The 68898-nt window shown below is 40.1% G+C and overlaps 8 protein-coding genes across 11 annotated transcripts; 6 read left to right on the top strand and 2 right to left on the bottom strand.

Annotated features, from left to right (window-relative positions):
* The first annotated feature begins 369 nt into the window (after nt 1–369).
* On the top strand, nt 370–1708 carry LOC111655715 (uncharacterized). Its single transcript, XM_023407209.2, has 3 exons — nt 370–497; nt 683–769; nt 874–1708. Exons 1-3 carry the CDS (start codon nt 453–455, stop codon nt 1414–1416), a joined length of 675 nt encoding a protein of 224 aa, XP_023262977.1. The 5' UTR covers nt 370–452; the 3' UTR covers nt 1417–1708.
* Nucleotides 1709–5878: 4170 nt separating this feature from the next.
* On the bottom strand, nt 5879–15676 carry notchl (notch receptor, like). Its single transcript, XM_023407173.2, has 11 exons — nt 15371–15676; nt 14185–14329; nt 13563–13895; nt 12348–12556; nt 11151–11475; nt 10448–10623; nt 9674–9735; nt 9331–9454; nt 7758–7855; nt 7297–7628; nt 5879–7073 (listed from the first exon to the last, which is right to left on the bottom strand). Exons 1-11 carry the CDS (start codon nt 15420–15422, stop codon nt 6557–6559), a joined length of 2373 nt encoding a protein of 790 aa, XP_023262941.1. The 5' UTR covers nt 15423–15676; the 3' UTR covers nt 5879–6556.
* Nucleotides 15677–15707: 31 nt separating this feature from the next.
* On the bottom strand, nt 15708–21720 carry LOC111655690 (uncharacterized). Of its 2 annotated transcripts, XM_023407174.2 has the most exons (5): nt 21550–21720; nt 20459–20566; nt 19638–19787; nt 18309–18944; nt 15708–17443 (listed from the first exon to the last, which is right to left on the bottom strand). In XM_023407174.2, the coding sequence occupies exons 1-5, from the start codon at nt 21593–21595 to the stop codon at nt 16524–16526; spliced, it is 1860 nt and encodes a 619-aa protein (XP_023262942.1). In that variant the 5' UTR covers nt 21596–21720; the 3' UTR covers nt 15708–16523. The 2 variants fall into 2 exon arrangements, with proteins under 2 accessions (XP_023262942.1, XP_023262943.1); XM_023407175.2 differs by lacking the exon at nt 20459–20566.
* A 2455-nt stretch (nt 21721–24175) lies between these two features.
* On the top strand, nt 24176–32548 carry tap1 (transporter 1, ATP-binding cassette, sub-family B (MDR/TAP)). Its single transcript, XM_023407121.2, has 13 exons — nt 24176–24435; nt 24884–25216; nt 26458–26686; nt 27154–27268; nt 27745–27875; nt 28092–28297; nt 28481–28678; nt 28847–28975; nt 29073–29267; nt 29367–29540; nt 30024–30183; nt 30938–31074; nt 31164–32548. Exons 2-13 carry the CDS (start codon nt 24896–24898, stop codon nt 31392–31394), a joined length of 2226 nt encoding a protein of 741 aa, XP_023262889.1. The 5' UTR covers nt 24176–24435; nt 24884–24895; the 3' UTR covers nt 31395–32548.
* Nucleotides 32549–33880: 1332 nt separating this feature from the next.
* Nucleotides 33881–45252, top strand: brd2b (bromodomain containing 2b). 3 transcript variants are annotated; one of them, XM_023407199.2, is made up of 12 exons: nt 33881–33994; nt 36500–36788; nt 37133–37270; nt 38312–38456; nt 38705–38868; nt 39150–39662; nt 39902–40030; nt 40165–40410; nt 40532–40785; nt 40967–41283; nt 43122–43259; nt 43403–45252. In XM_023407199.2, the coding sequence occupies exons 1-12, from the start codon at nt 33963–33965 to the stop codon at nt 43531–43533; spliced, it is 2496 nt and encodes an 831-aa protein (XP_023262967.1). In that variant the 5' UTR covers nt 33881–33962; the 3' UTR covers nt 43534–45252. The 3 variants fall into 3 exon arrangements, with proteins under 3 accessions (XP_023262967.1, XP_023262966.1, XP_023262965.1); XM_023407198.2 differs by having other exon boundaries at nt 43119–43259; XM_023407197.2 differs by having other exon boundaries at nt 33887–33994; nt 43116–43259.
* A 765-nt stretch (nt 45253–46017) lies between these two features.
* On the top strand, nt 46018–49467 carry LOC111655662 (H-2 class II histocompatibility antigen, A-U alpha chain-like). The gene is made up of 4 exons (XM_023407138.2): nt 46018–46167; nt 46491–46748; nt 47795–48079; nt 48402–49467. The coding sequence occupies exons 1-4, from the start codon at nt 46110–46112 to the stop codon at nt 48530–48532; spliced, it is 732 nt and encodes a 243-aa protein (XP_023262906.1). The 5' UTR covers nt 46018–46109; the 3' UTR covers nt 48533–49467.
* Nucleotides 49468–50134: 667 nt separating this feature from the next.
* On the top strand, nt 50135–54575 carry LOC111655665 (H-2 class II histocompatibility antigen, E-S beta chain-like). Its single transcript, XM_023407141.2, has 5 exons — nt 50135–50335; nt 51430–51699; nt 51929–52210; nt 53499–53610; nt 53715–54575. Exons 1-5 carry the CDS (start codon nt 50269–50271, stop codon nt 53746–53748), a joined length of 765 nt encoding a protein of 254 aa, XP_023262909.1. The 5' UTR covers nt 50135–50268; the 3' UTR covers nt 53749–54575.
* A 4973-nt stretch (nt 54576–59548) lies between these two features.
* LOC111655641 (vitelline membrane outer layer protein 1 homolog) lies at nt 59549–65473 on the top strand. The gene is made up of 4 exons (XM_023407115.2): nt 59549–59804; nt 61365–61477; nt 62831–63137; nt 65386–65473. The coding sequence occupies exons 1-4, from the start codon at nt 59595–59597 to the stop codon at nt 65386–65388; spliced, it is 633 nt and encodes a 210-aa protein (XP_023262883.1). The 5' UTR covers nt 59549–59594; the 3' UTR covers nt 65389–65473.
* Nucleotides 65474–68898: the final 3425 nt, after the last annotated feature.

Raw genomic sequence — 68898 nt, 5'->3', positions numbered from 1 at the left:
CGCCATTCCGTCTGCATTCATCTTCATACTCTTGTCAAATGTGTATTAAATAGATAATTAAGAAAAAACATTTCAGGGACAATCAATGAATATATTTGTTTTACATTCTTCATTTTATTATAATGTTTTAACAATATTTTTTCCACTGATTCCACGCCAACTATCAAACTATGAAAGACTATCAAAATATAGGAAATAAGAATCACAACAGAGAAGGGGTTCACTTGCAATGTTGTATGTTTTACAAACATTAACGACTTTGTTACCGTCTACAAATTGAGTTTAGTGGCTGCAGTGAAATGAAGCGTGAGACCAGGGTGGTGGGAGGAGCCTAAAGTTACGCCCACCCACGGCTTTAAAATCCCTCCCTGAAGCCTGTGTGGTCACTTTCGGCCCAGACTGACAGACCGACACAGTTGCAGTTACTACTGGATAGTTCTTGGACTACAACCATGAAATTACTTCAGGATTCACAGGACGCAAAGGCCCAAAAGAAGGTACTTGTATTATTTATGCCTTCATGGAATATTACAGATTATTATTGTTAACAGTGCTGTCTCACCTGAGATGCACATCGCCCTGTATGCGGGACAGAAGCATGCATTTGGAAAAGGACTGAAACAGTTTCACCTTGCAGTATCATTCATTCATTAATCTTATTATCTCGTTTCTGTTTCTGTAGAGTCTCAAACCTCAGGTGGAGAGACGTCGAAGAGAGAGAATGAACCGCAGCCTGGAGAGCCTGAAGACTCTTCTGCTACAGAGACAGGTAAAGGCCACGTGGCTCTGGTGGTCATTTGGTCCAGCCTACAAGATTAAAGAGATTTTAGTGGGGGTGGGAAATTGCTTATTAACTCTTTGTTTGTGTCCTAGGAGGAGACTCAGCGCAGGGTGGAGAAAGCTGAGATACTCGAACACACAGTCCTCTTCCTCCAGAACACTGCCAAAGAAGACAAGACGAGAGCTGGAGGTGGAGGTGGAGGCGGGAGCGGAGGCCGGAAGCACTCCTTCCAAGACGGCTTCTCCACCTGCCTGCAGAGAGCCGCTCAGTTCCTGGGACCTGAGGGGAAAGGCTTGTGGCTCGGAGCAGCGCTGGACGCATCTTTTGCCGCTCGCTTCGCCCGTTCAGACTCTGATTCTGCAGGCGTCCAGGGGAGAACTGAGGCCCGCTCCTCCACCAGCTCTCTGCTTCTCAGGAAGACGTCCAGATCTATTCTTCGGCTGCTGATAAACAGGTCCGGACACAGACTGTGCACGCCCGTCTCAAATGTGGCCAGCTGTGTTCAGACCCCGGGAGAATCACGTCGTTCTCCCACAACTCCTCAACAGCCCCACAAAGTGGCGAGTAGAGCGAGCAAACAGAGTCCGTCGCAAAGCCACCCGGTCAGCCAGTGTTTGTGGAGGCCCTGGCCCTGAGTTACTAAAGAAACTGAACTTTAAATGACTCTAACATGCTGATTCAGATTCATACAACAGCATGTGTTGCTCATTTGTCTTTCTACGAGGACATTTTCAGTGCAATGTATTGAACACGGGCCTTCTGTTTCCTGTAAATTCTGACACATTTGTAGATACTGTAAAATTATTATGATCACATCCAGTGCTGCTACTGCCTCTACAGGCCGGCTCGTGATAACTGTGTCATTTATTAAGTATTTTTGCACCTTAATTTATTTTATTTGTCATTTGTAAATAAACAAAAGGAAAAATCACCAAACAATGGCTGTGTGTTCATTAATTGTTTGCTGGCACGTGTCTCAGGGAGCGAGGTGTGGACTTGTGCTGCCACACGTGAGGATGAAAGGCACCATGTGGTGACATTTCACAGTTTGACCCTTTCTTCGTTACTTCGAAAAATTATAACATACATCGAGGTTGCCAAAACATCCAGCAACACTAAATACATACATACATTTATACGTAACAGACTGGCTGTCAAAAGCCAGATTTATGGTTAAATTTGAACTAACTAAATTTCACATTGATAAAGGTGTTAAGGCCGTGCGTAAAAAGTGCCATTCCCGTGCGTAATGTCTCTTCTTCCTGCTTTGAAATCGAGTGAAAAAAATGTGAAATGTTTACCCTGGTTAAATAGATTAAATTGGGGATAAGAATCGTTGTTATGGACAAAATCACAATTTACTGCAGAAAAAATGAGGTATTTTTTGACGTGCGTAAAACAGTACGCCGCACGCTCCCCTATCCCTGAATTGCGTCAGTAGAAAAACTTGCTCATATTGCGGAACTCTTCTTTCACTGGGACTCATTTGCACCTCAATCACAGGTGAGTGCGCGTGGGAATGTGGGAAGTGTCTCCTGCCTGTGTCGTCCTTTCCACTGATGTATCAGTTTTAACAGGTAGTAAAGTTGTAAATGCAGCGCCATTTCCCCTTTTCCCACGAGGAAGAGTTGTAACCCCCCCCCCCCCCACGTACAGTGTGCGTATTTACATGAAGAAGAAACGTAGAGTGTGAAATTTCAAAGGAAAAACAGACTGAATGTCAGCTGCGCTAAAGAAGCAAATGGTTGAAATGCAAAGCAGAGCTTTGATCCACAACGGCGCGTGCCTCACAATCACTTGCACGCGTGTGGATCAAAGCTCTGGATACTTGTATACAATCGTACTGCATGCAATCAATTCACGTGATTTACAGATCAATATAATATAGTTATATAGTTTGCCTCTTATCATACACTCAAAAAACTGCTGGGTTAAAAAAAATAACAACCTCAACCTCAGTTACGTGTTGCCTATACACTGGGTTATTTCCTGTCTCATTGCCTTCATATTTTTATATTTAATAAAATAATAATAATAATAATATGTAACAATTATTGAATGACATTTTCTGCCAAAACGAGTTATTTTGCAAGAATACAAATTACATGACAGGCTACAATACACCTCATGCTATAGAGAAACTTCCAGGTGGGAGGGGGCTCGGTGTAATTGACTTCAAACATGAAGAAAGCCTTAAAACAAAGATCTAAAACCACCAGGGAAGAGTCTGTTTCGATGGCGTGGCCTGAAATAATGATGAAGGCCTGGCAAATCATCATCTCATCTCCAAGGCACAAAAAGTGCAGGAAAGGTTAATAGGTCTTTGCATGTCATAAATACTCAACCATGTTGGTCCCCACCTGTTAATTACACATCTGTCACTTTTATACTGTTGCAATATAACTGAAATTAAGTTATCCTGAAAGTATGATCACCAAAAACTACTGATTGCAAACATTAAGTGGCCAAATATGGCCAAATGTGAACATGCGAAAGGCAAACACATTAAATTTGTATTCAAATAGTCTTTGTCAACTAAATGTAAGAGTTGAAATAGATTTTATTCTTTGTTTACAGTTTTTTTTTTGTTTGCTTATTTAAATTTTTTTTTGTCTCATTTAAAGTTTGTTTTTCTTGTTAACGGGTTTGGTTTCACATTTACAGTTTAATTTTGTGGGTTTAATTTTACATTCACAGTTTATTATTTTCCTTTCAAACATTCTACCCCTAAATTACCTTCATAGTTATCAAGCAGTACAAACATCAACCCTTATTGAAGTAGAAAACCTAAAGCAAAACTTACAGGATGCATGCCAATAAATGACATGTGCGACGCCTCAGTGGTGGCTCTGATAACTTTTCCTCCTTCCTTATAGGTAGATGGGGGAAGTAGAGTTGCAGGACCTTCAGAGCTCTATCATCTTTAGCAACAAAAAAAGTTGAGCATTAACATTTAAATCATATGCTACATTTAACAATGATATTTCTGAAGCAGTATCTCTAGCCCTGGTGTTGATTGGTGCCTATAAGTGTGTTGATAATGAACCTTATTAAAACACAAGAAGTGTGGTAACATCCTACAATGGACTAAAAACTGTTTCATGATTTAAAAAGTTATATATTTGCAGAGTGACACAAGACAAAGAGACATTTAAGCTTTTCTTTTATCATGGTAATGTGACAATGAAAACCCACGTGCCTTACAAATTCACAAGGACTGAATTCTTTTGCCAACTTTACATAGGCTGTTTGAGGGACATATGTTGGCCTTGTAATGTCCAAACTTTAAGATAGCAGCAAATGCTAACCTGATAATGTCTGATTGACACTGCATTAGGTTTATGCTAGCCTTGTATTCCACAAGTTAGCAGCTAATGTTACTAGCACTGTGTAATGTAGTGTAATGCTAGCCTTTGTGCAAGAGTTAGTAGCTAAAGCTAGCCTTGTAATATTCAGAGGTTAGGAAGAGCTAAAACTATCTTTGTAATTGTAAGGTCCAAAAGTTAGCAGCTTATGTTAGCCTACTCTCCAAAGGTTAACTAATGCTACCCAAAATTTTGGAAGGTTAGCAACTAATGCTAGCCTTAAAATATCTGATTTATGATAATGACACTGCTTATATTCATGCTAGCCTTGGTTTCTAGCTAATGCTAATGACATATTCTTATTTTATCTTACCACTATCTTTTTGAAGACAAAAGTTAACAGCAGCTATCTTTGTAATTGTAATGTCCAAAAGTTAGCAGCTAACTTTGTTATTCATGTGTGTATACAGCAACTCTGAGAACACAAATCTCATGCTGTGTTTAGCACTTCATCTTTAATAGTGGAAACACTTTGTATAACAGGTTTGTTTGTAGTTATTATTCTGTTTCGTTACAGTATTTTTTGGTTAAATAGATACATTTCTAAAAGACTTTGGTTTGAATCTGAGCACCTTGATAATCCATACTCACCATGAACTCCAGGTGTTAAAATAGGGGGTGGCGGCCAAACACTTCCCTCTTTTATTCTCTTGCTGATGTCATCAATGATGTCACAGGTTATACCATGACTGTGGGGGTGGTAATAAATTTAATATACTGTGTTAATGAATATTTGTCTGATTTGGAGTGATTATAAAGTTTGTTTACAAAATCCAAATCCAGTACACGTACGTCTTTTTTGTACTGTTGATGTTTACAGATAGTAGAAAGATTTTGTGTGTTAATCTTTTTAAATGAGATAGACTTAAACCCATGAATGAGGTTTGGTTCTGCCCAGTCTGATTGTCCAGGAGAGAGAGGGATTATATAAACAGAGGTCCTGGCTCAGCTGAGAGAGAAGGATGTCTGTGCAGTCGAGAGAGTTATAGTGGTCATACAGTGTTACCTTAATTTTAACTCTGTGACACCCAAAATTAGCAGCTTAAGGTATTAAAATTTTAACAGGAAAATGGATGTTCACTGACCAAGCTTAGATATATAACTTATTCTTTTCTATATAACTTTTCTTTTCATTTTATCCAATGTAACTGTTACTGTTTATGTTTTATTAGAGTTACCAGTTAATTTTATTTACTGCCATTTTAAAGTGACATTGTAATTGATGGCCAACTTAGCAGCTAAGGTTACTTACTGACATTTTATTACTGTAGAGTCATCATGTTATTTTCCTTTTTACCATACAAGCAATGTTTTTTTTCGAGGTAATGTAACCGTCATTGTTACCTTTCAAATCAATATTGACTTTGTGATGTTACTTTCACTTTTTTATTTTCCTTGACATCAGATTGTCGAGGCCAAACATTTTGTCAGGTTGCTTTCTTTTTTAATCGCCTCACCAGCGCAGGCAACAGCTGAACACTCGCCTCCACCTTCAGCCTGAAAACCTCCCTGGCTTCTGCCTCCCAGCTGGTCGTCTGTAAGAAGACAGTCTTACCCTGGTATTAATGAAGCCATAATGTCAACACAATGAAAACATAAAACCATCCTCTTGTTCAAGATGTGATGTCTGATTTGTTGATAAAGATGAAAAAAAATAATTGGTAGATGAGATTATACTTTGAGATTATAGCCTTCATGTTGTGGGATTTGAAAATGAAATTAAAAATCTGTATTACTTAAATGAAAAGTCACTTTATTACATGCATCAACATGATTCTTCGTCTTTGTGTAACTGTGCACATATTTCATTTTTTTTTTTTTTTAAATCTCTCCTTCAATATTTCTCCAATAAACAGAATGTAACCTGTTACACGTGAAGACAATGTGAACACACTGTAGTTCAGTTGCAGACTGACGGCCGGATTCATCACATTTGATTGGCATTCATGTCAAACATGCTCCATCGCCTATTTGACTGTGCCATGTAACATAAAATTTACAATTAATATCCTCCTCTCTAGTAAAAATATAATAATAATAATAATAATTTAGGGCAAGGCTGAATGAAAACAGAAGGGGTTGTTCGGGCTGGAACATCTCCAAGTGCTGCTGAGTATTAATTTGACAGGAATGTAACAAATAAGTAATTTAACAAGCAAATCTGTCATGTGACACCCAACAGATGTATATTGGAAAATCATTAACTCCCAAATTACAGTAAATACAAGCTGGACTCCTTCCAGCTGTGGGCCTACTGGTACACCCTCTGCTTTGCATTGGGATTAACAAAATAGGCCTGATGCCAAACTAAAACTCAACGTAGGTCTATTAAACCACCGCAATCATCATTCTCCTATTCTTATGGGCTGAATGGAAAGGCAGCTGAAGTTTCTTTGCTTTTTCCTCTTCTCTACAAGGCTGTCTGTGTGGAGTCGTTCATGTTGTTTGACCTCTCACCTCTAGATTTCTGCTCTGTGTTTGTTGAACTCACCGCTGCTTGTTCTGCTCTGTGGGGATCTGCTCTATCACCATTTACAACTGGCTGGCGATCTGATTGGGCGGCAGCATCTGTGGGAGGTGAAACAACCACTCTCTCTATGGGCTCAATGGCTGTTCTGTCTGTCACAATAATATAATTGGGCTCTGGCTGGTGGGCACTGGAGCGACGCTGCAATGCATGCTGGGTGCAGGAAAAGGAACGCTGGCGAGGGGCTGGTTGGGGTGACAGGAAGTGAGGCGTCGCAGCTCTGGGGGCTTCCTGATGCCTGTCACGATCCTCGTCTTCTGAGGTCACCTCCTGTAAGGTGCTGATTGGTCGAGGGGAACGGCCCATGACTCTTGGCGGGACCAAAGCCGTTGCTGATTGGTTGAGCTGTGGTCGCCAGTTCTGAGGACAGGGGTACTGCACTCTGTTCATCGACCAATCGCTGGCAAGACGAGACAGACATCACGATATTAGACAGGATCCATTAACAGAAAGGCTGGAAAAGTAGTGCTGGCTTCACATGTTTTATCCAATCAAATACAATTTCATGGTCTTGGTTCAAATATCTACCAATCATTTTTCTGTCAATGGACTAACTGATTAATTGACTAACTGTTTTAGCTGTAACTGTAAACTTTACGCGCATTATATTTGTGAAACCATACTTTTGTGGCGGCGGGGTCATATCTCGATGTCCTACGATCCCAGAGAAGGAGGCGCTTCTTCCAGGCAGGCCTTGCGCTCCGACCCACGGCGAGTACATCAGAGCGCGCTCCTCCCACATCATGTCGTTGGCCGAGTCGATGGGAACAGGCCCTCTCTGAATCTGGTGAGCTAGCAGGAGCTCCAGGACCTGGTGGCGCATGCCTTCTCTGGCCACGTCGATCGGTCGACGTCCCCTTCGATCACGCAGCTCAAGGTTGGCACCATGAAGGAGGAGAAGTCTGGCAGTGTCATAGCAACCATGGAGGGCAGAGAGGAAGAGCGGCGTCTCGCCCTACCAGAGACAAAATCATGAATATAACATACTGCTGAGATGTTTGAAAGTCATTTCATCTACTTTGCTTTACAGTACAAGTCTAATCCCTCTGAATAACAACAGCAGGAAGAAACTTTCTGCTCTTACCTTGTTGTCTTGCAGGTCTACAGCGGCCCCATAGCGTATGAGGGTCCTTGTTAGGGAGAGATGATTTACTGAGCATGCCCAGTGCAGGGCTGATCTCCCTGAGAGAGACAGTGTGAGTGGAGGTGAGGGGGAAGAAGGGAGGGAGTAAGTCAGCCAATGAACAACCATTACACAACAGAGTCGAGCCCAGGTGGTGAAGAGAGGGAGAATGAAGGGGAAGGGATGTGGAGATGAACTGCTTCAGCCCAGGTGACAGAGATGGGACATAAACACAGGAAACGTAAAAGGTGTAGAAAGAGAGAGACAGAGAGAAAATCTAAGAGACAGCGAAAGCAGGAAGAAGAAGGACGAGCAACAAAGTTAATATGTCCATCGACCAGAGTTTGAGCTGTATAGCACATTAACTTTGTTCTGAGTCGGAGGAGGGCAGCAGGGGAGCTGGAGAAAGACAAAGAGGAAGAGATGGAAGCCATGGAGAGGAGAGGACAGAACGGGAGAGGAGGGACACAAAAAGAGGACGTGAGAGAGACGGGGTAAGTTACACCAGTTACTCAACCCCTCAGTGTACAGGTGTCAGAAAATAATGGCTTGCTCATGAGCTGTACATGTTATTTCTCTCCCAGGTGGGCTTTAACCTATTCATGCATGGTATTCAAACATGGCAAGTGAACAGATAAAATTAAGACATTTTCATTAGCCATGATAGCGATGTGGCTCGAGGGATGGCAATGTTGGTTCTGTCAGTTTAGCCTGAAATTTTTCAACATCTATTGGATAAACTACCATTAAGTTTTTTACTGATATTCGTCGTCCCCAGAACACGTGGTTACAACTGACTTTGGTCATTTCTTTGTTTTTATTGACATGTCTCAAAAACTCTTGGATGGATTGCAATGAAATATTATTTATTATTTTATTTATTTATGTCCCTCTCAGGGTGAACTGTAATAACTTTGCTGATCCCTTGACTTTTCCTCCAGCCATCATCATTTCAACATTGTAATTCGTCCAATACTTTGGTTTATGATCAAATACCTGGAAACCTAAAACTGTAAAACATTTGTTTTGGTAATTAGTAAATGCTAGCATGCTAAAGTAAGATGGTGAACATGATAAACATAATACCTGCTAGATATCAGCATGTCAAGCAGTCTTGTCACTGTGAGCATGTTAGCATGCTGGTGTTAGCATTTAGCTCAACGAGGCTTCACTGAGCCGTTAGATGGCTATAGATTAGAATTAAACAGCATTTACAAAAGCAGCCAATTAATGTATGATGGGGTTAAAGCAGCATTCACCAGTGTCTGCGCCTGACATCAGTGATGACATAACATTGCAGGAAAATGGTTGGATCCTATAGTGAACTGCACAGGCAACGATGGAACTGCATTTGAACATAATTCTTCATTACTGTTTTAGACTACTTGTCTCATAAAATGGATAAAGTTCCTGGCATTCACATTGTTCTTAACTTCAAGAAGGTGAAAACAGGCAGCAAGAATTACATGCAAATACTATTTGACTAAGGTTTGTGGCCAAACTAATATGAGTGACTTTGACAGGGATGCATTACCAGTATGATCAGTGTTGTTAACTGGTACTCCTGCTCGAAGCAGCTCCAAAACCACTCTGTCCAGACCGCTACGCACGGCTCGAATCAGAACCACAGACCCATCTGGGCCACACCACTCTGCCGACTGCAAAGACAACCAAATCACGATGAATAAAAACCGCATGTACAACATACACACATATATAATACAGTCTGTATAAAGAAAAAACAAACGCATTACTTCTTCTACAACAGAAAAATAAAACAAACAAGCAAAAAGACAACTCAGATAAATAAATCTAAATTTTAACATGAAGAATGACCAAGTTTATATAAAGACATGGGAGTAAAGGCAAGGCCAGACCTGCTGAGGAGGACTGAGCAGAGGAGGAGGCATGGCGTTTCTCTCCCATCCTCTAGGTGGAGCTAAAGGAGAGAACAAGAACAGTTTAAGGAGGTCAGGATTTGTGTATGGATGGGTATGTATAGTTTACATGCAATCGTTCATGTCTCAAACTGTAACTCCACAGCGTGTCAGTGTGAATCCTGCTTTACTCAGTTTCTTACACTATGTGTATGAGTGTAGTGTCTCCATGAACTTCTTTACTAAAGTTGTTGAATAAAATGATTCCGATTTTGTCATTAAATATTGGCAAAATTTAAGAATGTGTCATATGTGATGACAAAATGATGTGGCTTTTAGTTTCAGGCTGCAACTAATGACAATTTCATAGTCGATCAATCTACTGATTATTTTCTCAGTTAATTGTTTGGTCTATAAAATGTAGTGTAATGAAAAATCTCCAAAGTGACACCTTCAAATGTCTTGTTTTGTCCGACCAACAGTCCAGAGCCCAACGATATTCAACTTACAATACAAAACACAAAAAAAAGCAAAAGAGAAGCTATTTTTGCCTAAAAAATACTGAAACAATTAATCTACAATGAAAATGCTGCTGATTCTTTTCTTTTGATTGACTAATCGATTGTTTACAACATTCTCATTTAACACACAGTCAATCAGAAACACTGCTGTGGCCACGGTAAAGTAATGCTAGACGTAGTAAAAACGGATCACAGATTCTCAGAGGAATAAAATTTTGGAGCTAGGAATGAATTCATGACTGAAAACCCTTACGTTGAATGGGTCTGCGGGACTGTGAGGGTCCATTTCGGTAGTGTTTCTGCTCCTGGGTCCTGTGGTCACAGATGGAGGCTTCCTCCTCTCGTCTGGAGCATCTAGCATTGATGTCTTCCATTGAACTCTGGGTAAAGTCTGTGTCACTTCCTATATCCTGGTCCCTTTTGAGAGGCCTGAAAACAAAAGCACAGTTTTTATGCTGCAGATTAAGAAACTATTGCTGTGGTCCTGTGGTCTTTTCCTTTTCTTTTCCTGTCTTTTTATTTTAACTTATGAGTCACCAAAGAGCTCCGCAAAACACCCAAAATGTCAACACGCAGAGTGTTGTTGTTTCTGAGAACAACATGGGCCCTGAAACATGCCAGGAGCAGAGATTTTTACAGCTTCAGGGCAAATAGAGAAAGAGAAGCGTCGGTGACATGCAACAAAGGTTCCCAGCTGTAATCAAACTGGAACCATTATGGCTTCACGGGTTAAGGTTAGGGTCCATGACTTATAAAAGATTAATCAATAATCACATTTGTTGAGGCTGAATTTTCTGTCTAATGAAATGTTCCAAAAAAGACAAAAAAAAGTGACATTCAGTCTTCGTTATCACTATACAGGATGAACTCTCACTTGTTTTGGAATAAACTATAGTTGTCTACATGACATCATTCCTCCAGCAGACAAAACATCCTCTCCAAGCATCTCCTCTCACCGCATTCGAATGGCGTCCTCGCCCAGCGGCTCCCTCCGCCTCTTTTTCTCTGCTTCCTTGGCTTTCTTCTTTTTCCTCAGGCTGATCTTGTCCTTCTCCCTGCTGGATCTGACCCGTTGGTCTTGGTGGGCTGCGTGTGGCGTCCAGGACTTGGCTTTGCCGTCGTTGTCGGTGACCGTAGACCGGTGTCTCACCCTGTTATTGACCTCCCTCTCCGCCCGCTGATGTCTCACCCTCCTCACCACAAGGAACACCACCAGGGGAAGCAACAGCAGCAGGGCAATTGCTATGGCAACCACGGCCCATAGCCACACAGGTTTCGACTCTTTGAGAGAAAGAATAAAAAAAAATAAAAAGATTTTCTGATTAAAATCATGTTCCTCACAGTCACATTGTAATATTGTGTTTTAGTTGACATAAATCTTAAACTTACATAACATAAGTAACATAAGTATTTATGTTGTAAATCTGTGACAGATTTCAGTGAGATTAAACTTTATTTTATTTCTTTCTGCTAAACCTGAGAATATATCTTGGCTTTGCAGGTGATAAGTTTTAACCTTTTAAAATATCAAGGCACCAACAGATTGTTCAGGCCACATTGGAGCAACAGAACAAGCCGCAAACACAACGTTGACATATTTATCACCTTCTACTGTGAAGTTGTTCTGGCAATTGTGTTAGCAAACAATTGCCCAACGTAACATGGATAAAATAGGAGTTATCTATTATGATGAAATCCTGTACTTTTGCCTCTGGCTACCTTGCCTTGTGAATTTAAGTTAACTTAACCTCTCCTAAACCTACCTAAACCAAGTATGTCTAATCTTAAAATAAAACATTTCTATTCATGTGCAATGAACCAACCTCTTGGTTAAGTGCATAAAACACTTCTACCCATAAACCTGGTAATATCCAAATTATCACCTAGGTGAGCCACTTCACTCCTTAAAAAGAGACAATTTGACCAGACGTCCTTCTTTGCCATTTTGATTTGTAACTCTGTAAAACTCAGGGATGAAATATGTGAACAAAACTGAAAACCTGCAGCAGTGACCGATACATCTGCACACTGGAAATGGAAAGATGCTCTATAATGTTTTGGATGTGTGTGTGTGTGTGTGTGTGTGTGTGTGTGTGTGTGTGTGTGTGTGTGTGTGTGTGTGTGTGTGCAGGACACAGGACATGCGAGCCTACCTTTGACTTCCTTTTTCACCGTTTCCTCCTCTCCGGTTCTTATATCCACACCTCTAATACCGATGACGGCCTTCAGCTCCGGCAGGGCGGGGAACGAGATGGGCTTCAGTAACATTACGGCACGTAGGAAACTGGCGGCCTCGGAGGCAGAGGGGAAACAGGTAGATGGGGAGCATGGCCTGTTGTCCACTCCGAGGAAAAGGAGGGAGCTGGGAAAAAGAGAGAGAGAGGAAGGAAACAGTGGGAGAGTAAGTATGTCATTTTGAAGCCAGTTTCATGAAGCACATTTGTTGATTAGAATCTCTAACTTTCTCAAATCTGGAACATATACTAATGTAAAAAGACCTATTTCAACATTTGCCCTTAGCAAAATGTTACACCCTCTTACCAAACAAACAAAAACTCAGCAAAACAATTACAGAGATAGACATGGATGTCAATATTCATATCAGCATCCCTGGTTCAGACTGGCTTGCTGTACTCAGTGGGGTTCCCCAGGTTCTGTGTTTGGCCCACTTTTATTCTATCTTTACATAAATGCGTTGTTGTGAAGTGTTAATGCACATGGATATGAAACTCATTGTTATGCAGATGTTAGAGTGTTGTGTAGCTGTGGATCTGTACTCTAGATCCTAGCCTTTAATATTTGGCTCAGGTAACTCATGAACAGTTAATGGAGACAAAACTATGTTGATGTTATTTTCTAATGCTTTTGAAGCTGTAAGTGAATGTATCAGCACAGTGTTAGATGTTAGACTCGCAGAATGTTGATATTTGGGACCAAATTAAAAAACAATAATTTCTGCTCTGCTTTCCAGAGTTAGCTGGCTGTTTCTGTCCATACGTCAACTGAATCACTGGTAGATTTTATTTATGAACCCACTCGGGCGAATCGTGATATATCTGTGACCCTAATTTACAAACTTCATGTTGCAATAGTTATCTCAGATTACAAGAACTTGAAATAATCAATTTACTGTAAATTCTACAGTAAATAACTGCATTGTTAAATGTTTCTGTTCGTAGCCCACTTGTAGGCGTTATTATCTGTCTTTAGAATTGTTCTATTGTTACCTGATTTTGTATTGTTGTGTCTGAATCTTCTGAAGCTGCCATCTTGGCCAGGTCTAAATAAAAGTTAAATAAAGTACAACTGCACTCACTATTTTTGAAACACCTAATCATAATGCCAGTAGCATTTCACTCAGCACGCACCCATTAGAGTCAGCCGGTGTTGTCTTAGCCAGCAGCTCGATGAGCTCCTCAGAGGTATAGTCAAACAGTTTCTTGCTGGTGTCGAGGGGGACGGACCCTCGCAGTTTAAGTGTCGACTGGAGGATGACGCTGAGCGCCCAGAGCAGGGAGCTGTTGGAGAAGGTGCCACGTTGTAGTGGGATGTTAGTGTGGAGGACCATGGTGCCTTTAGCCCATACAGGGCTCTGGTGTGTGAAGCAGTCGCTGCCGTCCCATCCACAGGGGGCGCTGTCGCATCCCTGCTCGCAGTGGGAGTTGGCGTAGTGATCACGGCAGTACTGGATGTGGCCTGGACTGAGAGCCATGATGGGGAGGGATGAAAGGATAAACAGAAAGAGACAGAATTATTAGACAAAATAATCTGGATTTAAGAAGAACACATCAAAACACAGAAACAAGCACCAAAACATCCTGAAAGCTAAATTGATATATGTGAAAAGAAAAAGCCAGGATTATATACAAATAAGACAAAAACACATAACCCAGCATACAATAGGACAGAACATCCATAACCTGGATAAGGCAATGAACAATTTGTTTTAATTCCCAGCATTCACTATTAAACTGGAAATGCTTATATTACTTGCAGTGTCCCTTGTCCTTCAGGCAGTCGAAGCCGTCTCTGAGACACTGGGGCTCCATACATGCTCTGTCACATGTCCCGTCTGCAAACTTGTCCTTACACTTTCTGTTGCCTGGACACTTAACCCATGGATCACTAGATGCAGCTGTGGAGACAAATACAGATTGGTCTGATGTCTCACATGAATTGTGACCTTTTTAAACAGTTGTTGTGGTGAGTCTGCTCTAGTGTCTAGTGTGTATGTGCTGTATGTCTAAAGAACGCCTTGTATGTCTAGTTCCTTTTCATGCTCCTTGAACCTGACATTATACAGTAATCAAAGTGACCATGCAAACTGTTTTCACTGTGTTTTATCGCAGGACCAGCTCACCCACATATTCAAACCCCTCATTGTTTCAGCGCATTAGCAACTATTCATAACAATGCAGGTCAAGCCATGAAAGGTGGGTCCTGGTACGGGCCGTTAACGGGAACAGGAAATGGGGCTGACATAAACAGGAAGTTTCCAGGAGAAGCGAATAGCAACAGGAAATGGAGTGGGCCGGGGACTTGATAAAGGTCGAAGGTCATCACCATGGCAATGAGGAATGTGATGGAGTTGGACAATGGGGTTGGCAGGTGTGTGTGGGACCATAAAATAAGAGCAGAAAAAAAAGTATGGACAATAGAGCTGAAATTAGACATGTTAAGTGTTTTACACTTTTGTTTCGCTTGATCAGCAAAGAGGGACTTCCTGGTTCAGAAGGAATAGAAATCTATGTACAATAGAAATATAAGTCCTTATATTCATATAAGGACTTATATTTCTATTGTACAAATGTAAGAAAAATAAATATTAAAACAAGGAAATTAAACTGTAAAAAGATTTTTCACTTTGTCTTTAACAGAACATTGAAAAAGCTATGATGAAAAACAAGTAATGTCTATTTCAAAATATTTAAAAATAATACATATGGAGAGAAGTTATTTACAGAAAATTCATTATTCAGTGAAAATACAAAGCTTCAGTGTAAACAATCATATCTATATTATGTCGTAAACCACACAGGCACACATTACCTTAACAAGTCCTTGAAAATGGTAATAATCAATTTAACTTTTTTCAAACTGGTCTTAAGAGTGGCGTGTTTCATGTATGTATGAAAGAAAGATAAATGTGTTGAGAACAGAGCGGACACTAACTCACCCCGACACGTCCAGCTCAGTCCCAGCAGAAGAAACATGCTCAGAGCCAACATCTTCAGCCTGATCAGGTCAGCAGCTGGGGGCCTTTTCCTCCCTCCGCTCAGACGGATCTGCGGTCCAGTCCAGCTGTTTGGTAAAACCTGCCTCTGATCCTCAGAAGCTCGGCTGCGACTCAAAGCGCTTCGCACTGTTGTAAATGTGCGGCCCTGTGGTGCAGCTACAGCCCCGCTGCGCACAATGAACAGTTAACTCTGAGTCAAGTCGCCCAATTCCATCACCACCGTCAGCGCCACCGACACCTTCTAACGCCACCCAGCCCACTTTGTTCACTTGCTAGCTTTTCTCTTTTTTTTTTTTTTCAGAGGCCAGCGGATATCTGGACAACTTCCTGCCACTGTGTGGAGAAGAATAGGAGGGCGAAGACCATGTGTGTGTGTGTGTGTGTGTGTGTGTGTGTGTGTGTGTGTGTGTGTGTGTGTGTGTGTGTGTATTTGTAGTTCTTACAGTGGCTCAACTTGAAAAAAAACCCACATTATGTGTTGTCTGAGCTGTTGGAAGAGCCGTTATTCTGTATTGTGTGAGGGTGACGGCGTAGTGTGAATTTGATCTTTTCAAACAAGCGTAGAAGCACATTCAAACACAAGCTTTGTCCTCCTGCTGAGTCCAGAAACTTGACTGTGAATGCTCTGCCTCTGACAGGAATCTACAGTGCTTCTCTTATTTGTTCTAAAGTCACAGAAGAAAATAGAAGAAAATAGAAACTTTGGGCCCGAATGGCTCCTTGTCAAGAACAGAGGTAGATAAACAAAAACAAATAGATTGAGTAGTTTTGTAGTGTTGAGTCCTTTCAGACATTTGGCTTTGGCTTTTCACATGTATTGAAATTCAAAACAGAAAATTGTCAGATTAATATGTTTTAGTTAATTGCAAATTGTTAAATTGTAAAGAACAACTTGGACAAAATGCATGTAGTGCTTAAACAATTCCACTTGTTCAGCTGCATAAAGACAACTGGACGGATTCAGACAGTGTGAGCTTGGAAGAAGCAACTAGTGTCTATGCTTAACGGGATATAATTAAGATCGTTAAGTACAGAGTCGTTTTGGCAAAGTCTTGAATGAAACTTGGCAGAGAACTCCAACATAGCTCCTTTTCTACTGGTTACCCGCTTTCTCTAGTTGTGGCCCCGAAGCTCCTCTTTCCATGCAGTATTCCTCCCAAAGCTCATTAAACAAGTTTCCTGTCGCACCAAAAGTACAACTCTGATCCCTTTTGGGGTCGCACAATCCCAAATCCATCTTTTTAAATACCGCACAGAAAACCTGCCGAGAGAGCGGTGTCGTCTTCCTCTCTAAGCAGTGGTTGTAGTAGTGCCTGTACACGTCGGACATGTTGGAGAAGACTGGCTCCAGATACAGCTTGGAGATGGACGTCCCGCAACAGTAAGAGGGCACTTTAGGTAAACTCTCCAGGAACTCCTTCAGGACTATATGTTCTGAGGCTTTACGAGACTTCCTCTGCGTTTGCTTCTTTGTGTTTTCCTCTGAATCCCCTTGCTGGGATGCGTTTTGTGCCCAGTTAAGCACTGACCACTCTCCAACCCCCAAAGTGGAAAGAAACATCTTTTTGCAAACTTGTTTTCTGTCGCCGTCAGCTATCAAATGGTATCGCATCGAGACCGATCTTCTCGACTGAGTCCACGGTGCTCGGGTTCTTTCCACCGGGTCACAGTCAACTAGTCCGGCCACGTAGATCTTTCTCTGAGACCAGTTCATGCACTGCCAGAAAGTAGTAAAAAGGTCGTGCCTCGCTTCCTCATTGAAGTCAGCACAGAAGCGGTTGGAGGCCCTTTTACAAGCACTGGACGTGCATCTTGGTCCTATTGTCCTCTGAGCTTTAGTTACGGTCGTCCCATCTTTCTTTCGTTTGCTAATATAAGGTTTTCCCTCCATTCTAAGTTGCTTCTGTCGATTTTGCTTCCACGTTAGGGGCTTGGCAACTCGAGACTTCTTTCTGGCTGACGCCTCTGGTTCTGATGCCCTGTTTTTGTCTTTATCAGTGGCGTTCACTTGCTCTGCAAAAAACAGGGAAATATAATTAACATTATAGCCCCACCGATACTGGATTTTTTTTGTGATCAATACTGATATCAACATGTGGGAGTTTAAATACCTGATAACTATAGACGGGACGATTAATTTAGTAATTTTTAAAAACAAACACATAAAATACACAAACAATCTCTATACGGATTCATTAGCTATTTTTTTGTGACCAAGAAACATACTGACATTTTACAGTTGATGAATCCACCTGTCAGCGCTCTCTGGTGGACAAACTATGTAATTGTGACACTGTTAAATGATCTCAGCTCTAGTTTGGTTTTTCTTGTTACTTTTAGACTGAGCTAATATCAGCCTCGAGGATTTATTGGTCTGGCTGTAATTAACATACATGAAGCATTACTGTGGTACACTTCAGTGTTACTGCAAACAATATGACCTTGTGCTAAATATGTCACCTTAGCTCTAACATGATTATATGAGTTCGCTACTGAGACTGGCGGCAGATATGGGTTATTTTCATTATCAATTAATATGTCAGTTAATTTTCCAATTAAATGACAAATCATTTACTCTTAACATTCATACAATTCAGTTACAATTTCCTAAAAGCCTAATGTGACATCTTGAAATCGCTTGTTTTGTCCAACCAGCAGCTACAGTGTAAAGCTAAAGGAATTCGACTTACAGTAAAACAGGCAATCATCACATTTGAGGAGCCAGGACCAGCACGTACTTGGCATTTTTCCTTGATCAATGATAGCATTTAATCTGTCAACAAAACTGTTGTGTTGGATGACTAATCGATAAATCAACTAATTGGTTCTGTCCCACGTTTAGAGAGTCGGTGTTAAGGGCAAAAGAAAAAGCACTCACCCTGATTGACGTCCACAGTGTGACTGATTGCAGAAGGAGGAGGATTCTGTCGTGAGCACTGAGCGACAGTCGGCCTCTTTTCTAATTTGTTTTCATTCGCTTCAGCCTTTTTTGTTGTTCCTCTCTGCGCCCAGTTGAGCACAGACCACTCTCCTATCCCCAGAGTGGACAGGAACATGTTTTTGCATACTTGTTTCCTTTTGCCGTCCACCATCAGGTGATAACGGAGTGAAACCGATCTTCTTGACTGTGATCCCACCGCTCGAGATCTCTCCACGGGGTCACGGTCGACCTGTCCTGCTACGTACAGTTTCCTCTGAGCCCAGTTCATGTGCTGCCAGAACTCGTCGAACACCTTCTTCCTGGTTTCTTCGTTGATTTCATTGCAAAGCCGGTTTGATGCCTTTTTGCAGGCATTCGAGGTGCACCTTGGTCCAACTGCTCTTGGCTGTTTTGTCACAATCTCGCCGTCTTTTTTCCTTTTGCTTAAGTATTCTTTTCCCTCCATCCTCAGCTGTTTCTGCTTGTTTTGCTTCCACTTTGTTGGATCTGCGATTTTGGCTTTGGGTGTTTTTCTGGAGGCCCCTGCTTTATCCAAATTAGAGCTTCCATTTTTAGCAGCTGTATTAAGAAGTGCTGTAAAAGAACAAAAACAAAAACCAGCTGCATTTTAGAATGACTAACTTAAGTAGTTTTTATATACTGTCCAACAATATATGAGAGAAAGAGTATCCAGATCCAGATTATTGTTAGATGTACTATTGATTTATATTTACATACATGTAAAAACAAAAAAATGTCTTTAACAGGCTATGAGTTTGCATTCACAAACTTCTGCATCCAGCTGGAAATGGTTACAGTTTTATGCACTGGTGGGAAGTAACTATGTACATCTACTCAATTACTGTACTTAAGTACTTATACTTAACTTGAGTACATCCATTTACTGCTACTTTATACTAATATTGTTCTTTTAACTCCACTACATTTATTTGATGACTTTAGTTACCAGTTACTGAGCAGATTCAGACAAATAACACAAAATATAATCAAACAAACATCATTTATTATAGTACTTTTTGTAATTTAAGTATATTCTGATACTTTCGTACTTTTAAATAAGTAACATTTGGATTTTATTACCTTTTCTTTTTTTCAAATATTTCTACTAAAGTAAAAGATTTGACTTCTTCTTCCACTAGAGGTTTTATGTCACAATAATTTCAGACAGCAGGATGATAAAACAGGATCCAATTATTCAATCAATCTGGGTGTAGTTGTTAAATCCAGTTATAGAGTTACACAGGACTCCACCACACTGTGACTTACTAGTGTCAGTACCCAGAGGCAGTGGGCTCTGTACAGGAAACTGGGGAATCATCTGCGGCTCTGCTGTTATCATCGAGTGGGACCTTTTTTTGGATGGTCCATCTCTGTCCATGTCAGATTTCCTGCTTGCATCTGAGACATGTAGATGATCTGGATAGAACAACACACAAGCATCTGGTTAAGCGTGGCTGGATTATCCTCCAGGCTCAGACACAGGCTCAAGGGTAAAACTTTGTGGTTGGGCCCTTGCTGACCTCCACTATACAGCACAAGGCAGCTTAATTATTTCCCATGGCACCCAGATACCAAGACTACCCTAAAGCTGAAATGACTACACTACTCAACTGATGCAAAATTAATTGATAAGAATTCTGACAATTGATTAACCAGTCAGCCACTGATACTAGCATCATTTCCTAGTTTCCCATTTTCTTTTATAATAGTAAACTCAGTATCTTTGGGGTTTTGAATTGTGCTCAAACAAAAGCAGACATGTTAATATGTTCACTTGAATTTCGGGGAATAATTATGGATATTTTTCACTACATTCTCACATTTTGAAAATTATCAGCAAATATAAACTTGAAAATATAAAAAATGAAGCATTTCACAGTAGATCTTGTCACAGAGTCCCTCTACAGTACCAGCCCAGAACCACTAGATGAAGGATGGAGGAGTCGTCAGAGTTCATATTTTACTTAATTAAATAATTTGCAACAAATTTGTGACTGATAAAACTCTTTGTCATTAACTGCTGTGTACCTTTAAAGAGCGTGGGACGCTCAGAGTGACAGTGTGATGAGCTCTGAGCTCAGACCCACCTGGTGGGATGTGGTGCAGCCCCAGAGTCTCAGCGACTGTGGGTCTGTGAACAGGGGGGTCATTGGTGGGTTTGGGAAGGAGACCAATATCCTCCATTGCTGCAATGGCTAAACATAACAAAAACTTTGTTGGAGCCTTGTGCATCAAGCAAAACACTAGCATGCTTTTTTTAGATTCAGTGATTAGCATTCAGACTGCAAGACTGTCAGCATTCAGACCATGAAGTTGGCTTCTGATTCAGCAGTTAAGGGGAGAGTTAGAGGAAACCTTACACTACAGAGCCAGCAGCTTTTTGCAGTACGTATTGTTGTGACAGGGTGTTAGTTAATGACGTAACACTGTTTAAAACCCACTTTCAGATTCATTTGATTTCACTGTGTTTTCTCCATCCAGACAAAAAACCAGGTCCAGCATGAAAACCCCTCACTTACACTAAAGACTCCTGTAACTGTTTAAAACACATGTTCCCCCTCCAGACCACACTGGACCAGGTCTAGATCACTAACCAGTCCACTTACATTTATCAAATCTGGATTAGATTAGCAAAAGAGAGTGTGAAAAAAAGATGTGAAATGCTGTTTTCAACCAGCTTCTCTATAATAATAAAATAGGCCACATTTAAAAATAAAATCTGCTAAACCTGGTCTGATGTGGTCTAGATCCCGAAGAGGCTTTTAAACAATGTGAAGGCTTTAACTGGGATATCTATCCCCCTGTCACAACAGCAAATGGCTTTAAAACAAAAACGGAGAATATAGTTATATAAGTTTCCCTTAACTGCCGAATCGTTAGCTAACTTCAAGCTAACTTCAGCGTCTTTATACAAAAAATTGTAAAAATGACTGTCCATCCTGTTTAACGGAAGAAAACAAACCCATGTGTCGAAAGCCAGATGTTTTGTATGTTACGTATAAAAAGTAGGCGTTGCTGGGCCTGACATTCATCGGAAAGGTAAGTCAAGAAGGCTGCAACGGTGGTCGTGATAGATATTTCATTAACATCAGCCTATATTTAGCTCCAAGTTGCTCTCCATGCAGGCTAACCAGCGGTAAACACTTTAACATGACACATATTCACCGTGTTTGCTTACATAGTGTTATACATTTGAAAACGTCTCGTAGACCCGTCGGTTCCATCCAGATCAGATCAGTTTCCCCGCTGCCGGTTGTTTACTCCATCACGGCTCTGACTGTCCAGCCCAACATGTGGCAGCTCAGGGTTTTTATTTTCCTAAATATCTGAAGTGTCGGATCTGAGGAGACGCTCGCTGGCAGCTGCCATGTCTGCGCATGCGCACTAGCTTCGAAGGTGGAAAATCAGCACGTTTGTGGTCAGGCATTTAGAAATAAATGAATGAATGAAAGGATAAAAAGAATAAATGATTGTTATTAGCGGAAGAAGCAAAAAAAATTATATTTTTTTAAAAAACACTCCATTATAGAATTCTGTATTAAAAATCCAACTTTAATTAACAATTCAGAGGTACTATCAGCAAAATATACTCAGTATATTGAGTAAAAGTACTTATTTTGCAGAAGAATGACCCCTGTGACTGGTAGGTTTCCAAACATTAAGGACTAAAAGCTGTTTCAAAGCAGAATTCTGATGGAGAAACTCTGATACATTCATTTATTTATTGGATGTAATTCAAATTTTAACACTGTAAGTCTTAAAATGCTGGAATCAGCCTGTAAATTATGTGTTAGTTTTTAGTTATATAATATAAACAAACCTCAGGTTGCTTATTAATAATGCTTGCATACCTTTCCTTTCATGAGAATTTTACTTATAATTGAGTATTTCGACAGTGTTGTATTGCAAAACCTTCTCCACAAATGATTTATGACATTATTAGATTATCATTACTGAAAGATGTAGGAAGCATTTTAATGCTGTAGCCGGGACTGGGCTCATTTATAAACTGTTGGATAGTTGAATTTATAATAACTGGTCATATGTTTGGGTCTAAAATCTTGTAGTAACTATAGGTGTCAAATAAATGTAGTGGAGAAATGAAATGTGGTGGACCACTTCAAAATTGTAACCTCATCAAATTAATAAAGATCTGACAACAGATTGGATTGGATTTTCAAAAAATACAAAGAAGGAAACTTATTCTAAGCATTAGTGATTTATAGTGGCTTGCAAAGAGGCTGCTTAATATACCAACAACGTTTATAGCTTTGCTCATCCCATTCTTCTAACATGAAAGCAGGGGAAAGGAAGGAAGCTATCAGGGAGTTCAAAGTTTCTGTTGGAGGCTTCAGTCTCTAATTCAAGGCCAGATCACCAGCCAAGCAAAGCTGGCAACTGCCACAGGGTCATACAGGGCTGCAACTAATGATTATGTTCATTATTGATGAATGTATCGATTTTTTAAAGTCATAAAATACTGAAAAATACACCAAACGTGGTCAGATTTCTTGTCTGGTCTGAGGAGCAGTCCCAAAAGCAAAGATTTTCAGGTTATAAAAATATAAAACAGAGAAAAGCAACAAATACTTTGATGATTATTTAATTGTCAAGATATTTGCAGATTAACCTTCTGTAGGATCGACTCATTAATTTATTGATTGTGTTCAGCTCTATTCCAGTGTATGACTAGGCTGTACTGGCTGGTTTCTGGCTGTCTATGAAATAATGAAGCCACCATGTATCTACAGTGCTGTGTGCACTGCTGGCAGATGGGAGATGGTGGTGATAGTGATGTAAATAGAGGATAAACAGTAGGGTTTTGTCCTGAGCCACTCTAACAGGTTAATCCTGCTATGCTGCAATGGCATTTAAAAAAGAAATCCTTTTGTACACCAGCTCGGTGAGTCATGGTTTGGTCCCAAAAACCTTTAACAGTGTTTGTTTAATATTCAGATAAGACTGACATATAAACAGAGAGAGATTACATAAAAAATAAAGAATCAAAATAAGTAAGGCTGTGACAATATGAATAAGAAAAACTACTGTTTAATTTTACATTTAAGAGGTTAATAAACCTTAGGCAGAAGAGATTACATTATAATTTATACTGTTAGGTTATATAGGACATTGTTTTTGCAGCAAGGCAAACATAGCCTACCATTTATTATGTGCCTGCAATACAATAACAAATGCAATTGAAGGCATATATTACTATCCTGCATACTTATTAGTGTGAATGCTGTGGCATTCACACTAATAAGTACTATAAGTATAAAAGAAGTCACAGTAGCTTTATTGCAGATCAGCTTCTGTTAGGGCATGTACATGTGTATGTACATGTCTTGCTATGGCTGTGGGGAACGTCATTGTGAGGTCACTTTGTCCAGTCCTCACAGTTTCAAAGAGCTTTTTGAGGGACACCTGCAGGGACTGACGTCAGAGTTAGGATAATTCTCTACAACATGAATGAAACTCAAAGTAAAGTCTTCTGTAGAGACTGAAACTTGTTTGATGGATACGAACCAAAACAGCAGGCACATTCAAAATTTCTTCAGGAATTTACAAGTCATTATTATCGTATTTATTATTTTTATTTCATGTGATAAACGAATAAAGCTCCTGCAGTTTCAGCTCTTCGCCACACGGTGTCGCTGTCGGACGGTTTGGATTTGGTCCAGGTTGAGACCAACCACGCAGATCATATCACAGTGCTGCTGTATTAAAAGTAACACATATAATCTTTGTTTTACTTGAAGAAGTTTATGACAGCAGGATTTACAATAAAATACGGTTCTACTCGCAGCAAATCCCCCCGTAACACTTCAGCCACCACTGTGGAAGAGAGATAGCCATAAAAGGGACTTTCCATTGTAAAAGAATATAAATAGTTAACGTACTTTCGGTTTCAGTCTGAACCGTCGTGGCTCGCTCGACGTGTTGGTTGGTGGCCGGTCAGGAGCTTCTTCTTTTCACTGACAGTTTTTACCTGTCGAGAATAATATCAGACTCGTTTCAAGCTCTCAGGCAAATATCAAGCAAACTTGTGTCGTCGAAAGGAAACGTAAGTCGGATTTACAACAGCTGTACTGACACTAGTTAAACGTGGCGAGCTAACGTTGCTGTATTTACTGTAGGTTAGCATAGACTGTGACTTAATAATACGAATAGTAATATTGTGGTTTTATGTGTTAAGCTAATTCCTACGTGTGTGTTTGTGGAAGGATCACTGTCAAACCGTTTCAGAGAAATCAGCAGTGTAGGTGAAAATGAAAGTAAACGCATCACACCATCTGCAGCAAACAGAAAGTTACTTCTATTCTCACCATTGCCAATTAAAGTCATGTTAGTGTAAATTATAGGTTAATGTACTTAGGAAGGGGTAGATATGAAAATGATAAGCTGTATTCTACATGTTTTCAGGCCACAGATAATCCGTGTTTTAGTTTTGAGTACTGATGTGAGTGTTGAATAACCTGCCAATGACCCCACCTGTAACTTTATATTTGCAGAACCTGTGCATTATGCAGAAAATGAGCTACTTCACCCCCCTGCTCTTCGTGTGCCTGGATGTGTGTGTGCTGCAAGCCATCGGCCTGGCACAGCTCTCACCTCTCCTCCTCTCCCATCCTTTCTTCACCCTATGGGGAGGAGCAGCGATCCGGGCCTGCTTCTTTGTCCTCCTCATCCTCACCTACCCTGGGAGCCTGCCGTGGATGAGGAGCTTTCAGGGGCTCCAGAGCTTAGGGGTCCTTTGCTTCAGCTTCCCAGCGTACACCACTCTTCTCTGGGCGCTGGGGCAGCCGGTCGTGGAGGAACTGTGGGGGTGGCACTCATGGGAAAGGGTGGGTGGCTGCGTTTTGTTGGTTGTTATACTAGTGTGTTTGAAACCATGATCTGTCGTACGGTTGATCACACTGATACAGAAGAACACACTACTTTTCTTAACACATTTCTAGACATGTTAGTATGTTACTGGGGGTGACAGATCCAGAACAAGGCCCATGATGCTTTGTTGGTCTCAGAACATGGTGTATTTTCACATGCTGGTGAAAAGGTCTGAAATGTTAGTCCTCCAGTTCAGCTGCTAACAGGTATTTCACCCACAATCCAAACCAGGAAATGAAATGATAAACAGAAAGTGATCACATGAACTGGCAGAAATGAACTACACATTTACATTTATTCAAATACTGTAGTGAAGTACAGTTTAGGCATGTGTGCTTTACATAAGTATTTGTTACGAGTAGTTTTGCTTTACCACAATTCAGAGGGAAAATTATAATTACTGGTTAATTTGCATATTAAGACTTTACAAACAAAACCTGTAATGAGTTTATAAAATACAGTGCATTGTTAGTACCTAACAGTGTAAAGTACATAAAATGACCTCTCCTTCCTCCAGACTGACAGAGGCATTCTGCTGCACAACAGGAACTTACAGCACCTTGCACCTTACAGCAACCACCACCTTCAGGTGCTGCTCCTAGCTCATACTAGCACCCAGCAACCTTTTGCTTACTGGTTGGCCACATCTACCTGTCGGCCATTAAGGGTTGTTTTATCATTTCTTAATTAGTCTGGTCAGCCATCAAAACAAAACCCCCAAAGTATTCAGGTAGATAAGAGAATCTGATGTTTGCGTTTGTGAAACAAAGTATTGGACAATTATTCCATACATGGTTAATCTGCTGTGTGCTCTGTTTAGTCTATTAAGATGTGTTAAGATACAGGGGCTTTTTTTCAGTGTTATTGTTTTAGAGAGAAGTGGAATTTAATCACTTTATTTGTATATTTATGACAATGTTTGTTTGACAAACAAGATTATATAGCCAGTCACAGAAAGATCAAATTACTTATTATGGTTGAGATTTTGTTGCTACAGGGCCTGGAACAGGAACAAGACTGAAACCAAAACCAAACCAGTCTGAAGAGCATGAGAAATGTTTACTCTGTTCACATACAAACCAATTTTTGGAAACAAGAAAGCTATTAGTTATTTTTGATGCATTTTCTCTTGATCTTAACATTTGCCATGTGAAGCAGTATTTGATTTATGTCTATTAAACCTGTAATTCTTTTGCAGGTGTTACAGGGTTATGTTGTGACAGTAGTGGCCTGGCTCTACTGGAGCCGATATGTGTCATCTCTTTTGCTCTCCTGGGGTCGATACGTCTCATCTCTGTTCACGAAGTCGCCGTCTGAGGAGCCCAAAGATGACACTGGTGCCTCTCTGCAGAGACTGATGGGATACATGAGGCCCTATCTCTGGCGCTTTGTTGCAGTGTTGTCTCTGGTGGTCCTCTCTTCTTATGGTAAGTGAGACATCATCTTAATTTAAATGATGTGCTATGTAGTGCTATCATGCAACTACTATTTCTGTGTTGTCAGCAGCTTTACTCAAAGTAGGCGGTATTAATTAAGAGTACAGCTTATTCAAAGTTAACTCTTATAACTATGTGTGACGGCACACCTGATTTCTTTTAAATTAAAGTAGAGGTTAGGAACATATTTTTCATCTGGCACTTGCCAGTTAACTTAATAACCTAATACCCAATAGTATAATTGATAATAATAGATGTCAATAAAATGAAATTATACCAGTTGGCAATTAGGAATGTGCAAAAGTCTAAGTGGCTGCTTCAGCTGTAGACAACAACAACCAGTTATATATCCACTCCTCTGTCTCTGTTGACTCTTTAGGTCAATCTAACAGCAATTAGATTGACAGTCTTTCTTCACCAAAGATTAATATTGTGACGATGTGATCTCCTGATCTCAGGTGAGATGGCTATTCCTCAGTACACTGGTCGCGTGGCTGACTGGATCATAAATGAAGAAGCACCTGATGCATTCACAGAGGCCATCACAGTCATGACATTAATGACCATTGCCAGGTAATGAAACCTTTGTATCAAGGAAGTTCACTCATTACTGGTTCTAAGTTTGTAAAATATTGAAATTTGCTAAAGTCAGACTTTTCAAAAATTGTCAATATCTCAAATCTTTATGTGTTCTCTTTCCATTAAAGATGGAAAATACGAAATCTGTCTGGCATAACTTTCAATAATGGTATTTTATATTAGATTCAGATTTATTTCATTTTAAATAAAATGTTATCAATGATATAAATAAATAATTGAGTCGTGGCTCCATTTTCAGATTTTATATGCTTTTAAATTTTTACATTAAAAACACCAACTTTGGGTTGAGAGGAAGAATTAAAATAATGATTTCTTTCTACATATTTCTCTTTAAGGATAACTTATTAAGAAAACATGTTTTTCCACTTGAGATGATAGTGTAATAATATCCTTGTACTGATTTCTTTGTGTACTTTACACTGTAATGTGTCCTCTGTTGTATGTTTCAGTGCTGTGCTTGAGTTTGTGTGTGACCTCATGTACAACGTCACCATGAGCCGCATACACACCTCCGTGCAGGGAGTTGTCTTCCAGGCTGTGCTGAAACAGGAGATTGCTTTCTTTGATGCTACATCAACAGGTGAGTCATGTACACACTGTGCATACGACTGTGCCAACACAAAGTTATCTTTAAGTAGGTCATCGAGAATAAATCCTCAACCTGTTTTTCCTCCACACTTATGGGATTTGCTTTTATTTTTATCAAGGCCAAAAAAAATACCAGATTTATAAACCAGGAATGTAAATGATTTGAACAACATGTTGAACACACACTGATGTACGACTCTTATCTCAGGTGAACTGGTGTCTCGCATTACCACGGATACCAACGATATGAGCGAGGCACTGAGTGAGAAACTAAGTCTCGTGATGTGGTACACAGCACGTTTTGCCTTCCTCTTGTTCTTCATGGTGAGCCAGTCATGGAAAATGACCCTACTCACTTGCATGGGACTGCCCATCATATGGGTCATACCCGAACTCACTGGACACTTCCACCAGGTAAAGATGAGTTCCCCCAAATTCCCCATACTCTTTAATGAACAACACCTCCTTGAATCACTACAATTATTATCACAAAAATACCCTGAGCATAAAAATGATCAGTTTCAACAATAAATAAGTCAAAGATGATTTTTCTCTGAAGTGACTTGTGTCTATTTCTGACGTCTGTCCATGTTTCAGACTATGGCTGTAAAGGTTCAGGAGTCACTGGCTAAAGCCAACCAGGTGGCCACAGAGACCTTCTCCTGCATGAAGACGGTGAGGAGTTTCGCCAACGAGGATGGTGAGACAGAGAGGTACAGACGGCGGCTGGAGGACACTTACGCCCTTAATAAAAAGGAAGCAGCGGCCTATGCAGCATCTACCTGGGCCAACAGCGTGAGTTGAATACTGACCTGTGTCATAAAGTATTTGCAATTATTTCTTTGCTTGTTTTTATCTGTGAGTGTAGTGTCTGTAGTGTCACTGGCTATTTTAAAGAATTGAAACTTTCCTTTTCACTCAGTCCCTTTAATGTGAATAAAAGCAGTTTTTATGTTCCCTCAGATGACCACTTTGGCCCTGAAGGTGTTCATTCTGTACTATGGAGGGACTCTTGTGACCAGGGGCACCGTTAGCAGTGGAGACCTGGTGTCATTCGTCCTTTATGAGCTACAGTTTGCTTCTGCAGTTGAGGTGAGCCACAGGCCAAGAGCCAGCTAGTTGTGTTGTTCAAAGTATCCCACCGTCAGTTCCCAGTTTTGCTCAACTTTCACTCCTACTTCCCTTCCAGGCTGTCATGCGTTATTACCCTGAGGTGAAGAAGGCAATAGGTGCCTCTGAAAAGATCTTTGAGTATTTGGATCGGAAACCTCAAGTACCGCCAGATGGCACCTTGGCCCCTGAAAATCTTAAGGGACACATTCAGTTCAAAAATGTTAGATTTTCCTATTCTGGCAGCACAGAAGAAAACAATCTTGTGCTTAAGGTGTGTGCGTATTTCCTGTGCTTTTATTATGTGTAAATTAAAATTGATCTTAATCACATATGACTCTCTACCAATTTAACATATCCTCCATTCCACCAGGATGTGTCTCTGGAGCTAAAACCAGGCCAAATCACTGCCCTTGTGGGACTTAACAGATCAGGGAAGTCCACCTGCGTCAAGCTGCTGGAGAGGTTTTACCAGCCCCAAGCAGGGGAGATCCTGCTGGATGAGAAACCACTGCAAAGCTACGCAGACCAGTACCTACATGACAAGGTGGGTGGTTAACATGTGTACTAAGCAGTCAGTATGTTTTGCATTTTGCATGAGAAACTTTTAAGCATTTAGCTGACATTGATATATAATTTGACTTAAATTGAGCACAAGAATGAACAGTAAAGACTGCAAGGAGCTTTTAATCTTTCGGGACCTTTTCTTTGGGATGTTGAAGATGATTTGCAGAATTTTACCATCCAACCCTTTTTAACTACTGTACTGTTTATCTGAACATACAGATTTAAAATACTTTCTAAACCACTACCTATGCAGGTGAGGTAGAAGGGGTTTATTAGGTCTTTATACTGGAAAAATTGACTAAGATTTAAGATGGCAAATATGTAAGTAAATTGTGCATTTAAATTAGCCCAGAGCTGTACAGGGATGATGATATAGGGAAGGTGAATCACAGTTCATTGAAATTTCCTACTCAGCTGTGACAATTAGTCTGCCACTGATGTTTCCTCTTCGTCCTGTTTATAGATGGCTGTAGTGAGCCAGGATTGTGTGCTGTTTGCTCGCTCTGTCCGGGAGAACATCAAGTACGGCTGCAGAGACGCCTCTGATGAGGAGATGCACAAGGCTGCCAAGCTGGCTAGTGCCCACGAATTCATCCTGGAACTTCCAAATAAATACGACACAGGTTTGTCCCACAAAGTCTAGCAACTAGAAGAGTCTCTCCTGGAGTGTGTGAGTTCTTCACAGGGGTTATTTTGACTTTCTGGAAGAATTTGTAATAACTTTTCTTATTAGTCGAAAATGTATTGGAATTTAGTTTCCTCAAAAAAGACCTTAGAAGCTATTAAAGTCTTAAATTTAATTTATAAATATCTTAAATATTTTCTCTTGCTTGGCATAGGGAGTAATATTAGTTATAAAATGTTTTTGTATTAGATTGCAGGCTGTTCACAGTCTGTGCTAACACAGCTATAGCAAGCGCACTCACTCCTGCTAGCTACAGTAACTAGGACCCTTGTACCATAATAGGCAAGTATTAGCAAAAACTTAATGAACTAATTGCATTCATATTTTTTTAATTGGTTAATCCATCCATCAGGTCAGTTTACTTAAATGGATTATGTCATAAAAGATTATTGTTATATACTGCTGAGAAGTACTGAAAAAATGTGTAAATCAGTAGTAAATCATTCTGGGCCACATTATGGTTATTCAATTGGATTCTATGTGGTATTAAAAAGATCTTACACAAGGCCTGATATTTAACTATATGAACCCTGCAGAAATCCTGCTGACACTAGTGGAACGGCTTATGAATTTAATTAAGTGCTCTAGAATCCAACAGCATTTCAGCCTTGTGGTCTTGCCTAATGCAAGACACTTACTATTCCTCAAGGATGTACATAAACACAATAAAAAAACGTCCTTCTGTTGCATAGATGCTGGAGAGAAGGGAGGCCAGGTGTCCGGAGGCCAGAGACAGCGCATTGCAATTGCTAGAGCTTTAATCAGACGTCCCAAAATCCTGATACTGGATAACGCCACCAGTGACTTGGACACAGAGAATGAATACCAGGTAGGAAATTCTTTTGTTTCTCAAATTTTCGCTCATTAATTTACAACTCTTTTCTGCATGTAACACCAAGTCATGCTTGTACTTAACAGGTCCACCAAGCTTTGTTGAACCAATCCAACAACTGCTCTGTGCTGCTGATATCCAACAAGATGAGTGTTGTGGAGAAGGCCAATCATATAATTGTCCTCAGTGAGGGCATGGTGAAGGAGGAGGGAAGTCATGGTGAGCTGCTGAACAAACAAGGCCTTTATGCTGAACTGGTGAAAAAGCAGAACATGAGCTTTCACCGTAAAGAAGAGGAGAGGAATGATGCACAGTGATGCGTTGGGGCGGTGGTTTGCCCTCAAGCCTAGAAGTCGAGTTCCAGGAGGGTTGCTGATTAAAAGTTCGGACTTAAAGGGTCAAAACTCCAGCTCCACTTGCACTATATTTAACTATATTGTGAGACCATACTTTTAACTACAAGTATTGGTAGAGTTTTGACCCTTTAAGACTTTTTCCCTTCTCCATGCACCTTGGAAATAGGTGAAGTTGTACCAGAAATCTCTACTCCGGAATTCCAGGATGTAAAAAAACTAACTGGAAAAATAGATTGTATCCTTCAATCAGCAACCCCTGAGCTAGGCGTCCGACCCCCAACTGCTCCTGGAAGAATGGGCCCATTTGGACAGGGCGATACAGACACAATCTTCAAACACAATACATTTAAATTTATATTGTGATATGCACATTCTGTATATCAAAATGTAGTTCACATTCTCATCAAAATTCTGTTTATGCATCAAATAATCAGACGTGACTGTCTATTTCTGCCTTTTCTAGTAATGAAACACATGATTCAAAAATCATAGAAAGTCAATATTTCCACAAAGCATCGAGTTGCATGATTGCCCACAATGGTCTGAAGCAACCACGGATACAGTGTGAGGGGGGGGGGGGCTACCATTGTGTAAATGGTAGGGCAAAATCTCAGATGGTGGACAAATTAAAATTGTCCCATGGAATATATCTTCATAATGCCCAAGTCCAGATCTCAATGGGTGTGATTGGGAATCATCTTAAATGGATGTATTTAATAAATGCTTTTGTACATATCACTTTTCAATTTGCCTTTGATTCACACACCCACTTATGTTAGGGAGCTACTGGCACAGGGTTGCCCCACGACACATGGGCAAGAAATGTTGACACGAAGACCGAAGGAGCCAAGGATCGAACCACCAACCCTTCAGTTCATGTACGAGTGTATTGCTTCATACATGTTGCAAACGTAGATGTAGAAGAGATGAATCAGCTAGACTTTAGATATTTTATATTGCAGTATTTAAGGTTTATTGTTTTCTAAATTTAATAGCTGTAAATATTTCTCATATTGGTCAAATATTTGTTGATTGTGCTTTTGCTATGTAAATAACTTAACCTATTCATTCCTTTGTGCCTACTTAGAGATACAATAAATCTCTGTGAAAGTTAATTTTATGGAAAAATTATCATTTTTGCACACGAGTTGTTGCTTTCTGCTTTTATGGAAATGTTTTTTGTATATTATTTTTCATATCTTGGAAGAAATCATTTGGGGCACTGTTTTATCACTTTTTAACATTGCTTGCATGTAAAGGGGCACTCCACCAATTTTACATGTGAAGGTAAGGTGAAAACGGCTCAGGACTGAGGTTTACCATTTTTAAGAAACAAACCCTGAAGTCATCAAGTTTGGGGTTTGAAAGATTTGGGTTTGAGGTGGTGGCTACACTTATAGTTAAATTCTGTCAAAGGGTCTTTCTTGAAAGCATAGACAATAATAGTTTCTGTTTTAAAAAAGCTAATAGATATCTATTATCATATCACATAAAAAGCATGTGCAGCCATTGTCAGTTTAACCCCCTGGGATGTCATGAGACAATACATGGTACATGTATAGATGGTACATACATGCCATGTATCTCAGGCATCTCAGGTAACCAGAAACAACAAGTTCACTGGTACCAGCTTCTCAAATGTGAATATTTGCCAGTTCCCCTAGTTTTGTATGATAATGAACACAAAATTTGGGAGTTTTTATCTGTTGGTCTCACAAAGCTAAGTAATTTGAATATATTAATAGTAATGGGACTATTTTCTGACATGTTATACACTGATCAATCAACCGATTTTTGAAGAAAATAACTGTCACACTTATTGATAATGATTATTGGTTGCCTTTCAGTTCTGCTATGATGGAATAATATTAACCTTGCCTGAGGTTTTCTGTGTTCATTCCTTGACACAGCTTCTGGGCAGTTGGCCACTTTGCCTGGTTGGTAATCCAACTTTGTTTTCATCTCTCTGATTGTCCACACATATGACCCAGGCCAAAATAATATTCAGTCTCATACTGTCCATAAAAATACGAAGAGTTACCAAAAGGTAATCCGAAGGTATTCTATAAGGCAGAGAAGTCCTGCATCAGCAGCCCAGATACTGCAGATAACATAGACACATCATAACACCATTCCCTGTAGATAGAAGGACATTCGTCTGTCAGATTAAAGATTAAAGTATTTGTGGTTACTATGGTGCAAAAGTCTAACAACGAGAGCAATTTAACGCAGTGCGACGCCTGCTCCTATTGTATTCAAAAATACATGACAGAGAACAAGATGTACCGACCGTGGAATGAGGGGCGTGTGCTCTGCTGGACAGACGTCTGCTGACAGCCAATCAGAGAGCAGACTCAGCACGCACGTGACAGGAAATACGCAAAACTGCCACGTGGTGGGTTTATATAGGGTCAAACGGAAGCGTAGAGGCGCCATTTCATTGCGGAGGAGCTCAGTGGCATTTCCGTGGAAGTGCAGCGTCAACAGAGGTGGAAAAATTGGATCGTACTAATATCCGCCTTCAGCCCGATGGAAGCGGCCGTCAACCCGCCTCACGACAGGTAATGTCCGCAGCATTTTTATTCAAACTGACGGTTTGTTGGCGCCGCAGCGCCCATGAAGGTGGACTAACGTTAGATGTCATCTTGCTACGTTACTGTTACCGTTAGCCTCCCCATAACAACGCTAGCTTGTCTGAAGACACACACCGATTTTCTTCGCTTTTACAACAGAATATCTCACGACTTGCTGAATATCTGCTTAAATGTTGCTAAATGTCTGGACTAGTTTATTTTAGCTTTTAGCTTCATAGGTGAGCCGGCATCGGGGAAACAAATGCCAGTTGCAGCCCCACCGGCTGGGTCAGCCGGCTGCTCCCGCCGGCTCTCTGTCATTCATTGCTCAGACACCCTGCTAACGCTAATCCCGCGGCTCATGAGACTATCACATTAAGTATCTCGTAGTAAAATACCGTGTTCCTTATGCAGCTACACTCAGATTTTAACATGCACAAAGGTGGCAGCGCTCAGATAGCTTTGTCAGGCATTGTGTGCGGTCCGGTGACGGGAGCTAGCACTCGGTTAGCAAACGTCGAACTGTCTGTGTGCTGGAGCAAAATGAGAGGAATCGACTGACCGGTTAATGTTCCGATCTTTTTATGAAGCAGCGCCGATGAGGAAAGGCTTCGTGGTTTTGCTTTTTTTTTTTAAATTTTTGACAGAAAATCGCTGTCCGTCTTTGGTTTCTGTCATTGTGAGGCAGTGTTTACAAACAGTGAGGGCGGGGCGTCCAAACCACGCGATCCTCAGCTGTTGGATTGCAAATGCAAGGGTCTGGTTTTTCTTTCACCGCTTGGATTAAATGGTAAAGATGGTTTGTAGTAGGTTCTGTTGTATCAGTAATGGTGCATTTAAGTGTAAGCAGAAGTTGATTCAATGCAGATTGAAAAAAAACAAAAAAAAAAAAACAAAGCCACATTTGTTACAGTCATGGAGTTGTGCAAGTGTTTTCTAATTATAAACCATTAGGTCATAGAATATAAAGCTCGGTATGATTCTTATGGTTTCCAAGTATCATTATTACGCTTGTGATTTGTTGGTGTATCTCGCATTTTGGCAAAAGTTTATGACTTTGAATTTTATTGGACATAATCTCATAACTCTATAGAGGACAATTGTATTTAACAGATCCTAAATTTGTATTTTGTTGAACACAGGTGCACAAGTCACTTATAGATTTTATCAACAATTTTATTGATCAAGATCTAGGTCATTTCCAGTAAAGAGTCACAAAACATTTTAATTCACACTTTTATTTCAAGTTAATTTACAATTGCATTACTTGATAAATAATCCATAAAGCTAAAATATAAGGTGACTGAAAGTTTATATTGTAATGTATTCATTACACAATGGCTCATGTTTTTCTTTAAACAAATGCGGTTGAGCCATTCTTTGTGTTGCTGGGATTCTGATTGATGTAGAAAATCAGCTCACAGGCTTTGCTGCAGGTTGTGTGTCAGTGGAGCAGGTGTGTGTCCTGAACTGGGGTGAGATTTAACTTTTCTAAATCTGGTTCATGTGCTCTGCTTAGTGGGTCTTTGACTACATGCACTGAGAGACCTCTGTTACGTAGAACATGCTCTGTGTAGTTTTGTTGCACCACAGCCAAGACTGAAGATTGTGGGACTTGTAGAGCATTTTCAGTCTTCCTTTTCTCACCTGCAACTGTAAGACCACAGCGCGTCAGTCACAGGTATAGGCAGGAGTATTAAAAACATTCATTCCTTTATGTAAGGGAAGAAACCAGAGCTGACAGTTTTACACAGAAAAGTGCAGGGCTAGCAAGTATTTATTTTTTGTGTCATGTGTGGATTGACTAGTTGTTGTAGCTTTATCATGAGAGAGTAATATATTTCCTTGAATTACCAGTTACAGGTTTGGAATTAGTGCTATGTCTAAGCCTATTTTTCCCTTGATTCATAATATACTTATGAGCCACAGTTTTTAAAATAAAGCTGTTTCATGTGTTCATGTGAGCTAAATGTGATAATATATGATGTTTATTTAGTTTTGGTGGTCTTATTACCCAGCCTTATTAGAAGTTAATGTTTGTTTTTTAGGTGGCGAGGACCCATGTGATGGCGGTTCCCATGTCTGTGCTAAAAGTAGCAGCCTGTTGATAGAGGCCTAGTTTCCTAGATGATGTTGAGCTGACCAGGAGGCAGAGCTGTGGTTTCATTGGTCATATGGGTTATGTGAATGAAGCATGTATAAGCTGCACCGTTTGACATTAGCGGATTTTCCATGAGTGCGTGCCATTGTTCTAGTGGATGGCAGATCGGTGAATCCATGGTTGCATCAATCAAGGTTGAAAAAGTCATGCAGCACAGTTATGACCATTTCCTTCACTAGCAGGCGTTTCTTTCTCGCTGTGTGTGGACATTGTGTGTCTTTGAATTCCCACACACTGATGGATTCGTTGTTCTCCTTTTTTATTAAACTTTCATCATAAAATCTCTTGTTATCTTTTTCCATCCTCTGGCCTTTCGGTGTCCTTCACTTCAGCTCCCTGGTCGGGTTGTCTGGTGGCGGGATGGACCAACATAGCAGCTCGGGCAAGCGCATTCGCAAGCCCTCCCTGCTGTACGAGGACTTTGAGAGCCCCTCTCTGCCGCACACGATGCCCCAGGGCCCCCCCATCCCACCACAGCCCCCAGTCAAGGATCCCAGCCGGCCAAGCCGCATGACCAACCAGCTGCAGTACCTGCAGAAGACCTTGATGAAGTCTCTGTGGAGGCACCACTTTGCCTGGCCTTTCCATGAGCCTGTGGATGCCTACAGGCTTAACCTACCGGTGGGTTAAACAGGGGGGCTTTAACAGACAGACTTTCACCTTCTAATTTCACTTTCTACTTTCACTTTCAAGTTGATGAGCTGTACTCATGTTTCTGCAATTCATGGTAGTGCCAAGGCTCAGATGATGAAGGAAAAATCCCCTAATTGATTTTCCTTCTGATAGTTTGTTAATTTTTGATTTTCAGTTTGGCTAGTTGACAGCTTTCTAAAATCCCCTTGTGTGTCTCAAGATGTTAAAATAAACAAAACAGTTTTTTAAACTATGTTGGAAAGAAGCGTTCTGTTTTTTGTTTTAATAAAAAAGGAAAAAAAAAAAAACTTTTATCTCTCATTCTTTTTCAGGATTACCATAAAATTATCAAACAACCCATGGACATGGGGACCATAAAAAAGCGTCTGGAGAACAACTTCTACCGCAGTGCAAGTGAGTGCATACAGGACTTCAACACAATGTTCACCAACTGCTACATTTACAACAAGGTAGGTGAAAAGATTTAAAAAAACAGATGTTTTTCTCTTCTTTTTAATTTCTCCCTTACTCTTTCCTCGCAAAATGCAAATACTCTCATGATGTGACTTGGTATCAGGTGGGACTTAGCACAGCAGGGATAACAGGAGGGTTATAAAGCACAAGGCCTATGTTTACCTTGAAAATATGTGTTGGGGGTTTGAAATACAGTAAGTGTCTGCAGCTTTTCACTGACCCAGTTGAGGGGTGAAAAACGAAAGTGTAGATTTGTTTCAACTTTTAACTGACGTAACAGTCTTTATTGATGATCCAGGCCCAGACCCTTTTCTTAACATGAAGGCTTCATCTAACAATTTTCAAACAGAAACCTGTCTGAGACACTCCCCTGTCCTAAATAATAACAGATTACCTGCTGACCTGCATGTGTTGTACCTCCTGTTGTACCTGTATGTGCTTTAGAAGGACAGTTAATGAGGAAACGAGTGACTGCAGCATCCTTGTGCTGCCTTTCAAAAATGCAGTGTAGATCCATTTGGTAATGCATCTACATTTTATAATGGATTTTATAATTTGGTAATGGATCTACACTGCAATCATCCGCTGTTGGGAGGTAAACGGCACATGAGAAATGTTTACAGATGAGGGTGATTCCATGATGTGTCTACATCAAGTGTCTTTAGCTTAGTGGTACCAACTACGGGTGCAACAGAGGATCATTTTCATCATGTATTTCTTCCATTAATTTTTTTTTTGTTGTTATTCATTTCCTTTATAAAATGTCATAAGTAATGACATGTAATAACACATGTTGCAAGCATTTATGAAGTTGTATCCCCCAAATGTTTGGTATTTTTACGTCATAAAAATTATATTGACATTTTCATCAGCTGCCACATGAATTAATCATAAGAATTACAGGACCAATAAAGTCAAATCAAGTAATCTGAGCTACAGTAATTCATATATTTAAATTGAAATGCATTGTTTTTTAATTAAGCAGTTATAGCTTCTTTTAGTTGTACTAATGTGTTATAAAATGTTTTCTTGGTTAGCCGACAGACGACATTGTACTGATGGCCCAGTCCCTAGAGAAGATCTTTCTCCAGAAGGTGGCCCAGATGCCGCAGGAGGAAGTTGAGCTTCCTCCTCCAGCTCCCCGAAGCAAAAACAACAAGGGAAGAGGTCGTAAATCTAACAGTGAGTTAGTGACAAAGTCTTACAGTATTTGAAATTATTTACAGAGTTGTTGTATTCATTTACCACTGGAAATCTTCAGATGTATTCTGGAGTTTTCTGCTGTGAACACACATTTTCTGTCTTATATTTCCAGTTGAACGTCTCCAGTGACAATACGCTGCCTCCCAAATATTTGGTGTTCATTTTTCAATCTGTAGCAGAGTTTTACTTCTGTAGCTTGCTAAAGTTGACTTTACTGTATCTCCCAGCATTGAGGGCTCAGCAGGTGCCAGCAGTGTCGCAGTCGGCCTACTCCCCTTCTTCCTCGGACACGGGGGAGTCCATGTTAGCCAACTCTCCCCAGACTGTGCTGACCAAAAGCCTGCCTCCGGCCAACATCATGGGCCTGCCCCCTACACAGCCTACGACCAAGGTACATACAGCAAAGCATGATACTGATTATCATTGGTGTAGAAATCTCTGAAGTGGCTGCCTCCTGCTGCACATACAATAACATAATGACAACAAGAGTAGTTAGTTTAGGGTTTTAGCATATTCAATAGATGTTTTTTTAATTTTGCCTTATGCAAAGAACCCCTAAAATATTTAGTACATTCAGTTTTTTAAGAAATCTAATCTTGACTTGCAAGAGTAATAATTGTATATTATTATTATTAGCATAGTGACATCCGACCACTTTATTTCTCTCTGTAGAAGAAAGGTGTAAAACGAAAGGCAGACACCACCACTCCATCCACCATGGGCTTGACTGTGGGGATATCTGGTGTGGGCATGTCTGGAGCAACACACATGGTGGGTCTAGGGAAAGGAGGACACGGGGGCCAAGTCCACGACACGTCCATGCACACCGTCTCCTCCATGGGGGGCATGAGCTTAGATACTCCACCTGGTATGGGTCTGGTCAGGAGCTCTGGAGGTCCCGTCCTTCTACAGCCAATGATGGCTAATGCTGGTCGAAGAGTCGGCAGCGGACGCCCCATCAAACCCCCCAAGAAGGACTTGCCTGATTCTGTCCAGGCTCAGCCCTCGAAGAAGGGCAAACTCAGCCCGCAGCTGAGGTACTGCAGCGGTTTACTGAAAGACATGTTATCAAAGAAACATGCTGCGTACGCCTGGCCTTTCTACACACCCGTGGATGCAGCTGCGCTCGGACTTCATGACTATCACGATATCATCAAGTGTCCCATGGACCTCAGCACCATCAAGGTGACGTCTCATGTACTTATAACTCTTGAAAAGAATATTGCTCCTGCTGTGCTGCTGATTACATAGTAAAGTGATGTTCTTTAAAACTTCTTAATGGTGGATTGTAAAATAAAACATGCTGACAAACACAGATGTTGGTGCTTGAGTCATTAATAATAAAGAAATGTAAAAAAAAAAAAAAAGGGAAAAACTTCCTCTTTTTGAAGCACTAAAATTGTCCTGTCCCATTTCTTCATCAGAGGAAGATGGACTGTCGTGAATACAGGGATGCTCAGCAGTTTGCTAGTGATGTCAGACTCATGTTCTCCAACTGCTACAAGTACAACCCACCTGACCATGATGTTGTGGGCATGGCACGGAAGCTGCAGGTGAATTTCACCGTCTAAATCTGCTTCAAATATTCAGAGTGAATGAAAATGCAGCAAAAAAAAATACAGACTGTGAGAAAAGTCTTTTAATTGTTAATTTACTCTTTGGTTTGTTTTTTTCGTTTGTGCTCCAGGATGTGTTTGAGTTCCGTTTTGCCAAGATGCCAGATGAACCACATATGGACCATACGACCCTGTCAATGAGTGGCCACCCAACATCCTCTTCCTCCTCTTCTTCCTCCTCCTCGTCCTCATCTTCCTCCACCTCCGAGAGTGAGCCCAGCAGCGAGAGTGAAGAGAGTGAGAGCAGCCCCACCTCAGACAGTGAGGAAGAGCGAGCGCACCGGTTGGCTGAGTTACAGGACCAGGTGTGCACACAAGTAAGTACCTCCAGCTCTCTTTCTTAATCCAGCTGACTTTATTCCAACAGGTTTCATGTGGAAGCAAAAATGGTTTGCACAGTGATCATTTTTTTTTTAAAGAAATGTAACTTTCTCACAGCTCCGAGCCATGCACGAGCAGCTGGCTGCCCTCTCTCAAGGCCCCATCGTCAAGCCCAAGAAGAAGAAAGAGAAGAAGGAAAAAAAGGAGAAGAAGAAAAAGAAGAAGTTGGAGAAGAAAAGTCGGGGCAGCAGAAGCAGAGCTGGCTCTGAGGAATGGAAGATGCCCGGCAAGATACTGAAGAGCAAATCTGCCAAAGCAGGTGGCTCCCAGCCAAAGAAAGGCCAGGGGAAGAAGAGCAACAAGAACAGCAAGTTAGTAGTAAAATAATTACCCACCTTACCAGTAACCGTATAGCTTTATCTCGCCTTCGCTTTAATTTAGAGATTTAAAAATATATATATAATGTTGTATCTCAGATTTTTGTTCTGTATGTCAAGCAGCTGATAATATTGGCATTTGTCCCGATGTTGTCTGTTCCTCTCAATTCTTCAGGACCACAAAGAAGCCGTTCTACCCCCCAGTGGCACCTTCCATGCTGCCGCACTACGACTCAGAGGAAGAGGAGGAGATCGTGCCCATGACGTATGACGAAAAGCGCCAGCTGAGCCTCGACATCAACAAGTTACCGGGGGAGAAGCTGGGTCGTGTGGTCCACATCATTCAGTCCAGGGAGCCGTCGCTGCGGGACACCAACCCAGAGGAGATTGAGATTGACTTTGAAACGCTCAAGCCATCGACACTGAAAGAGCTGGAGCGTTACGTCATGACCTGTCTGAGGAAGAAGCCTCGTAAGCCGTACGGCGAGCTAGGTAAATGAAACGTCCACCAAAACACACATTGGTTTGTATCCTTGCACTCATTTACATGTAATTAGAATTACTGATACAATACAGGGATAAAATCAGTACCTAGCATGTGAATGAGGATTGTCTTGTAGGCCAGCACTTGGGGGCAGCACTTAGCTAAAGTGCAGACTTTTGGACAGTAAAAATGCACCAGAACTGCAAGTACTTAACTGCCACTGAATTTCACTGTGGTTGGTTCAGATGCATCAACGTCACTCGACATAGAAAGAACAAAATAACGGTTCAGTCCATCTCACAGCAGCTGAGCTTTGTAAAGCAGAGCACTAAGCCACTAATTTTTTTTGTTTATTTCAAATGCGAGTCAGTAATGGTTAACACATGACTTTTACAGTTTGTGGTGTGTTGATTAAAACACAGCCCAGATCTGCCAACCCTTTTAAGCAGTATATATATTTTTTCCATTTAGATTTTATAGCCAAAAGACTAATTTTCAAGTGTTGTCCCTCGGCCAGTTGTTGAGTTACAATAATACAAACAGCATGTAAGATTATAACATGGCAGAACAAACATGAAGACAATCGTGTAATGACTGTATGATGGAGGGTCTGGCTGCTTTTTTGTCAGTGTTCAAGATTGAATGCACACCAACAGTTCTACACTTTGATATCAGAATTGGGTTTTTTCCCCTGACTGGACTGCTGAAGAAATAAAAATGTCACCACAGTGTTACACCAATTTGACAGGCATGTAATGTCATTTCTTTCAGCCAGTTAACGCACTTGACTTTGGTTCTGCACCCACATCTTTTATTCATCTCTCCTCACTCTGTGGCTCAGTGAATGAAGGGCTAGTTTTCCTCCTGAGTAAACGCTGCTGGATAAGTTCCTCAAGACCAATACAGCAATGTGGAAAGTTTGAATTATGAATTTGCCAAGTTAGTATGTGCTGCGTTGCAACACAGTGCACGATGCATAAAGCATTTATTCCAGTGGTTCTCAATCTTGGGAGCAGGGTCCACAGAGCAGCAGGAGGTGGGCGTGGATGACCAGGGGAAAAACCTGGAGTGGAAGTTGAATGAATTTGATTCATATAGAGGTTCTTTTTCTTTTAGTTGCTTCCCCTATCATTGTTAATGATTGATAAAAATTGGGGGCGGGGGTTTGGACACCGTTCTGCTTCTGAAGGGGGGCACGCTAGAGAAAGTTTAAGAACCACTGATTTAATCAATGACATGTCAGGAAGCTAAGCTTCCCACATCGATGACAGTAGTAGCTACTTGTTCTAAACTAATTACCTAATTTAAAAAAAAAAGCCAAATGGGCTAATCAGGGAAACATGTCAGAATGAAGATGCAACTTGTACTTCAGCTCTGTTGGTCTCAGCTGATAGAGCTGACTCATCTATACACAGAAAATAGATTTGAATTTGTTAATCGTCACTTTTCAAGCAAAAATTCCAAACTCTTCCTCGTGCCAACATTTTAATGAAACCATTTGTTTCTTTTCTTTTTCGTATGTGACAGTAAACTGGATACCTCTGGCTTTTCGACTGTTGGTTGACAAAACGAGCATTTTGAAAGCATTCATAAAAATATTTTAATGTGCATTTCTCACATTTTTATAATATTTTGTAGACCAAACTGTTATTATTGATGCATTTGGTGTATACTACCTCCAGATGTCTGTCCCCAGTGCTCCCGAACCACTCCACTCCCTAACACTTTATAAACAGTAATTGTAGCTCATTTACACAAATACACTAATACACTAATACATAGGTCACTGCATTACCATGTGGATGCCAGGCGTTTTACAGCCTTGTTATCTTTTTACTAGCAGCAGCAGCAGCAGCAGCAAAGAAAGGCAGCGTTGGTAAGTCCAAAGAGGAGCTGACTCTGGAGAAGCGGCGGGAGCTGGAGAGGAGGCTGCAAGATGTCAGCGGACAACTCAACTCTGTCAAGAAACCTACGAAACCTAAAGGTGAGCTCATACATCCTCACTGTCTGTACTGTCTCCTCACACCTTTCATGTCGCATAAGATATTTTACAACCTTCTCTTTTTCATCTCTACCTGGTACAGCTGTACAAATCTAATTTACTGTAACCGACTCTTCTCTCCTCAGTGGAGAAGCCCAGCGCTGTAGAGACGAACGCCCAGCCCTCACGCCTCAGTGGCAGCAGCTCCAGCTCCGACTCATCATCCTCATCCTCCTCTTCCTCATCCTCAGACACCAGCGATTCAGACTCGGGTTGAGATCCTTAGCACTGGCTAAGAGTGAAAACACTAATAACTCAGGGATTTGGGCTGGCCCAGGACGCAACACACCCTGAAACAGTAGTTGGCTGAGATATTAGACACCATGGAAACAAAAAAAAAAAACACACTTCACGTGGACTCGTAAAATGTTTTGAATGTGGGACTGAGGGATGTGAAACAAAGTCTCTGTGGATAAATGTAGAACCCAAACACTAAATGCCTTGGTTTCCCCCCTCCTCCCCTTTGTAAATACTTGTACAAATTTATGTTTCTTTTATAAAGAAGAATTTTATGGTGATCCCCCAAAGAGGGAAGTGGAGTACTAAAAGAAAAGAAAAAAAAAAAGAACAGGATGTGGAAAGATGGGCCTTACTCCAAATCTGCTTTGGCTGGCCTCACGCCGTGTCCTCTGGTGAGGGAATGGAAGAGTCTTTATTTATTTGTTTTCCTCACCCACATTTCCTCAGATGTTACTGGAATTTCAACCAGCAACCCTTCGGTCATAAGCCTTGCTTTTTCTAACATCTGGACTTCTGCCACACTTAATTTTAGACCAACCCCCGGAGTCGGCCTTAACGATCCAGATTGTTAATAACAAACAGATTAAAATACAGTGTTTTTAAGGAGCTCTGAGTTTCCTTCTCATGTTCACAGGTTTATTGAGCAGTAAATAAAAGCAAACCTATGTTTTTCTGCCATGTTCAGGTTAAAATTCGAAGTTGGTTACAACTTGAGTTTGAGTTCTGGATTATGACAGTTCTGTTTACATACATCGTTCTCCTCAGTTTGACATTGAGCTTCATGCTGCAGTCTGTTTTACAGCCTGCATGAAAACATGGTGGGTTTATAGTACAGTATAGAAATGGTTAAACATACTGTAATCACAAAGTTTGCAGTTACCTTACATATTTGTATTGTATTTTTATGGCTGCACTATTCCCTCAAAATCCCACCAGCCATTTTAAGACTGACCGGTCTTATAAACGCGACACTAATGGAAGTACTGTCTGTCTTCAGTATTTTGGAATCAGTTCTTACAGTTCGGCTTTGATATTGTTCTCAACATTTCTCCTCATCATATCAAACAGTAACTTAAGTGTGCATCAGTCTCTGAAGAACACAGACTGAACACAGACTGCTGAATGTTATCAGATCACAGTGCAGGTTTCTCATTCCCACATTAATCTCCTTAACCTGTGAAGTATTGCATTACTGTGTCTTGAAGACATCTGTAGCACTTGAAAACTCAGTGAAGGTTTCATAGAAGAAGTCTTTAAGCTGCTCTGCACTTACTGGAACAACGAGTTGACTGAACAAACTGAAGATGGATAATGCTACAAGTTTCCTTCAGAGAGACAGGAAAGTATACTCATAGTCCATGCATAGTTAAAGCTGTTGTTGAATGTTCAGTGAAAGAAGATATGCTTGTATATATTTAAATTGTATTTGCTGTTGCACAAACTTGTATTTCTGCTGTTCAGTCTTTCTTTCTTTCTTTTCTTTTCTTTTTTTTTGAGTTACATTGTTTCCTTTTTTCTGTCTTTCTTTTTTTTTACACGTAATTATTTCTAATTCCAGCTAACTGTCTAAGTTGTTTCCTGAAGAGCATTCACATCAGCGTTGCTGCCCCTGGTCAAGCAGGTTGCTGCCTCTCAGAAACATACTTTTCATTTGACGACTGTGTTTATTAAACTATTCTCTTCTGTAGAAAGAGTTCGACTTTTGTCTGGGGTCAGTGGGAGATTGATAGTTTGACTTTATGTTTTAAAACCTGCGATTGTTGATCAACAGAGTTGGAACAGTTTTCATAATCGTCTTAAGAGTAGTCCATTCATTGATTAAGGCATCAAGAGAAAATATCTGCAACTATTTGAAAACTGATGAAGCATTTTAGTCATTTTCTCAAGCAAGAATAACTTTTGCTGCTTTGAGCAGAAAAAAAGACACCTGTCTGTGGGCAAAGAGCAGTTTCAATATATTCTGGCATTTAATCAACAAAATTATTAATTAATCAAAAAAAAAAAAGAAAAAGCAAATTCAGTGATATTGGTCAAGTTAATTTATTCATTGTTATGTTCAAATTGTTGAAATGTTTAATATAATTGTTGGTTGCAGCCCTAAATTAATTCTTAAGTCATATAAAACCAGAAATACAAAAACATTTGTTTCCAGTTCCAACTAAAATGCTGCTTTTCTGTTTTCCATCACTGTAATTTGAATATTTTATAATTAAAGTTTATCATTAAAGTTTTATTAATTAAATGATTCATAAAAAAACAATAGCTTAAAAACACAAATGAATAACTAAACTTTTTTTTTTAGTAAAAGTTGTAGTTACCACCTTTGTCCAGTAGGTGGCAGCGGCGAGGCGTGGTAAAATCTGAGTTGCACCTTCCGTCAGTGTTTTTTAAAGGTGGAAACGTTGTTGTCACTGAGTTACAAGCCTTGATTGGTTCCTGTATTAAGGAAGTGCCACTAAAATATAAATCCAATAGTGATGTTTAGGAGGGAGGAGCTACAGGCAGCGAAACCTGCCCAGGTTGACATGATGTTTATAGCACCTGAAATACAACATGGCAAGGAATCTGTTCCCAGTACTGCTACTTATTTGTGTTCCAAAACACAGTCCAGGTAAGTTTTTCTGTTTGGCTCTGGATTCTAAAACGTCCCTATCTTCTTCCATTTAACGATTTCTCCAGCCAGCTAGATTTTTACAACAGAAACCATCATGGTTGGTTACCTGCCAGTGCGGCTGATGGAGCCAAAAACTGCACAGCCAAAATTTCAGCAGCGACTCGGATGGCGTCTGGTGTCAGTTCTCCACATTATTTGAGATATCAGGCCATATTTACCTCGAGCATAGACACCAAATTTACTCTCAAAGCTCACTATTTTAACCAACTTGACTGCAGGTTGTGAACACCAGTATGTCATGCTATATGTATTTCCTGCAGGCAAACACTTGCTTCGCTTCTTGACCTTCTGTCAAAGGGACGTGGTGGGCGATGGCCAGTATGATATTGAATTCGACGGTGATCAGCTCCTCTACGTTGACCCTGTCACCTATCAGGCAGTTCCACGGCTCCCAGAGTTTGCGGACCAGTGGACCCCTGATCCCGGACTGGCCGAAGACACATACGTGTCCCTGGGTACCTGCAAGTACAACATCCCACGTGCCATAAAGAGAGAAAATAGTCCCCCAGAGGTCATAGGTGAGGAAGCTGAATCACTGAGTTTCTCTTTTGGAATTATTTTTTAGTTTTTACTGATAATCTGACTGTTTACAAAAATGTATCTGAATCTGTGAGGCTCAGGGCTGTGGGGCTCTGATCCCTGTTTGATGTACATTAAAGCTGTTAAATGAAAAGACCACAGTAAACATTCGTAAACATCAAGAATATCGCCGCTCACTTCATTGTTCCAAAACCCAGACCAGATTATTGCCTCCTCCCAGTCACAAAAGTCAATCAAACAACTGTGGTCTAATGGGAGCATCAGTAAGCGGGGTTATTAAACACAAGTTAATGAGAAGATTGTTGTGGTGTGAATTCTTAAGAGAAGAACAGGTACCAGCAGGGAAAATCCCTGTGAGCTGCAATTAACCTCTCTGGGTGTATAATCATGCTTGTATTGTCAGTGCAGGTGAAGGTGTCACTGTCACTGTTTATTATGTAGCTCTTCACTGGGGAGTTTCCGTTCATTAGCAAGCGCTCCATGATACTGCGAGGTATGTGTGTCTCTGGCAGTCTTCCTCTGGTTCTGCTATGATTTGCACTAAAGTTATCTTTGTATTCTGTGATATCTTTTATTTTATAGTCGTATCAGCCCCAGTGGAAACTTGTCAAACACAACAGAAATGTTGCATTGACAATGTCAAACGTCGAAAAAGTTTTTGTGTATTTTGCTGTTTTGGGATGATTCAAGCCACAGCCCATGATTTGACATTTGACTCCTTATCAAGAAAGAATTCCATGTTAAATATATTTTTCAACACAATTAAAATACAGTAAATGTCGTATTTTTGCATTGTGGTTTGTCCAATCCCTGAGGCAGCTCAAATCTAAATGCAAAAGCATACAGTGTTATTTTAGCCAATACTGTGCTTCCAACTTTGTGGCATCAGTTTGTACCCCCGTGCACAAAGCAAAGACCATACATTTGGTGTGGAGAAGCAGCACCTTTAGGATGAATTGGAATAATAATAAGTCATGTAGTGTAACTATCTGTCTGTGTCAACCATCCACCCATTCATCCGCAGTCAGTCCTACCTCCATGATCTACCCGAAGCAGGACATGGAGCTCGGGGTCCCCAACACCCTCATCTGCTTTGTCAACGACTTCCATCCGCCTGAGGTCAACATCACCTGGACCAGGAATGGGCAGCTGGTGGACCGGAGTGACATCAGCCGGACTAAGTACTACTCCAACAGCGACTTCAGCTTCCGCACCGCATCCTACCTGAAATTCACCCCGCGGGAGAACGACATCTACTCCTGCAGCGTGGGCCACATCAGCCTGCAGGCGCCTCTCTCCAGGTTCTGGGGTAAGTCATTATGAGTCCCAGCTATGAATTGGTCAGTGGATGTTTTTAGTGTCAAACAGGAGAACTAAAGAGTGAAGATGTTGCACCATGATTCATGCTGTCTGGAGACCGGTGATGTCATTTCCCTTCTAGCAAGACTGCACATCCCTTGCCTTTTTCCCCTAATGAGATATAACTGTTGCTGCTCTCGTGCTACCAAGAACATGTCAAGAAATTTAACCAAAAAACATTTGGACTGGTATCACCTTTCAAAGCTCATTTCACAGAAATGTTTATGCTATCTACTGTATCTGTGTGTGTTTGTGTGTGTGTTCTTTCACAGAGGCTGAAGAACAAACAGACCGGCAGACTGTGGAGACATCAGTGTGTGTGTGTGGTGTGATCCTGGGGTTGATTGGAGTTGTCACAGGACTCTGGTTCATCATGAAAGCCAACAAGTCCCACCGAGTGTAACACGCATCGAGACCAACACCTGAATTTCAATGATAGATGTGTGATTGTCTTTTTGCTTTTTTTTCTCCTTGTGTTTCTTCCTTCAGGAGTGAGATTCCTCTTGGTCCGTGTCAGACTTTTATTTGTTTTTATTACACCAATATTTATATGTCGTCTGTTAAGTTAAAAAAAACCCATCAATTCAATCAAATAGTTCGTAATTTTGGGAAATACACTTATTCGCTTTTATTTCGCTGGACTGAGATGAGAAGACTCCACGCTCACTTCTGTAGAGTGAATATAAGGCTGCAGCCAGGAGACTGTTAGCTTAGCACAAAGACTGGAAACAGGTGGAAACAGCTAGCCTTGCTCTGTCCAACACACACACACACACACACACACACACACACACACCGGCACCTCTAACAGCTCACTAATTAGAAAGAAATTGTCTGGCACGTAGTCCCCTGTAAAACAGCAAATTTACATTTTAACACTTTGGTTTTTGTTTGGATCAAACAAATGAGATTTAACTTGCTAATTAGTGAGCTTTAGAGACAGATGGACAGATATGACAGTGGCATCAATCCTCCCATCTAGCTCTCTGCCAGAGTGGTTCCCAAAATGTTGAACTATTATTTTAAAAGGCTCCAGACACCATTTCTAAATTTGCTTAAATAAATGTATGCAGGAGACTCAAGAATATTAACCCATTACACATACAGATTAACACATATTATTTCATTATACATTAGAAAAATATATATTCTCATAAATCATAAGGTGCAGAGGCTTTACGCATGTCTGGCGATATTGTTGCACAGTAACGGGTTTGTATCTCCACTGTGTTTCTCATGTTCACATAATGGACATGTAGGGAAGTTGAAAATGCCAGTTCCTGTTTGATGTGAAAGTACATGCAAAAGACTTGAAAATAAAAGTGAACATATTCCTTACATTCCTGCTTGTGTGTTTATTAACCCTTTCATCACAGCAGCCCGTGCTGATCACTGGCACGTTCACAAAGTCAGCATCAATTATCACTGCACTGACTAAGCTTTTGGGCAAATCGCTGCTCCTGCAGTGAAAGCCTGACATGAATGATCCGTAAATAATGTCTGTCATGTCTGCTTGCTAGTGTTTTTAAATACGGGCATAAAATGCAGATGCTCCAAACTGTCTCTGTTGTCTGCTGGTTTATTTCTCTCGGGCCTGAATCTAATTATTTTCACAGTGATGGATGAGCCACATTTTAATATGGAAGTGTGCTGAGCATCTGAGGGATGTATTTTAGATCCCAAACACTGAAAATACTGCAGCTCTGATTGTGTAATAACAGTATATATTCAGTAGTGTAGAAATAATTCATGCCATGGACTCTGTGGGTATTAACACTGCAACTGGACTTAAATTACAGAGTAGAGAGACCAAATACTGAATGATGAATTCATTTACAGAAGTGTGCTTTGACTACTTCAGTAACAGGCATGCAATTGCATGAGAAGAGTGAAAGTATATCTGTCTCACTTACATGCAGTTGCTGCACTGTGGGGAATTCCTCCCTATTAATTAATGAACATGACAACAAAAGAGCTTTGATAAAACCAGAAACTCAGGTTTGTGTCATTTACTGTGCAAGCGAGCAGGAAGCAGTTTTGTTTTTTGAGCTTGAGAGGTTTGAGGAACATGATTGAGTCTGTAATCTTTTGCATGTAGCAAATGATGAAATTTACATTGTGGTATTCAGTGTTTAAAAGATGATGGGACTTTATTTTCTCTACAATCTTGCAGTCTCTGCTGTTTTACTCTGCACGACACCAGCAGGTCAGTTTCTTTATGTATTCATTCATTCATGTATAGGCTATTGCTATATTATTTATAATAGTTTATTGGGTTTTACAAGGTTGATAAAACGACTGACACACTTAATACTATACAAATGCTGTAAAAGTGATTTGCTGATATTCATAGATTTAACTTTATTTAATTTCTTCTTTATGTCATCATTATTTTTGGAGACTTGACTGCTTGCAACACTACACGTTTTGTTTTGTTTGTGTCCTCTTTGTGCCTCTGTAAGTTGCCCTATGTTGCCTTTAAAGGCGCTATTGCTATTGCTACATAGCCAGCATTAGCATTAATAGCTGTTTACTTATCAGTCAAGAGCACACATTGCACGTTCAGCATCAAATTTCATTCCTTTATTCACTAATAGCTGTCTCTGAAGGTGTAAAGCAACGTCAGCGTTAACTCTTGTCTCTATCACATCTTTTCTTCTACTGAAGTTGGCATGCTAACCAGCTAGCCCAAACTCACTGTAGCCTCCAATCTGTCCTCAAGAGCTAGCATTGCTCAGAGGACGTATTATAACCTCTTGTCTTGTAAACACGATGATGGCCAAAGCTCTTGTCAACTGACAAAGAAACCACATTCGGTGTCAGAGGAAACTTACAAATATCCCCTTTAAAACAACACTGTACTGTTCTGTTGTTGAGCTAGTTAGGTGGTGCTTAACAACCTGGTGCTAATCAGACAATCACTGATGTGTGGAAGTTGGGGATTTTTTCGACTCAGATCATGTTAAAGTGTGAATGGTCTGGTTAATGTTCTAAAAGAATAGTTTTGGAGAGTTTCTGTTTTCACCTTTTTAAGGGAATGCACTTACATTCACCATTTTAACTGAAACAACGCCTCTGACAGTCTCTGCAAGCACCAAAGAATATCAGTAGCCACAGTAATTATGACAGAAATCTTTAATTTTGCCCATCCTCTGAATGTGACATGTCTCATTAGTTAGTCACGGAGATTATATTAGAATTGTAGGTTGGAGCCAGTGATGAAAAGTTTAATTTGTTTGCTGAAGTGACTGATTTTATTGTCACAATTTTCTGTATTAACCACTTTTCTTACTGTTACAGATGGCTATGTATATCAGATGATGTATGACTGCGAGTATGGCGACAACATCACGGATATGGTCTTTATTGTTAAAAACATATTTAACCAGAAGCTCAACAACATATATGACTCTCGGGTTGGGAAGTACGTCGGCTTTGGAGAATACGGCATGAAGAACGCAGACCATTATAACAACCAGGCTTGGAAAATGGCCTTAAGAAAAACTCAAGTAGAGACTCTTTGCAGATACAATGCAAGACTGTTCAGAAGGAGCACACTGGATAGAAAAGGTAATTTTTCTGTGATTTTTACTCTTTGAAAAGATGAAGATTTTGAAGCAGGTTATTACATGACTAACAGTGCCACTTCACTGGATTAATTCATTTCATCAAAAGAAAAGAAAAAAAGGATTTAATTAAATGTCTTGAAGAAAATTAGTTTAGCCCATGACTCTCTTCTGCACTCAGCCTCCATGTCCAGGTCATTTAGCAATTTTTTTTTTTGTTATCATGTCTCCAGTGCCTCCGATTGTCAGGGTCCATCAGACCAAGCTGACTAACTACGGGGAGCGGTCCATGCTGGAGTGCAGTGTTGTGGGGTTTTTTCCCCAAGAAGTGAGGGTGAGCTGGCTGAGAGACGGGGTGGAAGTCTCCACCGATGTGTCGTCTACAGACGTCCTGCCCAACGAGGACTGGAGCTTCCAGCTTCACTCTTACCTGGAGCTGACACCTAAGAGAGGGGAGAGGGTGAGCTGCAGGGTGGACCACAGCAGCCTGAAAGAGAGCCTGGAGGTGGCCTGGGGTGAGCGTTTGTCCTGAGGAGAAAACACACTCAAACACTGTTGAAATTTAGGTGAAAGATGGATGCTCATCGGTCAGATTTGCTGGAACAATCTGAAGATAACGCTGCATTCACGTCATATAGGATGACTAGTAAAGATGGGAAATGTTCCCATGTTAACAACTTGCAAACGTTCACGTCATCTGACAACTCAAGAAGGTCGTGTGATTAAAAAGGTGGTCGTGTGGGGGTTAGAAATACTAGACTCTGACAAAAATGACAATATATCCATTAAATGAGGGTTTAATCTCATTGAACTGTGGAGTTTAGCTGATGTTAAACTTCCATGTTTGCTGGTTCTCAGGCTCTGAGCTCCAAGTTGGAAACATATTATATTAAGATGCCCCCAATATGACATGAATGCAGCATCATGATTGTGATGGAGAGGTGGTGGGTCGTAAAATACTCATCAAGTCATTTGTATCGTAACGATTATCGTAGAGATAACTGGTTAGGATTAGGATAAGGTTGGAGTTAGGTTGAGTATCATAACACACGACTGGTTAGGGATAAGGTGAAGGTTAGGTTCAAGATAAGGTTAGGGGAAACACATATTGACAGGGAAACTGATTTCACTTCCTCCAGGATCTATACCCCGAGCGTTGGAATCTAGTGTCAACTGCAGTTTTCCCTGGTGTATTCTTATGTTTCCACATCACCTGACCTCCACACGCACCTGCTCACCTGCTCACCTGCTCACCTGCTTCTCATTCCCTCGTTTGTCCTGATACCAGCCAGCCAGCACCCACTCCCTGCCAGGTTGTCTGTTGTGCCTCTGTAATCAGATAGAGTTTCAACTGCTGTTCTTGTTTGCATGTCTTCCCATTCATGTTTCTCCGGCTTTTCACTGCAAACATCTACTACCAGAACTGTTACGCGTTATTTAAGAGCAGCATTGAACAGTGGGCTGGTTTGTCAGCTGCGTTGTGAATGAGAGGAGGTTTGAGAGTTTGAGAAAGCAGAGGCTTGAAGAGAGAATGAGATTGAAGGGCTGAAATTCATCAGCAGAATGTGAGAAAGAAGGTCTGAAAACTAGCATTAGCATTTCCCCAGCACGTTTGATTTATATAAAGAATTGTGCGTATACAGATAGCAATAAGGAATTATCAAGGTATTAAGGATTTTAACTGTTTCTAAGTATTTTTGCTTTCAGATGGAGCTAACTTCATCTTCATGCCACCTGACTAAGTATTCTGATTTAATAGGCTATAGGATCTAAGATTTCACTGTCAATATTTCTCTCACTTAGACACATTTGCTCTGGATGCTAAACATGTGAAGATGACAGCGGGGATCATCTTCTTCTTTATCGGCCTCACTGCAGCTGCTGGTGGAGCAGTTTACCATTGGTGGAAACAGAGGTGTGTGTGTGGACATCAGGGTTCGTTATTATGAAACCATTCACTTTTCTTCTGTGCAGTATTCATTGTTTATTTTCTATGACACTACCTTTTTTATGTTTCAGGTTTGACTTCAGCCCAGTAGGCAGACAAGGATAAACATCTTCATGTCTTTCAGAACTGTAGATTTGTTGTTGGTTGACGTGCTTTGTCAGAAGGCAGTTGTGATGATATAACGGATAATAAAAATCAACCATTGAACTGAAGACTTGGATAATGTTAATGTTAAAGTATTAAAGGCCCCCCCCCCCCCCGCTCAGCTTTCTTGAGTACAAAAACTCTCTTTCTTCAAAAAACCTTAAGCCCAGAAAAAAAGAAAAGGAAAAAGTCCTTCCGTCCTTCAATCTGCTTCACCTGACCTGCAGTGGGAGGAGATAAACGGCATCGTGGGAAGGCGACATGCTGTTCTTCTACTATGGAACTGGCCTCCTGACATGGCAGAGCTCCTCCTTCATTATTTTTATCAGCCAAGGACTCAACCGACATGGTATCCATCAGGAAAAGTGCCATAAATTCTTGTAACATTATGTTCTGATCATTTTGTAGGATTAAAGTGTCAGACCTGTCTCTTGTAATAGTTCTCACCTTGGAGTAAGACTCCTATCTTTACAAGACAGGTCACATCTGTGTATGTGGATACATATAGTAGATAAATTAGATAAATTGAGTACTTTATTAATCCAATAAAAACCTACAATCTTTAATTAGAAATAAGTATGTTTATGAACGTTGTGATTATTTATTAGTAACTTGAACTTTGCGCACAGCTGCTGTTGGACTTATACTACAGTTTACTCTCACTTACAGCTGCAGTTTACTGATTTTTGCTGCTGCTTGTGGACTTCATGCTGGTTTACTCTGTGTCCAAGAGAATGAGGGAACTCATGTTGTGTAAATGTGTCTTTTAATAAAACAGCATAATGTAATCTGATTCTATCCTGCATCTCAGGGAAGGGCTGGCATGGGGAAAATATCAAGAAATGAACAAACACCATTCAGGCCCAGCGCCAGAACAGTAATGACCGTCCAGCACGTATGGTGCACTTCAGGCCTGGTTGTGGGTCTCTGGGCCCAGATCCGGCCGAGTCTTTGCCAGAATAATTTGAATAACAGCATAAGAAAAGTAAACTGGGGAGCAAAGCAAAAGAGGAACACTTTGTTTTAAATGCGGAAGACAAAAAGCAGGACGGTTGCAGTGAGCCCCTGCCTGGATCTGAGACCAGTAAAAACCATAGACTGTATATAAAAATGGATGCTGACTCTGGGTCTGGAAAATGAAGCCAATGCGGAAGTGCCTTAAAGTTGCATTCTATCGAATGACCATCAGGGGGCGACTCCACTGGGTGCACAAGAAGTCCGATTGTATTGAAGTCTATGGGAAAATGACCCAACTTGTCACTTGATTTGTTACCTCAGTAAACGTTTTCATCATGTGTTTATGGTCTGAATCTGACCTGCCTGTTAATCCGGATATGAGGTCAGAGCGATGTGTCGGACATTTGACTTGTCATTGTGTTTTCAGTTCATCAAAGTTAGTTCCAACATGTTGTTTACAGGTAAATGTCTTGTTCGGTGTTCAGTTGTTCTCAAAGAAACTCAGAGGAGTCGGCGGTTCAGTTTTTTCCGGTAAGTACATTTTGTTTTAAGCCTATTTCTTTGCTAGCCAAAATTAGCATCCTTGTTAATATCACAGTTCAGGTGAAGATGCACCTTGCTAACCAAACTAGCTAGCTATCTAGTGCTAGCGTTAGCTGATAACTTTGCTATTGCTATGCTAACGGTACCTGGGCATGCTCGGCAGGTAACCTGTGTTAACCTGGGTTAGCCCGTGGAGATGTTCAGCCAAAGCCCAATAAAAAGGTGAATTTAATCGACGTTAATCTAACGACGTTTGCTTTGTGTTTCTCCACATGTGACCCAGTTTAATTGATCTGCGTTAGTGTAATGCGCAGCGTTAATGTCAGTTAATACATTGTCCATCAAGATGACGTGATAGTTCAAGTTAAGATAACGTGACGTTTACAAAATGTGTAGACAAATATTTTTCATATAAAAGATTGTTCATTTAATATTCAAACCAGTCCTCAACTGAAGCAGACATTCATGCACCTATCCTGACAGCTGATCGATATTTGTGATTAACTGTGATCAGCCGCATCTTAACTCAAGTGTTTGTCTCTTATTGTCATTTGAAAAGTTTCCACACTGTGAAAACTGAGTGATCTGTGCCAACAGAAGGAGGAGCTCATGTACAGAGCAGCACATTAGTTTCCATTCATCTGGTTGAAGGGAGACTGCATGGACATCCTTAGTTCTCTAATGTGCTGTGATGATGATGATGATGATGATGATGATGATCATGATGATGATGAAGATGCTAGAAAACCTCCCAGTTCATCTTCCTCTGATGAAATGACCTGCACTTAATTTCTGCTGTTGTTGACAGGTGATGGTAGCAACACTTTTAAGATCAGAATTTATAAATATTAAACTGTGATTAATGATGGATCATCTCTGCACTGTCACCACCTCCACAGGTGAAAGTATTTACCAGTTAACATCAGCATGTTTTTTGATCCTTCATTGTCAGTGTTGTCAGACAACATTTAAATATTTCTAGTATTTATATTGTTGATTAAAGCTAACATAGAAATAGTCACACAATGCTGTACGTGTTACTATTGTGAAAATTCATACCAGATGTGTTTTATAAAAATCATCAACAAAGTTAAAGCAAGAGCTTCATAAATAACTTTATTGGACATTATAAACTACATTTATTTAAACAATTTACAACACTGGAAACATGTCTAAAAGAATCTAATAAATGGATTAATTAAATACTGTAGTGTACAATTTACAATCAACTAACTATTTAACTACTATTTTAAATCAAAAAATAGTTGTGGATGAAGTTAAAGCTGAATTTCACTGTCATATGTAAGTTTGTTTAATAAAAATAAGTCGTTGAATCAACAGCAACAGAATTTTTAGTAACAAGTATAATCATTATTCATCATGAGTCCTAATGTGTGAAACAGTTCATATTTATTTGCTCCAGTAACAATCTCCCTCTAAATAAATGACGCTGTTGGAACAGCACACTGATATTAACTATAATGGCTGAGGAGTATGAAATATGAACTCTAATGTTTTAAACTATTGACAGTTTGTTACAGCTACAGTGGAGTCCAAAGGTCATGTGATTGTATGTCTGACTCGGGCAGAGAGTGTAATACGACAGTGAGGGTGAAGGGAACCAGGAAGAGCAGAGCTGATCAGACTGAACAATGTTATGGCCACAAGTGTTACATTAGAAAATACTATATTATCATATAAGACAGTGTGTTTATGTTTGGGAAGAGAAGATCTTCATGTGTGGACACTGCAGGTGGAGGTGGTGCAGGGCCTCCATCATTGCTGCAAGAGGTTGTAGGTGTCCCCAAAGATCCAGACCTTGGCTGGATGGAAAAAACAGAGATAAATATCAATATCATATTGTAGAGTACAGAGAAAAAGACAAAAGAAACGGCACTCTGATTAGATGATCACAGATATCTGAAAATACATTATTCCCTCAGCTTAGTTGTAATAAACAGTCTGCTGAACCGTTTTACATGAAATAACAATAGAATAGAAACTAATACTCAGTTTGGTGTCATTGTGCAGATGCACATGTCATGATGGTTCTCAGCTCTCAGTCATGTTATTTTGGTTAACAATTTGCCACGGGTCTGAGACGTGAGCAGTTGTATTTCCTGTGTTAAGGTTGTTGGTAATTTTGGCTAGCCGGCTAGCTTTTTTCTGCGTCACTGCAGCATTTGGTCAGTCACTTGACGCGGGTGTGAATGCTGATTGCGCCCTTAAACATTGCCGACAAAAGCCCGATGATAAGAATGTCTTACGTTTTTTTGACCAGTGGAAACGGGGCTTGACTTAAGACACAGATCCGCTCAAGTCTGCGTACACAGTATCCTCCAGTGTGATAGGCTGTTACTTGTGATGTGTAACCCTCATTCTCAAGGACTACGTGCCTATTAGAGAGGCAGTGCTGGCCAGCCCGGGGTTAATGGTTCAGACCAACGTCCAGCTCTTTGAATTGAATTGAATCAAATTGAGGACTCTGGTAAGAGTTTGTCATAAAGCTGAGTTGGTGTGTTGTAATCTGTTCTGTGATTCATAGAAGAAGGTGGCCCGAAGCTGCTGTGGCAGAGCGGGGGCCGCTGCCTGGAGGAAAAACCGGCTGGTAGCCAACATCATACATCTGCAACAAGTGTGACCAACGCAAAAGGATCGGCACTGACCTCACTCACATTGCAGGTGTGTCACACTGTGACTGTTGGTGGAAAGACTGTGGAGGAGTGGAGGGAAGAGATGAGGAGAAGACAGGAGGACAACTTTTTCTGTCTTCATTTATAACTTTTCATTTACATTTTTTTAAAAATTATATTTTATTTTATTGCATTCTGAGTGGTGTTTGTGTCAGCTGCCTCCCTCTCTTTTAGCTCTGTGTTTGGTCTCCACCAGCTCCTGAGGGAAATCTATGCTCCACTATGTTCACCAACTGCTCTCGGACCGTGTCTGCTGTTTGCTGCTGAGGAGGTATGCTTTCTTGTAGCTTCATGTGCTGTGGTACAGTGGATGGATGGACATCAGTTGAGAAAAACTAAGACAAAATAGAAACAAAATTTGGACTGAAATGAGAATCACAGTTTTGTCTACTGAGCTGTAGAAGAGCAAGCTTTGAGCAGTAAAATATTCCTCTGGGTTATCACCAAACTCTGCCGCTCCTCTCAGCTGTTTGGAGATTTTACAGCAGCATGTCTTTACTGTTTTGGTTTGCTCTCATTGCATTGTTTTTGGACGCAGCAGGCAGCTATTGTCACAGAAAAAGCTATAAAAATCCATTGTGCAATACCTGCTTAGCACCAAACAGCAGACAGACACAGTTAGCGATTAGTGATAGAATTAAAGCATTTAGCAGCTGAAAAGCCACATAATTCCCATAGTTTTGGATTTCCCATCTCCACATGTCCTGCCACCAAGTCACCCAAAAATTAGATGTTAGCATCAGAGTCTTGTTGTTAAATAACATAGTAATCAGCCTTAAAAACCCCACACTATGTACTTTGTATGTAACTGTACAATGTGAGAGATCCCTGAAGTCTTAAACACAATACTGTGAACGTTTCCTCAGTGTTCTCAGGGGTAGTTACTATACTACACACACTCACACTCACACATACAGTTATGTAGAGTACTAGAAGGTGCTAAAACAACACAAAAATTCATCCAGTCTGTAAGTGTTTTGCCAACCATCAACCTCCATATATTGAGATAATGTAAGACAGTTTGTATTAGTTTCATGTTTATGTGTAAAAATATGAATGTCTTGTGAAGATGAATGAATCAAATCCTTATCTGAGGATATGGCTGTTTTCCAAAATTCAATAAAAAGTCTCAGTTTTTATCAGGCAACAGTCTTATGTCTGTGCATATCCATGCAAAACAAATGAACCGTTTGCAATATTCCTCCTAATCTCTTTACTGGCCCAGCTCTTTTCAATCCATATATTATTATTGGACAATCGCAATCCCTGCAACATCGATTACAAGACTTTATAACTGTAAAGTTGCTGCTGCTGCTAACCATGTCCTTTGGATCCCATGGATTCTCTGCTCTCTGCTGATGTAGAAATGTTCAATTCAGATCAGATCCACTGCTCGCTGTGATAAATTGAGCAGCATGGCTGAGAATCTGTTACTGAATGTTACCTTTTTCTTTTTCCAACACCAGCTGTTAATTCCCACGCCTCTCTGTGGCTCTGTAAATGATTCATGCTGATACGTGTTGTCTATTTTGGAATCAGCAGGGAAACTATAAGAGCTTTGAGTCTGAAGCCCTGGTACTTTTCAGAGTGAAACACTGACTCACTGCTACCAAGATGGCGAGTCTGTTCACTGCTGTGGCCGTGCTGGCCGTGTTGTCTGGTGGGTTGTGTGAGGAGAAAACCTTTCTTCAGAGAGCTGGTGTGGCCTTTAACAACAGAGAGTATGAATCTGTGCTTACTGTGACCAATGGAGAGCAGTTTGGAAACTGGACCTGGGCAGAGATGTGTCCTGACAAGTTCTTTGCTGTTGGATTCAGTATCAGGGTAAAGACACTGACACTTCCACATATTACAAATATTCTATTTAACATAAACTTAGGCAAGGCAAATAAATCTCTTTCCTAACTGTTTTATAAGTCCAATATAATTTTTGCTTTCATGTAGCACACTGGCTGGAAAGCTGAAAGCTGCATATTCAGAAGTCTGAATAAAGAATTACTTTTACTCGCTGTTTTGGTTATCAGCCTTTTTCAGAATGAGAACAACAGTCATTTCACTGGAGTTTACACTCATCAGCCACAACATTAAAACTGGTTACCGATTTTAAACGGGTTTAATGCTGTGATTGATCAGTGAATGCCAATCAGGACAGGTGTTACAAATCAAGTCAATCGATCTGAGGCCACCCGAGGGTCCATCACATGCACAGTCCCCTAATGAGATTCATGTAGGTTATATTTTTCTGTTGTTTTTGTCTCAACGTTTTATTGTAAATTAATTTTTCACATAATAACTTTGACCTTTGTCATGTTTCTTTCTGGTTTGTGTCTGTTGTCTTGGTCATGTGGACATGTGACCCGAGGTCCTCAGTTGGCCTCAGGTTGATTGCCTTGATTCGTAGCATCTGACACGGACGGTTGTTTCTTATCCTGCAGATGAAATATGGAACAGAGAGTGGGGACTGTTTGCCAAAGTTTTAACACAAATACATCAGCAATATATGAGTATGCAGCTTTCTCCATGTAGTTTCATAAATAGACAGCTTAGTTAAAAGGATTTTAAATGAAGATTTAGAATTCCTTGTGGAGAAGCTTGAAGGTCCAGGTTCATGTTTTCTTTCAACTCACGCCCACTATCAGATTTTGGCTGATTTAGTTCCTCCTCCTCCTGCTGGCCCCGAAGAGATGCTTCTCTGATGTGCTTCCATTATAAGACACGGAGGACAGAATTCACACTTGTCATTCTGTGCATAAGCTTAGCCAAATCTAATAAAGCTTTAGCAGTCTGAGTCATTCAAATCAAGTGGTTATCTTTTATAAAGTTGCAGTCTTTAGATTTCAAAAATCCTAGATTGCAATAAGAGTAAGGATTATGGAATTTATCTTCCATGTTATATTAGCATTGTGTTTGGACACAGTCTTCACAGCCAATATAAAGAGGAGGGATATTCACAGTGACTGGAAACTGTTTAAATATAAATATGGGCATGTGAATATTGTTTTGAACGTTGGTAAAAAGGTGCCTTTGAGTTGTTTTACAGAGGGAAAATATCTGATAACAACAAGCTCCAGTTGCTCAGTTTAGTTTAATGCAGAAATATTCTGATGTACCAGAGCATTTCAGTAAGAATCCTTCCTATGTGTTTACTTGCATGCAGAACAACACAGTTCTCAGTAACAGAGATGCACTCTGAATAGATAAATACCTCTTGTTGTTTCAGATATGAACCCACACTTCTCTACACAGACTGTAACAAACCCTCTAAACAATCTGTTCTCACCAACCTTCACACTAAATCTGCCTGCTGCTTTACCAAGCGTGAGATAAAGAGCTGGTCTGAGCAGAGCTGTTACTTTGTCTAGGAACTCTTTTGTGTTTCCTCAGGTGGAGCCCAACCAGTACGGGTCAGATGACACTGGCCTGAACGGGATCCGCCTCATCTGCTCCAAAGACGAGCGCCGAAGCTTCCTGTACTCTATTGAGTCCCACACTGGCTAGTAGGTAGCAAGCAACAGTATGACTATAAAAGGCTTATATGTTGTAATAATGGCGTTATTAGTGGTTAATAAAATAATTTTCAGTTGGCAGGTGTTTATCCTTTATTTTTGATAATAATGCAGTTGAAATTGTATCAAAAACATCTTAATTAATGCTTATGGGTTTTTCACTTTCTTATAAGACATTATGTCAACTGTCATAAAAAATTGTTTTAATCATCAAATCTGCAGTTGTAGTTATTCATAGGTTGTTAATAAGTGGATTTAGGTCCAGATTGTCAGCAACCCTTTTATATAATAATAGAAATAACACATTTTCTAATGTTAATGTTACAAGTGTTAAATTAAAAATTAGCACCAGCTAATAAGAGTAAGGAAAATAATTATTAAATTGAATAAAATACCCAAAATACCCACAGTACAATAAACAATATACTGTGGAAGTGGAAAAAAAAAAAACTGCGTGCTGACATTAAAGATTAAGTGATTTTAAAAAGATGATTCTGAGAAAGGAGCGTACAAGTGGTTTAACCAGTCAGTGGTTGTTTTCACTACCTGGCAACCCAAAACGTGTTCTTTTAAATGCCCCATAAATGATTTATAAAGCTTCAGTAAATGACTTTTTAACCAATTAAAAAGCCACTGTTGTTACAACTTATGAATGCTTCATAAAGGGGACCTTATTAGAAAGCTGTACCCCTTGAATAAAAACCATGACATAGCCGTTTAATACGGGGGAAACTATTCTGAAATGTATAAAATCTAATATTACCCAGACGTAAATGCACTTGGTTTTTCTTGCTTTTCAGTTGTAGCAGTAAATGAACAGAGGCAAACTGCCCTGCCACATCTGCATGTGGTTTGTTTCTTCTAAAAAATGCAACCATTGTTTTGTAGGGAGCCGGTATTAAGCAGCAGGAAATCTAATGTTGGACGGTAATGAACATATCAGTAGACACACTTTCCTTCACCCTCCTTGAGAATGTCTGCTGTTTACGCTGAAATGTTTTTATTGATGTCTTTAAATGTTCAGCCGTTTGTTGCTGTGGGCAGATCTATCTTGGGAAAGATCCTCGATCTCAGTGGGACTAACATGGCTGTATTATAAAGGTTAAATAAGAATTAGATAAAAAAAATAGTATGCACTTGGAAGCAGCAGGAATCTGGAGGTTGGCAGTTTCCCATCATGTTCAGAGGGGAAATGAAAACACTGTTTCTGCCAGGATTGCAAATTAGGTGTTCAGATGTTGAAATGTCTTGACTTCCCTCCAGTGTTTCCAACCCAAACCTTGGATCTTTTCCTGATCTTTTTTCCTCCCTTCTCTTTCCTGTATTTCCGGCTTTCCTGTCCAGCTTCGGCGACTGGTCCCAGCCTCAGTACTGCCCCAGTGGCGTGCTCACCTCTTTCCAGATTCGCGTGGAGCCTTATCAGGGTCTGTTTGGCGACGACACGGCCGTCAACAACATCAAGTTCCGCTGCAGTAGTAACCCGACGCTGGAGGGGCCCGGCATGACCTGGGGAGAGTACGGAAGCTGGAGCCAGGAGTGTATTGACGGAGGAATCTGTGGCATTGAGACCAAGATGGAGGACTACCAGTACGGCCTGGACGATTCCGCCCTCAATGATGTGCGCTTCCATTGCTGTGCTAAGCTTCAGCAGGTAAGATGGAGGGTTAAATAATGGGAACCAAAGCCCAGATGTACATAGACTCTGGATGGCTTTATTTTGGTTTATTTGAATAAGTGAGAACAATTTTATTCCAGACTGTTTGGCCCCAAGCCACACCAAAATTGCCTGAAAGTGTTGGCGGTATTGCCACCAAAAACGGTAACTCTAAACTCTTACCCTGTCACTAACCTGCAGCAAGATGCATGAGAAGCCAACCTTTTGTCTGTGTGTGTTTTTACAGGAGTGGTGGAAGAGATATTCAGCCCCTTTATTTAAGTTAAAGTACCAGTGCAACAGTAGAAGTCTTTCATTGAAAAGCATCAGCTAAGTGTGCTTTCATTGTTAAAAGTAAACTTTATACTATTAAATTAAAAGGGAAACACTTTTTGCACACTTGTGGCGCCGGCTGTTCAGGAAGCCAGATGTAACTGAGAGGCAGACTCCTGGAAACCCGTCGTCTTGTTTAATTTGAATAATATCACGAGAGGGGAAAAACCTAGCTTCATTCAAATAACATCAGTCAGTGGAAACACAGACCATCACAATGTGTCTTGTCGACTTTTCTAAAAAGTCGCACATCTGTAGACCAAGTCATGTGAAATCCACAATTCAGTATCTAATAAATGTCTTCTTTCAAAATAAAACTGCACATTTGGATGATTATCTTGACAAAGGAGAGATGCTCACTGACACAGATTTAAACACATTTGTGAAGAAAATTTTACAGAAAAAAACCCTTTTGTGTGCCTTAGATCTTTAATTTCAACATATGCAAAATTGGAGCAAAAACAAAAGTGTTGCATTTATATTTTTGTTTTATTCTGCAGAAACCATAAAATATAAAAAATACTCAAGTAAAGTAGAGTTACTTAAAAACTGCACTTGAGTGATTAGTGTCCACCACAGGTAGTCACAGGTAATCTGGCCAAGGTCACTGGGGCCTTTGGAAAAACTTGGGGACAAAAAGCTGATTGGAAGAAAACTGAATTTTTAAGTGGGCTGTCACAAAACACGAAGCTATCAGGTAAATGAAAACATATCTGTAGTGTTTTCAAACTTGCATCCAATCGAATGGCTGTGCCTGAGGATTTCTCATTATCTTAAGAGTTTTTTCATGATGACAGGATTTTCTCCAGATGTTCCCAGACAATAAAGATGCAGGCCTGGCTACTTTAGGAACCTAAGCACCAGCTGCTCGGGCGTCTTTCAGAAATCAGTATTAGAAAGACATGCACGAAACACAGAGGCAGATTAATGTGACATCCTGGTGATTAGAATGTGAAAACATGCCTTGAACATCAGGTTTAACAAATATGATAAGCTCATGCATACTAATATTAACCTGGCTGACTTACTAATGCCCATCTGGACTCAGACATTGCTTTATGCTTTATGTTCTTAATGTTTAATCACAGTTACTGAGACTGGAATCAGTTTTGTTTGTGAACTCAATCTCTAACCTCAGACATGACAGATTATTATAAAGCATGGTCTAATAACTGAGCAACCTTTCAGACGTTTGTTTCCAAGCTCTAATTTGTGATCAGGCTGAACCAAATCCAAAAATACAACAAAGCGAAGATTGTTTTTATTTATTTATTTAGTGCTTCTGATCAAAGAAAATGAACTACAGGTTTGACTGCAACCTTTAATTCTGCTGTTTGTTTGAGCCACAATGGCTCCTCTCCAACACAGAAATCAAATCCCATCAGAGCTTTTTGTCTTGTGTTTTTATTTAGTTATTTTCCCACTTTCTGAATAGATAAATGAAATTAAGTGAGCGTGTTTTTTTTGTTTATTATTGTATTGAATTATTCATTTTAATTAAAAGTGTTCCAAAGGTGATATTGTGTACCTTACACAAAGAGAAACAAGCTAGAAAACTGTATCCCGATGATCTTGGGAAGCTTCAAAATACATTTTTCACCTTGGAAACAGCAGTCGACTAAACTATCTCACCTCAAGGTCCATTTAGCTGTTGTGGAACTTTCAACCATATTACACAGTCTTCATCAGCAGATGTTTACCACGTTTAATGGAAATCTAGACTTTAAAATTTAAATATTTTTTTCTAAGCCCTTTACAGATTTATTATTGATGTTGGCTTTAAATAACAGACTAACTAGTAACTGGCTCTTTTTGGGATGTTTTTGTGACGTTATTCAAATATAACGGATATTAATCTGTGAAGCTGTTCTTTGCAGATAGTGATTTTGTGCTCTTATGTTTTCATTGACAGTGATTGACTGTGTGACCGGCTTGATCCAGTCCTTCTCCGACACCCTGAACTCAAAGACAGCAAAAAATAAAGTGCACATTTCAATGTCCTCTGTCTGTGTAATGCTTCCTAGAGCCTCAAGTCGCTTGTATAGTTTCAGTTCCTTCCTTAAAAATGCAACCATGCACCAAGATCAGAGTTTGCAGCATTAAACGGTTATTTGCCGAAACACAGAGCTCTCAAAACGAAGTTGAGTGTCACCTTCAGCAGCAAAAGCAACAAGATTAGGAGCGCTGCATCAAATCAAGCCTTCATCTGAGGAGCCACTTTTTTACATCATGCCATCCCCTCCTCACCTCTCATCAGCTCGAGAGCAGCATGTTTTCATATCCTGTCTAATGAACCAATGAGCTCATAGCAAAGTCATGAGCGTGAGCACAAAACAGAGCCGCTGACACAGGCATTTCCCAGAATTCCTGTTGGAACTAAGGTAATTAAGAAATGACAAGAGAGGGGGGTATTAATTAATTTACAGTTTAAGGCCTGACAAAGGTTGATAAGACACCGATTGGCACACACAGAGGTAATTGTGTTAATTAATCGGTGAGTAGTTAATCTGCTAACATGGAGTGTGTGTGTGTGTGTGTGCGCGGCCAGTTGGGAGGGAGGGAACTCGAGGACGTTATCAAACTCGGTGGTAATGGTTTTCTGAAGATTTTTCAAGTCGAGGCAAAGTGATCTTCAGCACACAGCTACAGTGTTCCTCTACACTATGCTAATAAATACACTCATATCTAACTTCAGAGTGTACTTCCTGGAGTTAGACACTAGTGCACTTGTTGGTCTGCTTGGAATATGGATACGCTTATATCAGCAGGAGGAGGGTTAACAAGGACTTATCTTAACAACACTCACCATTGTTAATTGAAGTTTCCAAAGACACCAGAGATGTCAGGCTGAATCTTTATGAAATGTCTATAAAATGATGCACAAGACACAGAATATTTCCATTAAATGAAATGATGCAGCTATTAAAACATACATGAGTCTTGGGTTTAAATAATTCATTCAGTGAAACATCATTTAGCCTCAATGAGGAGTTGGAACAAGCTCATACAGAATATATATGATTATTTTTAATAACCTTATTCTACCTGAAGGGGTATTCTACTTCCATAAAGTAAAAAGAGAAAACGGGCTGAGATATCTTGACTTGTAGTATGGGTCAAGCTTCGAACATACTGGAGTTGTTTTTGGCTGCAGCTGTGGAGTAAAAAGTAAAATAAAAATCCCTCTCAAAATGAACCTCTTGAATTCCCTCTCTTCTACTTCAACAGTAGAAGTACAAAGTAGCAGATACTGGAAATATTCAAGAAAAGTACCTTAAATTGTACTTCAGTAAATGTACTTAGTTACTTTATACCACTTCTTATCAAATACTTGTTTATCTGACAGGAATCATAGTCTTATCACCATAGACTCACTTTGTTTCTGTGAAATTACATGTGCAATGTACACAATAACTGGATGCAAGTAATACTGTGCAATTTTTAAGAATGCTATATAATGCAAATGCTCTGTGCAATATATTTCAATATTTTCAATACTTTTTTTGGTTTTAAAGTGAACGCTAATTATTTATTTCTCTGTTTGCACTATATGTAAATATCTTTGTAAATATCTCTACAAATGTAAGTACTTAAAATGTACATACTTTCTTATTTATGGTTGATTTGTTATTTTCTACTTTATTCTATTATACTTGTTTTTTTCTTAAACCTCATTTTCTGCTGCAGTGAAAAGTGAATTTCCCCGGTGTGGGATCAATAAAGGTTTGTCTTGTCTTGTCTTGTCTTTTCTCATCTATTATCTCATCTTATCTTATCTTATCTTATCTTATCTTATCTTATCTTATCTTATCTTATCTTATCTTATCTTATCTTATCTTATCTTATGTATTTTGAAGTCTGTGAGTGCACAGGAAGCCTTGGACATCCACTAGATGGCAATGCTGCGTCAAGTGGAACTTGAATCCACATCTCTCACCAGAACCTGTGACTTTAATGGTGCAACACATCCAATATGAACATCTTAAACTGCTTTTATGAGTGCAATGAATTTTAGATCAATCAGTTCAGAAATGTTCAACAGCTGGCACCGCCGTGCAGCTCCACCTCTTAGTGCACCAAAAAAGCCCTCTGGGCATGTGGGCCTGAAATCTGCATTGAATCAACCTCAGCCCTGTCCTGAACACCGTAACAGCATCCTGCACAGTCATCATGAAAACAAAGGGAGTTCATTATTCAAAACACGCTGCCCTCAGCATGTTGTCATGTAGAATTACCGTGGAGCCCTTCAGTGGAACCTCGGGATGTAACACCCCAGGTCATAAGTTTAATATCCAAACCAGAGGCTCAGTGTATTTCTGACCAGCTTAGTGGCTCGCCAGCGGTCTCTGTTCTGTCTCAAGAGCAATTAATGCCTCCTGTAATGAACAGAATGGACATAGCTGACCAAAGCTTTTATGGGGCCCTAAGCAGAATTTTATTTGGCCATGGGCATAGGTTTGGTTTCAACAATGGTAGGGACACAACAAGTTATATTAAGACATAAAAACATCAAAAAATGTCTTGTATAGTATGGCATAAAAATGTCCAAAAACGTTATATTAATACATAAAAAGATCAAAACCGTCATAAGGCATAAAAACATTAAAAAAAAATTATATTATAAAAAGGCATAAGAAAATCTAAAAAATTCACAATAAGGTCAGAGATAAAAACGTTTTAAAATGTCATAGTATAGTATGGCATGAAAATGTCTAAAAATGTCATAGTATAGAATGGCGAAAAACGTTCAAAAAAGTCATTATATAGTATTGCATAAAAACACTAGAAAACGTCATACTATAGAATGGGTGAAAAAGTTACATTGTAGTAAGGCATAAAAACGTTGAAAAACATCATAGTATAGTAAGGCATAAAAACTCATAAAAAAGTCATAGTATAGTAAGGCATAAAAAGTCATAAAAACGTCATAGTATAGTAAGGCATAAAAAGTCATAGTATAGTAAGGCATAAAAAGTCATAAAAACGAATTAGTAAAGTAGGGCATAAAAAGTCATAAAAAAATCATAGTATAGTAAGGCATAAAAAAGTCATAGTAAAGTAAGGCATAAAAAGTCATAAAAACTTCATAGTATAGGAAGGCATAAAAAGTCATAGTATAGTAAGGCATAAAAAGTCATACAAACGTCATAGTATAGTAAGGCATAAAAAGTCATAATATAGTGAGGCATAAAAAGACATAAAAACGAAATAGTAAAGTAAGGCATAAAAAGTCATGTAAACGAAAAAGTACAGTAAGGCATAAAAAGTCATAAAAACGTCATAGTATAGTAAGGCATAAAAAGTCATAATATAGTGAGGCATAAAAAGTCATAAAAACGAAATAGTAAAGTAAGGCATAAAAAGTCATGTAAACGAAAAAGTAGAGTAAGGCATAAAAAGTCATAAAAACAAAATAGTAAAGTAA

This window comes from Seriola lalandi, unplaced genomic scaffold (genome assembly GCF_002814215.2).
Source record: "Seriola lalandi dorsalis isolate HSWRI2012SDOR001 ecotype SW California unplaced genomic scaffold, Sedor1 jcf7180002054330, whole genome shotgun sequence".
Classification (NCBI taxonomy): Eukaryota; Metazoa; Chordata; class Actinopteri; order Carangiformes; family Carangidae; genus Seriola; species Seriola lalandi.
The sequence above is the reverse complement of the archived record's forward strand: the minus strand, read 5'-3'. Positions and strand labels throughout refer to the sequence as shown.

Coding starts and splice junctions, on each gene's coding strand:
- LOC111655715 (XM_023407209.2), top strand. CDS start 453: ATGAAATTACTTCAGGATTCACAGGACGCAAAGGCCCAAAAGAAG. Junction 498..682: donor ACGCAAAGGCCCAAAAGAAG/GTACTTGTATTA, acceptor CTGTTTCTGTAG/AGTCTCAAACCTCAGGTGGA. Junction 770..873: donor CTCTTCTGCTACAGAGACAG/GTAAAGGCCACG, acceptor TTTGTGTCCTAG/GAGGAGACTCAGCGCAGGGT.
- notchl (XM_023407173.2), bottom strand. CDS start 15,422: ATGTTGGCTCTGAGCATGTTTCTTCTGCTGGGACTGAGCTGGACGTGT. Junction 12,557..13,562: donor ACACCGGCTGACTCTAATGG/GTGCGTGCTGAG, acceptor TCTTTTTCCCAG/CTCCCTCCTTTTCCTCGGAG. Junction 11,476..12,347: donor GGTGAAAAAGGAAGTCAAAG/GTAGGCTCGCAT, acceptor TTTCTCTCAAAG/AGTCGAAACCTGTGTGGCTA.
- LOC111655690 (XM_023407174.2), bottom strand. CDS start 21,595: ATGGAACCGACGGGTCTACGAGACGTTTTCAAATGTATAACACTAT. Junction 19,788..20,458: donor GCTGCACCACATCCCACCAG/GTGGGTCTGAGC, acceptor TGTTCTATCCAG/ATCATCTACATGTCTCAGAT. Junction 18,945..19,637: donor GCCTCTGGGTACTGACACTA/GTAAGTCACAGT, acceptor GTTCTTTTACAG/CACTTCTTAATACAGCTGCT.
- tap1 (XM_023407121.2), top strand. CDS start 24,896: ATGCAGAAAATGAGCTACTTCACCCCCCTGCTCTTCGTGTGCCTGGAT. Junction 25,217..26,457: donor GGTGGCACTCATGGGAAAGG/GTGGGTGGCTGC, acceptor ATTCTTTTGCAG/GTGTTACAGGGTTATGTTGT. Junction 28,298..28,480: donor TCACTGGACACTTCCACCAG/GTAAAGATGAGT, acceptor TCCATGTTTCAG/ACTATGGCTGTAAAGGTTCA.
- brd2b (XM_023407197.2), top strand. CDS start 33,963: ATGGAAGCGGCCGTCAACCCGCCTCACGACAG. Junction 38,869..39,149: donor CTACACAGCCTACGACCAAG/GTACATACAGCA, acceptor TTCTCTCTGTAG/AAGAAAGGTGTAAAACGAAA. Junction 41,284..43,115: donor TAAGCCGTACGGCGAGCTAG/GTAAATGAAACG, acceptor TCTTTTTACTAG/CAGCAGCAGCAGCAGCAGCA.
- LOC111655662 (XM_023407138.2), top strand. CDS start 46,110: ATGGCAAGGAATCTGTTCCCAGTACTGCTACTTATTTGTGTTCCAAAA. Junction 46,749..47,794: donor TAGTCCCCCAGAGGTCATAG/GTGAGGAAGCTG, acceptor ATTCATCCGCAG/TCAGTCCTACCTCCATGATC. Junction 48,080..48,401: donor GCCTCTCTCCAGGTTCTGGG/GTAAGTCATTAT, acceptor GTTCTTTCACAG/AGGCTGAAGAACAAACAGAC.
- LOC111655665 (XM_023407141.2), top strand. CDS start 50,269: ATGATGGGACTTTATTTTCTCTACAATCTTGCAGTCTCTGCTGTTTTA. Junction 51,700..51,928: donor GAGCACACTGGATAGAAAAG/GTAATTTTTCTG, acceptor TCATGTCTCCAG/TGCCTCCGATTGTCAGGGTC. Junction 52,211..53,498: donor GAGCCTGGAGGTGGCCTGGG/GTGAGCGTTTGT, acceptor TCTCTCACTTAG/ACACATTTGCTCTGGATGCT.
- LOC111655641 (XM_023407115.2), top strand. CDS start 59,595: ATGGCGAGTCTGTTCACTGCTGTGGCCGTGCTGGCCGTGTTGTCTGGT. Junction 59,805..61,364: donor CTGTTGGATTCAGTATCAGG/GTAAAGACACTG, acceptor GTGTTTCCTCAG/GTGGAGCCCAACCAGTACGG. Junction 61,478..62,830: donor ATTGAGTCCCACACTGGCTA/GTAGGTAGCAAG, acceptor TTTCCTGTCCAG/CTTCGGCGACTGGTCCCAGC.